Source organism: Netta rufina, assembly GCF_964035555.1.
Source record: "Netta rufina genome assembly, chromosome: 5".
Lineage (NCBI taxonomy): Eukaryota > Metazoa > Chordata > Aves > Anseriformes > Anatidae > Netta > Netta rufina.
In genome coordinates, this window is record NC_140128.1 from 12,681,528 (window position 1) to 12,753,616 (window position 72,089).

Genomic DNA, 72,089 nt, shown 5'->3' on the forward strand with positions numbered 1-72,089 from the left:
TGCTATAATGTATGCAGAAAATAAATGTCATTATTAAATAAACCAGATATGAAAATTTTAGGCTAATATCAGCTGAATACTGAAAGCAGACTGTCCTCCATGGCATTCATATTTACAAAAGATGAACAATCTTGTAAGACGAGGTTTGTGTTCTTATGTGAGTTATGAAGGGTGCTTATAGTAATTCAAAATAATGCATTAAATAAACCCGTATCAATCTTTTTTCCAAGTGTTCTCTAAATTGACAACCACCATTCAGACTGCATGCATTTCTAGGTATTTCAGCTTCCATTGCTATTGAGCTATATGCCCAAGCCTTATTTAAGTTATTATATAAATTACTGTTATCACTTTTGATGTGAGTATTTTGCTGGAATTTGCACTTTTGCGTGAAGGCCTAAGGGAAAAAGGTGATCAAGTCAAGATGCAATTCTATTTATGTACACAAGAATATACAAGGTCTTGTATGCAGCAGAAAATAAAAATCAACAAATGAACACCAAAGTTCTCATTGACAAATTCTGAGTCCCTTTCAAACCACACTTAAAAATTCTCTCCTTAGATCTGTCTCAGAAGCACAGAAGTCATGTTCATTTTTTTCACAAATGTACAAGTCCTATTTCAGCATTACCTAACTAAAACCTTTCTGACTGTAGTTTTAAGCAGGCTTTCACTTGTGTTTCATTAAAGCAAAAAGATGTATATAACTATCATCTACAATTGCCTAAAGTGAAAGGTGATAATTAAAGCTTGGTTGAATCAAACCCTCAGCGACACAATGAGCACATTCTACCTTGAGTTAATTTTCTTTGCAACCTACCCTAACCACTATCAATCTTCTATAAAATTAAGTAAGAGACCTCCATAATATTTCCTAAAATTTTGTGGAAAGGTGTATTTACTGCCCTTAGAATACCCCAGGCTTGCAGAGGCCAGTTTTATATCTGATGGTCATAGGAGGATTAATCAATGATGATATCAACGATTAAAGGATAATTCAGGTTGGAAGAGTTTTTAGGAGGTCAGTGGTGTTTCACTGACACATCCTGCATGGGATATCTAAACAGGAAAATGGCAAACATTGCACAACTGCATTTTGAAATGAATTTAATCAGTTTCATTCAAAATCGGCACAAACAGTAGCCCAATTCCTGATGTGAAATTTAAATTGTAAAACTCCCATCATTTCTAATAAATGTCTCTTTTTTGACAGGATGAAAAGGTGGATCTCAAAGCAATTCAAAATATGATTTGTTTTGACAAAGTTGTAAATACTCAGCTATGTGGTCCTTAATGTTCAGCCCTAGGTATCCAGAAAATTGTGTTTACAACCCAAAGCACTGAGGGAAAATCTACTGATAAAGGAATCCAATAGCAATTGAAACTAGAAACCATATTAAAGAGGTTTGGGATTTTAAGAGTGAGAATGGCACTACTAGAAAGGTGTTATAAAGAAGCAAGAACTTGTTTCAAAGAAGTAGAGTGATAACATTTGAAAATGAATGAAAAACTAAAAGGGAAGGTTTTAGTGTAATCTGTCAGAGAGTTACAGAAAAGTGGGATTCATTATTTTTGTTGAACCATTTAAACACCAAAAAAGAAGAATTATTAGCTCACTCATTATGCATACATGGGAAAGTGGGATATATTGATATTTCTATTTCCCTTATTGTTAAAAATAACAATGGCCCTGTTTATTGCCACCAGACGTGCTCTGTTCCTTTTGCTCGTATACAGGAAGACTCTGATCTTGTCCGTGAGGATGCTGACCTGCCTGTCTTGCTGTTGCCCTCTGCTCCCAGTTTGCCTTCCCTTGCAGAGCAGCCCTCTCTTGCTGCTACCTGTCATTTCCCTCCAACAGCACAGACAGGTTTATGGCAAAAATGGCAAAATATATATATTTTTATCATATTTCCACTGCTGCTTTTCACATTCCTTTTACTCTTTCTTCTAATTTATTCATCTTTTATTGTTTCCTTCTGTGTATTCCTCTGTACCTCTCCTGCCTTGGCATCTCATGTTTTTTTGTTTTGTTTTGTTTTGTTTAGTTTTTGTTGTTGTTGTTTTTTTCTCTTGTGAAGTGATTCCCTGTCTTTCCTTCTCTTCTTTCTTTACTTTTGGGTTTTCTGAGTTTTTTTACACAGTATCCACCTTTCTTACAGTGTTCTTTCAGTCTTTCCACTTTCTCTTTGCTAGATGCACTTACTTTTCTTCATTTTATAGAAGGTTTTTAATCTTTCTTTACAAGTCTCCTTTTCTGCTTTTATGCCCATATGTGTCTGCCCTTTCATGTCAATCTGCCCTCTGAATATTGACAGCTGTACTGGGTGTGGCTTGGATGGAGTTAACTTTCTTTATAGCAGCCCATACGGTGCTGTGTTTTGGATTTGAGACTAAAACAGTGTTGATAACATACCAATGATTTAGTTGTTGCTGAACAGTTCTTGCACTGTGTCAAATCTTTCTCTTTTTCCCACAGCAGGAAAGGATGTGGGAAAAGGCTTTCTCTTTTTCCCTCTTTCCACAGCAAGTAGGCTGGGGATGGGCAAGAATTTTGGAGAGGACACAGCTGGAATGCAAACTGAGCCAAGAAATATTCCATGCCACGGTTGGGGGAGGGGGCTTCAAGGGAATTGCTCCAAGACTGGTTGGGAATCACTCTACTTGTAGAACGTGCTGAGTGACTGCCTTGTTTTGTTTGTTTGTTTGTTTGTTTGTTTTGTTTTTTCTTCCTCTTTGCTTCACTTATTAAACTACCTCTATTGATTCACTTTCTCTTGCTTTTCCTTTTTTTACTCTCTCCCCTGCTCCACTGCGCAGGAGGATGGAGCAAGCACCTGGGGATCAACTCACCATCACATCGCCTGATTTTTTATAGAGTCACAGCTTCTGAAGTGGTATCATTATTTTAGAATCTCAAACTTCATTTTAAAAGAAGAAAGGAAAGCAGAAGTAACAAGCTTCTTGCCCATAATGTTAAACAAAAAAATCTTGGAAGAGTCTCATTTTTTAAGAACTAACAAAAGAAAGTCTGTTTAGGATATTTTAGCGTTTGGAATTAGCAGTGCTGCCCACTTCATTTGAACCTCTCTGCCCATTTGCAGTCTCTCCTGCCCCATACCTGAAACACATCTATTAAGTTCCACACACTGACATATGTTTATGCTGCAATTAAAGGAAGAAGCTGTTTTTTCTGCAATGCGTGAACCTACTTCAGGAAACCCCTGATGACTTGACAAAAGCAGCACTGGAGGTAGCTAGAAGCAGTTTTAATCCTTTCCATTGGACTGCTGCTGTTGCTAATGGCTTCTGGCTGCTACTGTAAGGAATTATGCCTCCTTCAGGGGAGTTTTCAAGGTAGACGAGGAGTGTTCTGGTGTCTTGTGGAAGGGTGGGTGGACAAGAAACAGGAAATAGGCCTCTGGCCTTTCTAATTATACAGCATACAGATGTTCCTGAGGTGGCCCATTCTGTTCCTTGCCTGTCTGTAACTGTTCTGATAATGAACACAGGAAAGTTGATCTGCTGGAACTTTCTGTTTAATTCCTGTCACACATCAGAGAAAAGAAAGAAGTCTGAATCCCTGTTTAAGGATTGATCCATGAAGGAAGTACATTGGTTCCTGGACTCTGGCAACTGAGTTCAGATTACAGCTTCAGACATACTCAGGAAAACAGTAGTAGATGGGTCTAAATTCCATTTGTTTAATTGCATTCCTAAATTATATGTACTCCTGCCTGGTGAGGTTTGAGATTCTAGTGAACAAAAATGATTCAAGAAACAACATCTGTCTTTACTGAACTGTTGCCCCACTATGGTCTTCTACCAGAATGTGTTCTACTGCTAGCAGCAGGATTATACTTCTTTACTACTATCAGAGGATCTCTCTGCTAGAAGTACTGTGCATGACATGTAAACAGAGTCTCTGAGTAGTCACTTAATTAAAAAATCAGCAGATCCAGCAGGTCAACTTCAGCACCTTTATGTTCTCTGCAAACCAGAAGTACTTTTTCTGTTATTTTACATATTTACTCTCTACTTTTCGGAGAGAATTACAATTTAGAGATATCATTTTATCAATCTTTACCAGTTTAGCACAAATGTGAACTTTAATGGATATATGAATTTTTAATGGAACTGTAATTATGGGTACATGAATGTCTGCAGTTGCATACAGTTCCCAAAGCTCTTTAGATTCCCTTAGAATGAAAACTTCTTGCAGGGTACAAGTACTGATCATTATCAATATCAAATTGCACAAACCCCACAGAAAAAAAAAAAAAAGAAAAAAAAAAGAAAAAAAAGAGAGAAACCTTTTATTATTTTGTAAGCAAACACTCCTCTGTTTTTTTTTTTTTTTTTTTTTTGCCTAATTACATAATTATTCTCTCACTGACATAAGCTTATCTCACTTACATAAGCTTTGTACAAGGAGTACTGAATGGGGCTACAGAAAGGTGATACCAACTCATTGCTAACACTAATTGTCATTTCATTGCTGCTGTTTGTTGAAGTGCCAATTACACATCTCCACATCTCCTTTTTAATGTATTAAGACAAACAGTAATCATGCATTTACTGCTTTTATAACTCCAAAGGTAATTCAGCAGCAGCTTGAGGTATGTCTCCTGTATTCTGCAGCCACGCTGAGCTATGTGAAGAGTCCAGTGAATGGTAAATTAACATGCTAGAACTGCCTCACCAGAAATCAAATAAAATGCTCACTTGATACACTTTAATCTCAACCATCTAGAAATGTTCAGCAAAAGGAAATGTAAGTGACAGCACAGCTTCAAACTGAATACCAGTAAGCAACACAATGCAATGTTTTTGCCATGTATCTTCCCTATGTGGAAGAAGAGATGAGAGAGACAGCTGTTTATAGTTAGACTGTTAGAGTTCTTCCCATTAGATTACCGCGTGAAGGCTTTTTTGTCATTACTGTAAGAACCACATAGACAAGGATGACAACACTAACAGAGAGGCATTCAGACAACTGAATAAATTGGCATATTATGACCTCAGCCTGCAAAATTCCAGGTAAAATTGTATTTTTTTTTTCCCAAGTATTTAATTCAGGCAAAAGCAAAGTAATAAAAACAATGTTTAGGGTTAAACAAAGATAAGAGAGAAGAACTAGGATTAATGAAAAAGTTTAAGAAAAAATTTAGTTGACTATCAAGAAGAAATACTGACAGTGAAATTTCCTGGATTGTCTTGAAATTTACTTGATTGGTCTTCTTTGCTCACAGTACAGACAGAAATACCATCAGATTTTGCCTTGCTTTGGCATTTTTGTACATTTGGTTCTTCCACATTTTGGAAGCACAGAACTAACTACAGAAACAGAACTTACAATATGTTTACCAGAATTTCTCTGAGTTTATACCAGTTTCAGGGGTTTCAAGTAGGCAAAAATGTTCAGGTCAGTTTAATTTAGTCTAAGAAAATTCACTCGTTCTCAGTGAAAATTATTTTCCTTATACGGAAATATTACAGATTTACAGATTATTGCAATAATTTCCAATGCAGTTGTTTACCTCTGAGACTAAAGTTACTAGTGACTACTGATGTCAGTAGTGCTATTCAACAATGCACTGTGAACTGTACCTTTTACAGAAAATAAAGCAATGTTTAATTGAAACATATTGAAAAATTAAATTGAATTTTTATGAGCAATGTCCCAAAGGTTATATTTTTTAATTTTTTAAACAGGCCTACAATTAAAAAATCATGATGAAAATTACTGCTTTTTGTCTACATTTTTAAGCAAACTTCAGTTTCAAGACATCTATACCTTTCTAAGTCTAATCCATTCTCTGCTTTGGAAAAAGTAGGGAATCAAGTTTATTTACTTTAAGACTGACACTTATTTTCACTATTACCACTTATATCATCACTAGAATTGTTATTTCCTATTATTAGTACCATAAAGAAAACAATATTCAGATCATTAAGAGTTAAGACTTTATGAAGACCCACCATTTTATTCAGTATGTGTGACAACATTTTACCTGGTTCCTTAGACTTCTTGCAGAGATTGCTGGTTGATTCCAGGTGCTGCCTTGCTCATTTCTTTTGCTGCAAGTTTTCTGGGTCCCTGTGACCAAAAAAAAATAAATAAATAGCCAATTATTTCTGTTACAATCCTCCCCAAACATTTTGTCTGGGATTTCTACTGAGAATAATTGCACCAACAGCGTTATCTTCTGTAGCTATGAAATCCAGTAAGAATCAGAAAGAATCATCATCACCCTGGTGTTCAGAGGCTGCACATGGCCTCTGTGAGCACTGTGCCATTGATTTTTACTGGACATAGCTAATCATCTGTTGGCTACTGTACAGTTATAGCTGCTAAGATCAAATGCAACAAACATTTGAGAACAGCAGCGTTAAGAGCATATTCTCAAGTGAACTTGTAAGGGGGAATGTGCTTCTGAAGTTAAATGACTGACACAGGTTCTTTCCTGAAGTACAGATCTGTCCTAGATAAAAAGATCTTGGTGAGCTACGGTTCTACGTATGTGCTCTCCAAGATTTTCGAACTTCAAAGTGACATGTAAAAGCAGATCATTTATTCACCAACATCTATAAGGAGGAGACATCAAATATAAATACATAACAATTTCCTCAAGAAGAAACCATGCCAAATCCCTGCAAATCTCTGTTCTTGATGGAATGTTTCAAGACGTACGTGTGTATAAGTGCAGTGGAGCTATGGAAGGCAGTCTCTAGATATCAGACTCTGATCTTATGAAGAAGACATTGAATATACCTCTTGTTATCTGCTGGCAAGGCTTTTCCCATTGCAATAACAGGTGGACTTTTTAATGATATCTGTCCACTTCGGTAATACTCAGTGGATATAATATAAAGAGAGACAAAAGCAATTATAAAGCTGATTCTTTCTGTCATGTCCTTAACTTGGAAAAAATAATTTTCTAATTGTTTGTCATGTTTGATTATTTTATAATAATTCCTATTTTGTAAATAAATAATTTTAATTTGTTTAGGATGCATGATCTAGTCAGCTATGCTTTTTCAAAGTAACAGTAAATTCCTTGGGTGGTGTGAGTACAGACCACTCAATAATATTGAGTATTGGATATTAAAAGGACATGAATAAACAGAACAATAAGATCCTAGATAACACTTACTTGAAGTCACTTCTAGAGTAAATTGAAGATATTATCAATTTAATCTTAAATAAATTAGCTGGAGCACTGGGGACAGTCTAGTTCCGATATCATACATCTATGTAATGGCTATAAACACATCAAAGATGCTCAGCATGTATTTGAGCAGTTTGAACCACTCTGAACAATATATTGCCATGCACACTGGCATCAGAGTTGTCACACAGCCACTACAGTACATGTAGATTTCAAGAGTACATATGTACAAACATGATTAGTACTGCTAACAGAGTAACGGGTGGTCCCTTCAAGTAACTTAGATTATGTGGCCCACTAAAATAGAAATAGAAATAAAAATATATTGGGTAAAATCTTGCCCAAAGTTTTCAAACCAACCAGTTGCCTGAACAAGGCACAAGAGAGCTTGTCCAGTTAAATATTCAAAAGAAATAAGAAATTAGGTATGTACTGTATCTGATGGTCTGTGTCTTGAGGCTGACAGTATCCAACAATTTTAGGGGAAAAAAAAAAAGAATACATGGAATACACGTAACAATTCCCTAGTGAAATCAGGAAAATATGCAACAAAGCATTTGAGAAAATAGCTGCAAAGAAGCTGGAATCTAGTATTCAGCAGCAGGAGAAATATAACTCACAGAAATACTTAGCTTATATACCCGTAATAGCATCAAATATTGAAGTTAAAAAATTAATATATACCACTGTTTCTTTCGTATTAGTCAAAATCCAAAATGAAAAGCTTGCCAACTTTTTAACTAATGTCTGTTGTCTTTGTATCATGGTTCTGATTAGCAAATTTACATTCTAAGTCTCTTGCAGTCACCCTGAACTAGTTTAAAAAAAAAAAAATTTACAGTGGCCCTTCTGATTAGAATAAATTATACCTATGGTGGTATTATGACCACAAGATGTCATTTCACAAGTTGTAAAACACCTGCTAATGTCTGATATTTACTTTTCCATTTTTGATCACCTTTCTTTGTCTTTTCCTATCACAGTTGGAATTTTTCATCCTTCTCTGTTAATTAAATAGCATCTTTCTATAGGTAGATTCGTAATTATCCAATAATTCTTAGCTCAAAACAAACATAATGAAGGGTGAAGTTAAAAATGACCATTAAACTATTCATACTGTGTCTGTTTTCACTCAGAGAACAAACCAAGGGCAAAGAGGCAAATAGATAAGGAGGGGAATGTCCATGGAATAAGTAAGTTAAAGAAACATAGGAGAATGAATAGCAAAAGTAATACCAATAAATTCCCCCAAAAAGTGCTTATTCCCTTTTCTTCTTTCCTCCTCCTACCCCTTTTGTTGAAGAATGGTTGCTTGGCTTAATCTATTAGAAGATCTATGATTTATTATCATTTTAATCAGGAGACTACACTGTGTATTCCCCTTGCCACAGAGATAAAGAAGATGGGTTTTGATGCTTTACTACAAGTACTTCTATTGATGACATCAAAAGGAGTTACAATTCTGCAAACAAGGAATATCATATACTAAAACATGCAGAAGTAAAATTAGCGTATTTATAAACTCATGTAAAATGAAAATAATTGCAGGCAAAGGGATTTTCTTCTTACAGAGAAGGAGAGATTCATCCTTACAGATGGGATAATAGGCCTTCGTAGCTCTAGGGGTTAGTTACTAAAGCTGATCAGAGGTACACAGTTAACTAGTTCTTGATAATGACCTCTTCTGAATTTCTCTCTCAGAGTAGGGATGTTATCCAGAGGGTAACATTTACTCTGCCCAGTAGTAATTGGGGAAGTTGCAATTTGCAGCAGTGAATTGCTGTGTTCTCCAATCTCACTTAGAATTAAACTAAACAAGAATTAACCTAACTTTCATATGCTGATAAACCTTTAAAATAGCTTTGGACATATTGTTACTCAGCATTATAGAAAAAAGTTACCTTTACGCTCAGCTCCATTTTTCTATTTCTTTTCCATTTGCATGTTTCATTCTGTGTTCCCTCTTCTGATCATGCATTAGTCCTCTTATCTCTTTTTCTCTTTTTGCTTTTTATTTCCCTTACTTTCCATCGGCTAAATGAGGCAAGAGTTCTGTAGAAATAAACAAAAAAAAACAAAAAACACACGGTCATGTTAGTAAAATCTATGCTTGACAGCATACGTTATTTATATCTATATCATAATGTATATGCACTGATGATAAATCAAGCTTTCATATCCTGCTTGAACTGTCAAGTTTCTTCACATTTGAGGACTTGCCTTTGAAACTGTAAGGTTATTTCAAAATCATTTTTTAAAAATTAATACTGAAGAGTCAGAAAGATAGATGCATATAAAAATGTAGAGAGATATAACCCACTCATCAAAATAAGGAATAAGAGATTCATAGTTTTCAGTCACTATTGGAGTCAATTTGCAGGTCTGGAAAGAGAACACTGTGCCACTTCACAATGCATTTACAACCAAAATGTCACCCTTTCAATAACCAGGACTAAAAATCTCCCTTTTAGTGAACACACATTTTGAATATACTATGTGGGCTATTTAAGTACATCAAGTGCACAGTATCTGGCCTATCAGCCCAAGCGTTTGACATCTCCGATTCAGATCGGATATTTTGGGAATATGCATGAATATCTTAAATGGTGTTATTCTGCTCTTTACTGAGGTTTCTTTGAGCAATTAATCTATAAACATTTTAAACCAAACAGGAACTTAGTGTCTGTGCAAGTCTGTCCTACATCCTTCCTATAATTGTACATAATTCTTTAGGAAAATTGTTGCCAGGAATTCTCACCTGCCTCCTAAATCTGAAAAAGGACATTTCGGATTCTGTCTGCTGTATATAACTGCCTTCAAAGGCAGAGCCAAGGAACTGCAGCTCTGGATGATTCTTTCACTGCTGACACAAAGGCACTTCATGTTTCTCGTACAGTACTCTGAATGTTCATTTAGAAAGAAGCTTTTGCTTGCTACAATCAAGTTATCATATCCTCAGATGAAGGAAAGCTGTCAAAAGCCAATTCACTTTTTAACAGTCAATAGCCAAAATAAGGTCAGTGACTTAGAAACATAAGACATTTCTTCTTGCATCCAAGAAACTGAAGTGTGCCTTCCTTGCCAGTCAGTCTCTCTTGACAACTTTAATGCTCAGTCCACAAGTTTTTCGCAATCTTGTTATCTCCATTGCAAGCAAAATACTGGAGGAGATACTTTCAGACACTAGGATAGTTATGCTGCATATTTTTCTCCAAGGATACAGTTATAGTCCTGAGTCTTTATATGATTCCTTTATAAAAGGTTTCTGGTAATACAGTGATGTCATGGTAATCCTTACATGAAATCTTTTAAGATCCAAGTTACTGTTTCATGACTATCTCAAAGCTGTCTAGCTAGTGTTAGATCTCCAGTTAGAGTATCAGATATAATACCTGACAAACACACAGTAAAAGAAAACTTAGCTCAAAACATCCTGCTTTATAAAATAAACAAACCAGTTAAAAGCATAGTATTTCCATGATTTCTTAGAATATATTCTGGATAGTTTCAAATAATGTAAGAAAGGATGGTAATTGCCAAAGGGAGAATTGCTGAAATAGTGGGATACATCATTCTTTTTCAGATACTTGATAATACAGCAACCATAGTTCCAAGGAATAAAGTTGTATCAGGTAACAGAATCTATAAAACCTAATACCTTGTCGCTTCCTACATTTCTTATTTATCATAAAAATCATATGCAAAGACTACTTAAAGACTGGCAGAATAAGATAAGATATAAACTCAGTAGTGTAAACAGTGTAAGTAGAAGACAAAACTGGACAAATCCTAACTGCTTCCCTAAAGGGTAGCCAAAAGGAAATGAATAGAATTAAAAAGGAATCAAATTTTTCTAAACTAATTTCTATGTACGGCATATCCCATTTAACACTACTAAAGACCAGCTACCTCTGAAGCAGCTGGTGCTCACACCACTGTTCCAAACAGGGACCAAAGACACATTTGGCTATAAACCACAGCAAATTCCACTGAGATTATGAAGGGACACGCAGCATGTTTCAAGTGATTTTTCAAAAAGCTGCAACATTTTAGCAAAGAAGAGTCCTTGGTTATTAAAATCTTAACAAGAAAAACAACATAGGATATTGTATATTCTGATTTCTTTTCCAACAGTAAATTATCTTTGAATTACAAGTAAGTTAAGACTAAACAGATAAAATCATAGAATCACAGAATTGTAGAATGGCCTGAGTTGAAAAGAATCTTAAATATTATCTGCTCTGAAGAAGGTTGCCAACCACTAGAGCAGGCCGCCGAGGGCCACATCCAGCCTGGATGAGAAATACGTGTCTGTTTTTTTTTCCACTCCACACCAAATATTTCATCAACATATAGTTGTGGTAAAGTGGATGCTGTATATGCATCTACATGCTCTTTTCAGTATAAGCATAGCTTTTTAAAAATCTGGAGAATGTGATAAAATACATGCAACTACCAACCTGCCTCTTTCTCACATCTCAGAACTGGAGCACATGCCTCCGGAGATAAGTTTTTTTCTCCATTGATACTGCAAGCATTTTGCAGTTTACTAACAACGGGCAGTTCAAGTGTAGAAAGCATTGCAGCTTGTACTGAGATGAATACACAAATTTAAATTTCAGGAACGATTTGTTGTTTTTCTAATGTGTAACATTAAAAGTGGCACAACATCAGAAGATTACTCTTGTTTTTCCATTTTTGAGATACATGTCATCTGTTGTAATAAAAAGCACATTCGTTACAACAGAAAAAATCTGAATTTTCTGCCAAAACAAAATGAAGGAGGCTAGATGAAAAATTATTTTCCTGAGTAAGCTTCCTTTACTGGTGCAATTTGATAAATATACCCACTGTATTGCTGAAATAAGGTTTTTGTTTGTTTGTTTTAAAAAAGGATTATTTTTGACATAACATTCTCCACTGCTGCTAAAATACTTTCTATACTACCTTGCATGACTCTCCTGAGTAGTCTGTATTGGAGGCCAGACTGCAATGAAGGCAGGTCTTTTCTTGATTGAAAGTTAAAGCAAGCACTGTGTATACACCAACTCGATTAGCATATGTAGCTGTTTCAGAGATGGGTGCCAATAACTTGCCTATCTTACATGCAAGTTTCACAGAAAACCAAATCTGTATAGCTGAATTCAGAATTCTTCACACAAACATGGATTTTCTGTAGCTCTGAAGTTAAAATCTCTCAGGAGCTGATACAGCTTTTCAGACCAGAATACTCTTGCAAAAATCTTTTCAGACTTTGTCTAGCATGGACCACTGAACTTTATCAACTGATTCCTCTATAAAACCTATATCCTCCAGCAGAACTGTATATATTTTCTCTGAATAGGTCTTGTCTTGATTTAAAGACTTCAAGGAGATGATTTTACCACATTCATAAAGTTGTTGCAGCAGTTAAAGTACCTCTTTATTAAAAATTTGAGTCTAATTTCTGTCTTCAGTATAGCTTTGTGTAGTAGATTTAAGGGCCCTCTTATCCCAAGGTATCATGCATATACAATGCAGACAAGTCACCTCTAATGCATTCATTTAATTTTGTCACTTTCTATAATAGCAACAGCAAACTACGTATTTTGGATACTCCACTGCTGATAGATTACACAATAGATTGTTGCCTCCTTTGTATAATCGTGATTCATGTCAGTCACTGCTTTGCAAAATTGTACTTCCTCTACCAGTATGTTCTGTATTCTTGGCTCCAAGAGTTACTGTATCCCATTCGGTTGTATTAATTTGTGAGCTCAAGAAGACCTTATAAATAAGGTGATTTAGAGAACTGCAGAATTTCCCTGTCCCTGCAACTTGGTGAATCTTCTTCCATCACCTGTAACCTTTTATAGCAGTGTATGTACTTCTGTTTTTATCCTAGGAGCTCTCTAGCTAACAAGCAAAGCATCTATCAATTTTAAAAATAAGGCTAGATTGAAATTAGTCTTATTTAATAAGTCTTCCTCAGCCATTGTGCAACAAAAGTTACTGAGGCACTGTGGTTTCTTCATACAGCGATTTCTTCAGTTCTACATGACATCGAATTAGGACTCAGTTATAAATAAATACTGAACTGTTTTACATATATTCTTGTTTAGATTACCATCCTTTGAGACCTGTCTGTATTACTGCTTCTCTGACCTACTTCTATCAAAATGATCCAGGCTAGCATAAACATGCTCAACATTGGATCCCTCAAAATAAACTAGGTTAGGGTGCAAATTCACACATGAATTTTGGTGGCAAATCTGAAGGGATTGTAGTTTCTTGTAGCATGGGAAAAGGTAGTGGTAGGCAACAGCAGGCTGCAACAGCCCCAGCTGTAACCACGTCAGCTTACAACTCCTGCTCACTGCAGGTAGGCCACTCCATCTTATTCTCCTGGTTTAGATTTGTTCTTATATTTATAGGAATGACTTTATTCCAGTAAGTGTATGCCAGATCAGGTCATGTAGCACTCTAACAAGATAAAGCCATCATAAGATACAGAGCTGGCACAAGCACTGTTGTGTTCTGGCCAAATTGAGGTCAAATTTATGCTGCCAGATAGCTTGGCAGCTGTGTACTGATCAAGCATTAATAAGGAACTTCAGATTTTATGCTGCCACAGAAACATTACATTTCCAAGCTTTTGTAATTCAATGGCAAAAAAGATGCTAACATCCCTCCTGTCTAGAAGTTTAAGCAGCATGTAGACTACCTGTAGTTCAGCCCATCCTTCATCTGGCAGGCAGTAGGAACATCTCCTGCTCAACCGTGAACATTCAAGCTTCATATTTACAATTTTTACAGAACTAATACATATTGCTGACTGAAGACTTTGTAGCATAATGTAAAACAAGAAACACAAGTTAAGATGCATTGCACTGACAATCCGTATAAATCTGGAGAATACTGAATTTATTTATTAATCAAATTCTCTTTATTTGAGTATACAGTTCCATCCTTACATTTACTTGAACTGTGTCCAGAAACATGCAAGTCTATAGAAATTAGCAATGAATTCTGCAGTTATCAGGTCTTATGCTTTAAAATTTGTCTAATATTTCTGAGTATTGAAAAGTATTGAAATAAAATTAATAGCAGGAATAGGTTTTAATAGGCTTTAGAAAAAATGTCTTCAACTTTTAATTTGTGCAAATGGAACATTCCCTCGGAAATAAAGAGGAATTTAGGATTCATTCAAAACATACAATGAGACAAAAAATAGTGGAAAAGATGATGGGGAACAATCTTTCCAGAACTGGTTAATTAGGTAGGTCTCATTTTTCCCTGGTTTCTATGATAAAGGTTGCATTTGTAGTGACCAGAAAGTCTGGGGAGAGAATACCTCTAGAAACATCTGAGGACATCACCTAGAGAATGGTGAGAGAGTTTGCATTTTCCATCTTCTAGAGTTTATAGAGATTTTGTCTCTTTTAATCTAGCTATCTCTGTCTTCAGTGATTCGTCTCAGTAAGGTTTCCTATGGTACAGAAATAGCCTGTTTTACAGTGACTGTCCTTCTCTTTGATTGTAGTGTAGGGAAGATCAAGAACTTTCCCCAGCTTGTTCTTTCCCTTTCACAGTCTGTTCTATCCCTCTCAGTCCCCAGATTCCGAGATCTGAAACAATAGCGTAACAGGATCATGTGTCTTTCACTCATACACTCTGGACTAGCTGCTGGGCAAAGCACAACATAGTGGACCTCTCCCTTTGTTTCTCCAACAGCTATTACTACAGCACACACGCCCTGCAGGAAATCCAGCAGAAACATGACAAAAAATGATAATTAAATGGGGAATCCTCTTAAGGGCAAAGGTAACAATAAATGTCACAGAAAACCTGCATGGGGCTGAATTACTTCCATTCAAAAGTCTCTCCTGTGAAATCAGGTTGTCTAACTCTTGGTCTGTGTGTCGGACATTTAAAAATGGTAGAATATTCACACAGATTTCCAAAGAGATACCTCTTGACAGCTTTAAATGGGATGAAATGTGAGATAGCTGTGTTAGCAAGTAATTAGAGTCCTTATTGCTTGTGTCTTCTAGAAAAACTTGGGCATCATTAAAGAGCAATAACAAAGCAGGTATGTGTTATTCTTTAAAGAAACTTAAAATATAGGAATTAGTGAATCTCTGCTATGAGAAGAAAACACTGCATGGCAGAGTCACTACTCAGGTTTCCTGAGTACTCTCGCTGAATAATTCACATTTGGTGCAGTCACCACCTTTTCCTCTCAGAAGACTTGCACAGGCTGCAAACAATCCCACTACCTAAAAGATTCTCGACATCTTGAAATGGAAAGGAAATCAATGCACTCAGATAACACATGATATTACAAGGTACAAGTGTCATATACTTGATAAATTCATTATTGGCACAAGATCCAGTAAAACTTTTCCTAAAGTTATCGTGAGTACTGACTTTCCAGCTGACACTATTACAAGTACCGGGTTGTTTTAAATTTGTCCTACTGCTGCTAGTAGTGAAGGGTTAAAGGAATTAAGCTTCCTCAAGAAGTTACATGTGCACATGTAGTATAAAGTAGAACAGTCAGTTTCTCCTGTCCCCTAAGGCTTTTAATGGCACTCCAACTTTATCAGAATGCAACTGAGAAATGCTTCCCATGGACATATTCTTCCTGTGAATCCCCTAGCTTGTTTCATGGACCTCTCAAATCAAATCATCCTTTCTTCCTATTCCCACTTTTCAGGTATCCTCTTTCAGAACTTTCCCATCAGCAGCAAAATTTTCTCCTTTTGTTTCTATTCTCTTAAAACAAGTTTATTTTAAGAAAACTATTAACTAGAGTTGCAAGGTTTTGAAATTGTTTGTTAATCATAAATTTGATCAAGATATCTATCACTATATTGATCACTATATTTTTGATAAATATCCTTTCAAAGCAGTGTTCATCATCGAAGCATGGTATTATCTACGGCACTCGTGGGAAGTGTTGAGCAAGCAGAACTGCAATCCAGTGTTATAACCAGACCTATATTAGACATGAAAACACAAAGAGGAGCTCAGATGCAGTGCAAGTTTATCCGTGGATGGAGAAAGTTACGGGATTCTCAGTGCTCACTCCTTGAGAAGATGACAAAATCCCTAAATGCCATGTATCTGGTAACATGCTACAACGGCAAATGTGCATGCTGCACAGGCAGTCTGAGGACATCCATGACAGTTATTGTCCCTTGAGTTCACCTTGGCTGAACTGGAAGAGTTCAAGGAGATGGGAAGTTACAGTGACAAGATTTCAAGGACATTATAGAATTTCAGGCTATCAGCCACATGATCCTAAAAAGGTGGAAAATCTCTTGGCAGAAAGCTATCAAGCAAGAAAGGGTCAAAACTGACAGAAATGCCCAGCACAACAGTCCTCTTGCATTAATGATACCATCACAAAGGCTGAGATCTCTGCTAATGGCTGGATGAAGCCTATGGCACTTGCAGACACATTTGTCAAAGAAAACAGACGGCTATTTTGTGATGACAGTCACAAATGTGTGGCACTTCCCTCTCACAAACTCTACATGACAGTCTGTGGAAAGATTCAGTAATTAAGAAACATGGGAGTACATATAATGCAGGGAAGGGCATAGCAGATTCTAGACTCAGAATGCAAGCTGTTAGGAAGGACTCTAAGGACCAACAACATTTCAACATGCAGGATCAGGCAGGAGGATGGAAGTTAAGGTCTCAGGGTTTAACTGACAAATATTTATTTGGAGCAGTTTTTGGAATATATGAAGCTGACAGATAACGGAACCAATTTGATGTCAGTTAAGATTTAGAAGGTTCTGGGGATTTTTTTCTTTTCCTTTTTTTTTTTTTTCTTTTCTCAATTGAAGGTGTATAGGGGTACAGGGTACAGATATGTGCAGAAGAGAACAATTCAGAAGAGTATGGCTTCTAGACATGAAGACACTTCATTCAGCAGAGCTGTTTTGTTTTCCACAGAATAACTGATGTTGGAAGAAATCTCTGGAAATTGTCTAGTCCAATCCTCCTGCTCAAGAAGGGTCAGCTGAAGCAAGTTGCCCAAGGCTGCATCCAGTTGTGTTTTGATCACCAAAGAAGGCAACTCTGCAACCTCTCTAAGCAACCTCTTCCAGTGTTCAACCACAGGAGAAAAGTGTTTACTTTTCCTGTCTTTCAGTCTGTGCTCATCATCTCTTGTCCTGTCATGAAGCACCACTAAGAAGAGTCTGGGTCTATCCTTTTTATATCCTCCCATCAGATATTTATACAAGTTGATAATGTGCTCCCTAAGCATTCTCTTCTCCAGCCTAAACACTCCCAGGAGCATTACTGTAAGCTGTACTCCAGGCATTAACTAACATTTTTAAAAACAGTTGAAAGTAGGGGTATGTCAGCACTTTGTTTACTCTAGTGCTTTCACGCCTGATGTTTCTGGTTAAGCTATTACCACAGTTTGCCTATATTTAAAATTATTTAAATGGACATTAGTGAATAATTGTCCCACCAGGAGTTATTCCACAACATTTCTGAGGTAAGCTTAAGCATGTATGGGTAGGAAATTTTAACAAAATTTTCTACAGCATCTTGATGTAGACACAGTCTCTAGAGTTCTCATTTCTTGTAATCTTATAACTGAGGAACATTTTGTTAAAGAAAGTTGAACACTGCCAACTCACTTTTGAAGACAGCAAAAAACCTCAAACACATTCATTGAATGTACTAGCCATCTATTTTATGTGTATTGCTGTTACACAGAACTGCAATAGGATACAAAGGTGTGCCTGGTTTTTGGCAAGCAAGTCACTACTGCACTGCTGCAATGGAAGAGGAATAGAGTGAAATAATAGGATAGGGCTGAAGATTAAACCCCATTAGGATTTCTAAAGCTTAATTAATAAGATACCCCAGAAACTGTTAGAGGAGAAAAAAGGGTCTCAGCAGCAGCATGGCCCTGAATGTAGCATTTAGGGGCTGCATTGTAAGAAATTGTATGTTTAATGGTCAGCTTTGTGTTTGATTACATCTTCACCTTTTCCATCAAGGTAAAAATAAAAAGTAAGAAGAAAAGTTCAGTTATGGAAATGTCCCTTTTTAATCGCATATCCACTTGTCTTATCTTGACAATTTTAACATGCAATCAGATTCAACTCCTTGGCACCAAAAACCCATCATCTGATAGTTTCAGTAAAATACATCAAGTATTTAAGTACATGATATGCTGAGAGGAGAAGGATAGTAGTATAAACCTGGATAACAATTCCTCAAAGTCTGTCTACTGTTCTTTAGAAAAATGTAAAGGATTAGTGGAAAAAAAAAAAAAAAGAGTGCATAAAGAGTGAAAAGACAAGAAAACAGAAACAGGAGAACAATACAAAGGGCTCACTCATGGAGTGCACCTGGGTAGTGAAAATGCACAGGAAAGTCTTAGCCATCTGGCAAGAAGACACCAAAGGACTGTGGAAAAGATGAACAGCTTAGTTTTCACAAGTCACGTGCTCAGACAAGTAAGGAGCAAGTATCAAAGACACAAAGCTTCGATGCCAGAAACTGTTGAAGGAGAACAAAAGATTTACTCATCTTTGCAAGTTTAAAGAAGTCAGATGTAAAGAAAAATAATGAGTAAAAGAGCAGGGAGGAAACAAGACTAGGATTTCTGAACATTTCACATTGTTCTTTGAATGGTCAGTTTCATTGTATGCATACAATTTTGGGGGGGTCGGGGGGGTGGAAAGCAGCTATTGTAATTAGTAGTGCATATTGTGAGCAGTAAAACTCATCTTAGGCCTAGACTTTGTCATTAACCTTTGGTAGAATTTGGGCACTCCATATGAGCAAAAACAGACCTAGTTGCCTCTTCTGAACCACATGGTTTCTAAAACAATTACTATTTTGCCCCCAAATATGAACTGAACTGTAAATGGTACGTTTTCATATTTTGCTTTGGCACTGTTTCCATTTCATTAGGTGTGTTTGAGGTACCAGAAATGGAGAGAAATCTTTGCAGTTTAGCGCTTTTTAATATGATATAAACAAGCTAGGGCAACCTAGAAAGGTTATTAGAAAAAAAATCTTTTACAGCAGCTACATTGGATGACAGTTTGTCTGAGGGCCATATCACACTCTTGACAAAGATTAATTGCTAAGGTTCAGTATTAAGCTAGATCTGCTAAATCTTTAAAATCCAGCCATACTGAAAGCTTTCCTAGACTGACTAAAATTCTGAGCATTTTGTCCGTACTTACACCATGTACGTTGTAAAACCTGGAATTAATTCTTCATGAGCCTGCCTACTGCAATTGTTCTAAAGCCTTACTTAACAAAGGATAAAGAAATGTACATGTTCCCCACAATAGCTAAGTCCCTGAAAATGAGAGAGAATGATGAGATGTATTAGAAAAGGAGGGAAGTATGTAATTAGCTGTTCTCTGAATTATCCTAAGTGTAATGATCAGAACCAGGAGACCATTGTACATCAAGGATCCACTTTACAGTTAATCTAAGTAGGTGCAGGTCGGTGCTGTGCTATGTTGAACTTACAGCTTGGCCTTCAGGATGGTGTTGCGAATATTCCTGGGCCACAAAAATAATTAAAAAAACAGCTGGCTAAATGTAACAGAGGAGCCCATAGGCAGCTTCCACATAGTGCCAGTGACTACACCACAGGCACGTCCTTGCCTTTATCTAAAGTGCAGCAACAAATTCTCTTGTGATTTTTTTTTATTTTTTTTTACAGAGAAATTTATAAAATTATTAAAGTTGTTTTATTTCAAGAAAATCTTATAAGAGCTCAAAAGACCAAAATGCTCAATAACCTTTCCATGGATGGGATCCGTACAGCATGCTGTGCCTTGATCAGAGAGAGTTCCTCAGTGCTGAGCAACTCAGGGTTCCCAGCACATCTGAAGGAATATAAAATTATATATATATACACATATATATTTATATATATATACATACATACACGCATACATACATATTATGTATGTAAAATTATATATGCTATCCTCTCTTTCTTTATAGTGTTAGCTCAAATAAATGGCATTTTAAGAAATACTTTAGAGAGTCAAAGCACCTTTTTCACTGGGGTCGTAATAAACCAGCACCTCCTGATGTAAAACTGTAAGTATACTTCAGTGAGAACATGTTAGGCCAGCAAGGAAACACACAAGTTTGTCCAATATATTATCTATAATAATATAACAATATAACATTTCAATTAATATAATTACATGACTTCAGAATAGTCAAACACACTTCAGAGAGGTAGCAAGACACCAGCATTTCTAAGTTCCACACCCATGTTTTCAAAAAGCCAAATTCTCAAGTTTTGTTCTGGGCAAGAAAAAGTTTCTGTGAAGCTCTGCACTAAATTCTCATTCATTAAACTATCCATATTAACTCCACTGACTTACATAAACTGTATGTCTCTAGAAGTGTTTTAGGTTAGATTTGCCCTTTTCCCCTGCTTCTTTTGACTGATCAGTAGAGAACGAAGGAGACAGGGATAACCCATGCCATTCTACTTATGAATGATCAGACATGGCCCAGTGTACTATTTCAGCTGGGGAATGCATTTTAGGAAGAAACAAACCCCGTGTGATAAGAAGCAAACCTCTTGCTTCTTATCATTTCCCCTTTGCACTTCTTCTTGGATTCCTAGATATAAATCAGTGCCAAGCTGAATTTTCATCTAACGTCCTACACAGAATGAGGGCATACCATATACGTATACATATGCACAGCTTAACATGCTGTATATTCATTTGTTGTCCAAAGTGGATTTAAAGCTAATATCAGTAGTTCAGTTACACAATGACAGATTTCTTTCAACAGCTACTCCCTTCCCCTTTACCCTGTCTTCTTCTGCTGCTCATGCAGTAAAAAAATAAAGTAGGAACACCCAAGAGAGTCATGGCAGTAAGCTACCACTATGGGAGGTGAACCAAATTGATTTGCTGTAGGGTAAGCAGCCTTACAGTAGGAATGAATCTATGCGCTCCAGTGATGATGGCTAAAGTTATTTTTGGCAGTTTCTCACATATTACTTCTTTGCTATTTAGCCAGCAGGGGGTAGCCAGCCATTCAGCAGCAGAGCATCCTCTTTGGGTTGTTATGAAAACAGCAAATGCCATCACTGGTTTTCCACTGGGAGTGAATGAAGTGTTCAGTAAACAGAATAGTCCCACCTAAGGCAAATTTTATATTATCCTGAGAAGTAACTGCCTTGCTGTCTTTCATCAGTTCACAGTATATGAAACAGTAAAACTTGTAACAATTTTCATAACATCATTCATCTTGAAGCATCCCAAAGGCTTTACAGGGATCTTTTTCCCTACAGTTAAAATGCAATAATCTTTAGCAACAAATAATATTATATAATATTATGGGTCAAGAAATGGAACACACACAAAAAATGTGTGCCCAGACTAAGTTAGAGGATAGTTAGCTATATACAGAGATTTTAGCAGAGGGCAAAAGTTTTCAGTCCTGAAGAAACAAATCTTCTAAACAATCCAGCAGAGCTGTCCTATCCATTTGCTTCAAAACTGCCCTTAAGACATCCATATCTTGAATCAAAAACATATTCAAGCTTCATAGTCTCTGCTTATCATATATTTTGAAAGTAAACTATTTCATACTGTGTCTTTTTGATGAAGCCAGCTAGGAAACTGTGTCAAAATAGTCATCTGCTTACAACCAGTCATTCAGTCAAGATACTCAGAGACTTTGTACATAAAGTAAAAAGGTACTGTCATTGCCCTGAATAAATTACAATATAAGCACACAGATAAAGTAATGCTAGTGAAAACAGTAGCTTCTTACTTGAAGATAGAAGAGGAACAGCCAAAATATTTAATGTGTTGCATAAACCTGATTTCTACTAAACTTTACTTTAGGCATAGAAAGACTATCACAAAATAAAGAAATCATTAAGAGTGGTTTACCTGCATAACGTTCTGTTTGATCATTAGTCTTCTGGATTTTTTTATGTCTTAACAAAATTGAACATTAACAACTGCAAAGAGATGATGAAGATGTAAAGGTGGACTGTACAAATTTTGAGACAAATTAGCATTATTGAGAACAGAATGAGAAAAAGGAGATAAAAGCATTAGATTATGGATGAATGAGCCTAAGCAGCATGATAGACTCAAGAAATCAGCTTAGGTCAACAGAGCTAGCAAAAAGAAGGGAAATAATATTTCATATCCAAGTAGATAAGCAAGGATATTTTGTCAGGTATTTCGATCCATCACTTATTCTGTTTGATGCAGTGTCCTTAGAACTAGGTATTTGCCACACAAAGGATTTTTTTTCAATAGTCACTTAAATTTTGCTACGAACGAACTGTCTGTTACAGAAGTATTAGTATGCTGTACTACTCCAAGTCAGCTAGGTCAAATTCCTGCTGCAAACCTGAAGGATGCAAAACATTTTGGAAAAAAGCAAAACACACAAAAAATCCCCACCTCAGAAACAGAGGTAGATGTCTGCATCATGAACTCAGAGAGATTCCGCAAGGTGCAAAACCAGCCTTCTACAACTTGATAAGTATTACAACTTTCCTCTTTAAACTAAACTTAATAAATAAATAAAGCATCGGTAATATGCTGACTACTTAGCAAAACATGCCACTGTAATAGTCTCTGGAAATCAGTGTCTTCAGTATGGGATTCTGCCTCAGACTATACCAAGTGCTGTGCTGCAATGTTTAACTATAAAGCACTGCTGCCATCTGCAGGGTTTTATCCGTGATATAATTTCAAATCCAATAAACTTGTGGGAAACTGCTCTCTGGAAACTTCTCAATATAGCATCATCACAGCGTGGACAGTACATCATGATTGCTCATTTGTTTGCACCACCTTCACTTGGATACAAAAAGTCTAAACAAGGCAAAACTTCAAACTATTCAAAGGCAAACTGTGTCTGTACATGGCAATTTCACTACAATTGCACTTCCTGTGAACTTATTTCTAGTACTACGAAATAGACTATTAGCCTATTATTACATTTTGAAACCTGGTCAAAAAATAAATTTATTTGAACTTTCACTCCATAAAGAGAGGTGTGGTTGCCTCTTAACATGGAACAATCTTGCCCTCAGTCTGATGCTAGTCTTGTATGTTCTAACAGACTTGTATCCTACCTGTTTATTTTAAAGAAAGCACACTAGATTCTAAGGAATAAAGGAGGAATCTGTGTTAGGGAAGACAAAAAAAAGCCTGGAATAAACAATTTAGGATTTGGTACAGATAGAGGTTAAATGAGCCAATCTTAGTCCAACTGTTAGTGGTGGTATATGGAGCTATATACAACATGTCTGCACCAAAAGACATAAGGAGTGTTAGCTGGGAAGACTTAGGGATGTGATCATGTGAAGACAGAGGAAAAAGACAGAAATGGATAAAGCTAGTATGACATGTGGGACTGAGCAGTAGGGCAGTAAACGTGAGAAAATGGGAGTATTTACTGCTTGTGTTATGTGTAAATTAATCATGGAGTTAGACATAAACCCTTAGGATACTAGAACAAGCTAAAGAACCATTCTGCTGTCACAGAGGCACAAGCTACTTGTCCTGAAAAGTCAGTAAACTCAGGAATACAGAATGTTACACTGTGAGCTAAAGACACTAGATGATTACAGGGATTTGTACAATTTGTTTCAAAATGTACAAAATGTTATATAAAGATATAATTTAGAGATTTATTGCTGAAAATAAAAATAATGAGTTCAATTATCAGGTTGAGTATGCATTTCAGATTGATCCCTTTGCATCTCAGTTCTAAGACCAAAGTAGAATAGCTACAGCAAGCACACAACTGCTTTTGCAAAGACCATAAAAATTTCAAGCCTTCCAGCCTTCCTTTTATGCAAAAATACTAATTACACAAGTTCTGTTTTTCCTGAACAACAGCACTGAAGACATAGATTAACCACTGACTCCACCAAAGTTCTGACTTTTCTTTGACCTCTAACAGATTGCCTTTTTTTGTTTCTCTCTTCCACAGTTCAGCTTCAGGTCAATTTCTCTCTTCTTGATTTATTTATTTATTTATTTATTTTTGACAGGGTTCTCTTTCTACCCTATATTCAGCACAGGATGACTTCCACAAGAGAGAAAATTACTTATTCAGGACAGGTCGAAAAGATTTTTCTTTGTCTAAGCTGAAGGTAAGGTCATTCCCACATTCAACTTTGTTTTATTTGGTAACTGTTTTTCTTCTCAGAAAGACTGATTTATAAACAGCAGCAAAAGCAGCTTGTGACAGGCCAACCTTCTTCAGAGCAATACAGTGTATTACTAAGAATGTGCCAAAAGCCTTATTTCCATGAATATAACTGTAAGGAACAACAGCAAATCCAAGCAAGTTTTTCTAGATTGCACTTTAGGAAAAATAAGGTCTTGCAGAATTTTCATTATCTGCTAAGCTGGCCATGGCCATTCCACAGCCGTGTTTGCACCACAATGCATCTAAGCTAACAAACTCTAAAGACTCTTGTTGGCTCCTCACAGAGTCTGCAGTATTGCCTCTGAATCCACAGCGCAGTTAATCTGCAATTCACCATAAATAATTAACAACTGCACTGCTAGCCCAAGGATGCTCAGCTTGTTCTCTAATCCATGTTCCTTTTCCCAGAACCCTCATTTTTCTCTATTTTTTTCTGCTGCACTCTGCACTCCCCACCCCCCCACACAATTCTGTATATTCCATGCTTTCTACTTCCATATACTTCTATTGGTAACAAAGACCTATTTGTTCAATCTCTTGTGCACTTTCTCTCAGGCAAGTTTGTGAATTTAAAGTTCAGGGGTAAGTCTTGCTCTGCAGAACTTGCTTAAGGCTTTCATTATGCTCTTTAAAAATTGTAATTCAATTAAAGCATAACCCATTTTAATAGTCAGCATTACAGAAAGTCTCAAAACGTTAAGTGGCTAATTTGAATAAAACCATTTGTGCTACGCTTGGCATTTATACCAGAATCAATACAAACACAATGTAAGTCAGGTCAGAGAACTTAAACATCTGGACAATCTTAGTTGTTTTTTCAAGACCTCAGACTATCTAGTAAACATTTTCTTCTTGAAAAGCAAGCCATATTTTTATTATCCATATAGTTTGTACTAGCCATCCAAACAAAAATAAATCTCTCTCCACACTCTGGAACTGGAAAAACAAACAAACAAAACAAAACAACAACAACAAAAAACAATATATATTTAAGCAGAAGTAGCTTGCTTGAGGATAATAGGCAGATTTCCCAACTTCTCAATTACTTAAAAAATATTACATATCAGCTCATAAAATACAGCATTATTTACAACATTATTTTCAAATACAAATGACAATGTCTGCCACTAAAAAGTGGTTCCTGCACTGAAATCACTTTATCACTTTCCAGTCAACAAGAACAAGCATCTTTTTAGTAAATCCAAATGTTAAGGCAAGTCCTAGGCATGGATCAATGAGCTTAAGATGGTTTCCATTACACAGATGCTAACATTCAGATATTGTACCTGATAAAAACCTTACTTTTCCAGCAAAATTCAATCCAACAGCCACATTCACAACAAAACGAAAATGACCATGTAATAGCTCTTTATTAACCTGCCGCTGCTGCCGAGTTTTTCCAGCAGGATGAGCCTCAGAAGTCCCACCTACGGCCCTGCTCCTCTCTACCGTATGACTGAACTTGTTCTTCACGTCCATTGTTTTTTCTGCTTGCCACTGTTACTACACGCATGCTGCAGCAAGTTATTAATAAGGAAACTCACTTTGTATTACTTTTTTTGTTGCAACCTTGGTATCTTAGCAACTGTTATGCCTGATGTTCTCTTTGCAGAAGCTTTGCTGACTCACCTAGCCCCTGATACTGCAGCTTTACTTGGTTGATTAGCATTACTGTACTTGTGTGCAGCATCTGCGTGTGCCTAAGGTCACATCTATACATAGCTTTTACTTCACTTTCCATGGAGCACTGAACTATATAATGTGGACATCTGCCAGATAACGAAGTGGGGGCGCTTTTGCCCTTTGCTTGACATGTCATGCTGTGGGCCCAGTGGAAAGAATTAATAGGTAGCAAATGATTGGGTGCAATCTGCAAAGTTAATAACCAAAAAAGAACTTTCTGTTTCCTTGCCAGTGGTTGGTGGTTCCTTCTTCTGTTCCATGAACACGCACGATTCTCATGAATCCTCTACAGATCATGCCATGCATCCATAACTGCATGAGTTGTCATTTAAAAAAGAGTAACTGGCAGTAAACACTGTAAAACACCCTACATGTATTTTGGTTAAAACAATAGGAATCTAAGCTGTAAGCAGTGGAAACAAGATCAGTTTTAAACTTTGTAAAATACTGATTTCTTGGAGTGTCATTCCTTTAATATTACATCAGTTACTAAAACAGAAGATGTATTTCTACCAGACAGACTGGTATTCTATATACAAAACCACAAGGAAAGTTATACAATTCAGATGAAAAGAAGTAAGTAGCATGTGTCATTCTCATTCTCACTTTTAAGATTCTCCTTTCACTGTTTGTACTGCTTCTGCTACTTGCAGCCCTTTGCATTTTTTTATTTTAATCACAATAAGTTTTTCTTGATTTATAATCCGTTCAGCCAATGGAAACCTTATCAGGAAAAAGCAAACAAACAAACAAACAAAAAACTAACAAAAATGCAGAGCTTTTTCTAGAGTACATGATACTGAAAAAAGAAGTGGTAGAGTTAAGAGGTTAAGCATAACTAATTAAGTAATTGATCCCTGTGGGTCACTTCCAACTCAGGGTATTCTATGATTCTACACAATACCTCCTTATGTTTTAGTTGCTTTCTTTTGTAGATTTACCTTACTATATAGTTGGTCTTCATTCATCAGATGGCATATACCATTTCCAACAGCATAACCATAAATATGATGCGCTAATTCAGCTATCAGTTTCTCCTTCTGACATCTGTTTGCTTCTCATACAGCGACTGATGGTAATGTAAGGAGTATCTTCTCATCCCCTGGAGAAATGTGAGAATTGCTCTCCCAGATAGCAAACCCAAATTGCCCAATGACATCAAGTGTTCAGACGAGATTGTATCTAGACAAAATGACCCAGGAAACTCATTTCTCTTTGTGTTTCTTGCACATGGAGAAACAAAAAGCCAGGGAATGTCTGATATGCATAAAAATCAAATTATAAAAATGTCATCATAGGTGTGCATCAAAAAAAAAATCAAATTCTGGAAACTAGCATGTTGTGGCATAAATCCTTAAAAGCAGCAAAGTATCTAAAACTGTGAAATGCAAAAAAAAAATAATTTGAATCAGCCCTAGAAAACAATGAACTGGACCAATGTTGCATAAATCTACAATAAAAAGAGGCGTCCACTGCTGTATAAATGGGTTACAGATGCAGCATGCATTATGGATTAATCTCTAGTATCAGAAGAATCAGTTCTTGGATGTCAGTTCTTTATAGACTATTGCTTGAAATTCCTCATAATGCTCCTATAAAGAGCATAAGACTTGGTCAGGGAATTTGACAAACATCTGAGGAGAAGCTGTTTGGAAATGATTGTGTGGGGGGTGTCCTAGAGTGACTCATACTGAAAATTCTAACCATCAAAAATGTCAGTAAAAACTTCTGCCATATCATTCCATATCTACCAAATAAAACTAGCCAGTCAAATATCTTCATAAAAGGGCTATGAATATCCTCACAAAGAAAAAGCTCTGTCTATGAGAGCATAACTTGCTTTGGTGGCTTCCATAACTCATTTTCTGGAGGTCCATGGCAGATTTGTGATCAACTCTGTGATTCAGTCAATATACCAGTGTTCTGGCAGAGGAGACAATATCTGAGATACAAACGATAGTGACTGTGCTTCCTTGTGTACCTCTTCCCCATGTCTCTTACTGCCCTTTAAAGCTGTCTGTTGCATGAGATAATACTCAGTGCCTGGGCTTTTGGAGTAATTGGGAAGAAAAATGTTTCCTGAAGAAAACAAGTATTTTGGACAGTACCACTTCAGTTTTGCCCAAGTTGAGCTTGAGACATCTGCTCTTCCTCCCAGAAGACATTATGGCACCCCTTCAGTAGGAATGGTTCCACCTCCAATAAAGGAAGAGGTAGATCTCATCAGGAAACAACTAGTATATTTCTAAACATCCAGGAGACAAATACACAACTACCTTACATACAGAACACATTACAGAGAAAAATTACTCCTGCAGTCATTAAATAAATAATAAGCCAACTGAAAGAAGTGAAATAATGCATCTGTATGGAGACAAAAACAGCTTGGCAATATGCTCTGCTGTCCTGTAGGTATGTGAGATTCATAAATGGCTCTTTCATCAAAATGACATAATCTCCCTGAATGACAAGATGAGACAGTGAATATGTCAATTGGCTATGTCAGAGGAAGAAGTGATCTTGATCAGGGATTAAAAAAAAAGCATTCGACTACTCTACAATGACACTGATAATACTCTCTGATGCTTTTGCTGACAAAATTTCAGATGTGAGGTAATCAATAACTCCAAACCATATTTTAAAGGACGAAAATTATTTTTCAGTTCCTGAACACTACTCTGTATCCTGAAATACTTTAGGCCTTTCCTTAGCTCCTAAACTTTCTTTCTCTCTCCCCTAGTTATGCTTTCACTATAATCTCCTGTTTAAAGTACAACTACAGATTCTTTCCCTACTTCAAGCATGCCGTTCCTTCCCCTGCAGCCACAGAACCACAGAATGGCTGAGGTTGGCAGGGACCTCCAAAGGCCATCTGGTCCAACACCCTGCTCAAGAAGGATCAATTAGAGCCAGTTGCCCAGGACCGTGTCCAGATTATTTTTGATTATTTTTTTTTATTTAAATTTAAATTATTTTTTTTTTATCTCCAAGCAGGGAGACTCCACAACCTCTTTGAGCAACTTGTGCTAGTGCTCTGCCATCCCCACAGCAACTGAGTTACCCCAAATTCTTTCTTCTGCTTTCTCTAGTGATTCTCCCCCACCATGACAACTCCAAGTCCTTGCTAATATCTGATTCCTACACTGAAGACATAGGGTTCTTAATTGCACCAAGACAGATTAAACTATCAGTGCTGCCCAGCAATGAGGAATTTAATTACCTAGGAAGCAAGATGTTTATCCCTACACAGCATTGCTCTGCTGTAACTTCTGTGAAAAACCTTCCCTGATATTCTGCATTTGTCACCTATAACCACCAAAAGCAAATGTTTTTTTCAGACACTAGCAATCTGTGGATTTAACTGAAGCTTATTACAAAACTATGAAAATTGTTGTAAATAATACAGCTTCTGCACGTGGTCAATATTACCAGATTTGCTTTGCACTCCTTGTAATGAAGGATATCTAGAAATTATAGCTACGGAATAAAAAGGCACAGTCATGCTAGAGCTAAATGCTTAAATATCACCATGTGAATAGCCATTTATTTCAGTAAGCATTAAGTATGTCTGTTACTGACTTTAAATGAAACTGAAGATCTACAAATTTGAAAAATTATTTCTATTCAACATATAAATAAATACGTACATAAATGCCTCATTTTAATCAATATATTCCTAGGTTTAAGAGAGATGAAGGCCATTTTAGAATAAATATGAAAAAAAAAATGACATCTTGAGATACCTTTCATCAAAGTATCCCACAGGGCTTCACTGGATAAACAGACTTCACTGGAGATCCCTCTGCAGTGTACTGTGACAAACGTTTCTCAGAACGTAGGAACTTCTCAAGATGAAGTGAAAGAAGGCTTTACTCCTCTGAAACTGCTGAAACTGCAGGGAAAATCTAGGGCAGCAAAAAGTAATTAGTAAGCAACGGAAAGTAGTAAGCAATGGAAAAATTTTAAGTAATCAGTAAGCAATGCAAAAAAAAATCCTCTAATATTTTAGATTTTTTTTTTTAATGTAGCTTTACATAAACTTGCAAAAATAAACTTAAACGTGAAAGCATAAATAGTCCAAAATACATGCTTGAATGTGATTATTCACACTTTAAATGGAAAATGTGTGGGTAAGCTGCACAAGTCACTCAATTGTGATGCAGAAACCATACTACTTAGGCGCCTAACCAACCCTGAATTAATGTTAAAATTTGAATGATGAATATCCACAACAAGTTGCTCATAAAATATTCATTCAGGGAAAATATTTTCCAAATAAATTCACAAACTCAGACAAAAAAAAAAAAAAAAAAGTAGTGAAAAATTTCTGAGCATTTTCTGAAACGAAGAAAACAGAGGACTGAATAAATTATCCATCAGAAATGGCCTCTTATTTTGTGATTATTGACTAAATTAGCAAGAATAACAAAAAGTTGCATGGGAGTATCAACATTTCACTTGTATGTTTGATATAAATGGAAACATTGTCAGGACGTTTCCTGCAAGACAAGCGCGGTGTTGTTTCTATGGGACTAACCAGTACTTTTCAGCTTCCATTTCCAAGGCAGTTTGAAAACTTCTCACTTGCTACTGCCCTTTCTACCTCTTGGATTATAGAAGCTCTAATAGGTGCAAAACTGATGTACTTGGAGAAGAAATTGTCCACACTGAAGCATGCATTAGGAAAGCGAGCTGGGGGAGGCGTTAATGACCAGAACAAGAACCTGACTCTTACACTGAAGCCCTCACTGAAGCAATAAATGAATTTAAGCAAAAAACAAACAAAAACCCTCTTCATTTTACCTCACAACTTCGCTCCCTCAACCTGCAAGCCCCGCTGACGCCCTCTCTACTGCCCCTAGCGGTAGCCGCTTCTCCAAAATGGCGCTGGGCGAGGAGGGGGATTTAACGGACAGCCGCCCCCGAGCGCGTGCCGCTGTGCTGGCCGTTAACGGTCGGCGCGGGGCAGCCGCGGGCTCGTTATTTCCAACCAAACGGGTTCATTTCCAACCAAACGGGTTCATGTCCAACCAAATGGGTTCATTTCCAACCAAACGGGTTCATTTCCAACCAAATGGGTTCATTTCTAACCAAACGGGTTCATTTCCAACCCGGTTGTCCCAGGTGTGTGACAGGCGCTGCCTGAAGCGGGCAGCAGCCCACAGCGATGCTGCGTGTGAGGGGAGGGCGGGCGCGCAGCTTCTCGCTGTGAGAGGAAACGATGGTGGGACAGCGGCACCTAAAATCACAGAATCACAGAATCACAGAATTTCTAGGTTGGAAGAGACCTCAAGATCATCGAGTCCAACCTCTGACCTAACGCTAGCAGTCCCCACTAAACCATATCCCTAAGCTCTACATCTAAAATCCGTCTGTTTTGGGTTGGTTTGCAGGGTTTTGTGTTGTTTTGTTTTTCGTCTCCTTTTGATCTTGCTGACGGACATCTGTGGGAAAGGGGGCTGGGGTGAAGAAGTCCGGAGTGATTGGTGTGCGAGATGCCTGGAGAGAATTAAAACAAGAGCATGAAATGGGATGCAAGATTTGGCTTAAGACTGGAAGATTTTGGTTCAGGACTGATGAGGGAAGAATGATGTAAGGGCAGTGTGTGAAGGTAGTTTCAGAAACACCAGAAGTGACCTCAGAGTCAGGGGGAGCCCTGAGAAACTGTGAAGAGCTTCTGTCAGCAGCACTGTAAGGCTGAGATAAATATTAGGAAAAATAATTAAATCTGCTTAAAAACCATCAGTTAATGTTTTCATACAATTATGTAGTTTTCAATATGACTCATTTAGGCACAGGGTTAAAATTGGTTACCATGTGGTTAATGTTACAGCAAATATGAATCAGAAACTTGAGTCAGAAGTGAAATTACATTGATCTCAAGATGGATTTTACCTTGTAAACACAGTGTGCGATGGAAAGTGAAGCTGTCAACTACACCAGCGCAGGAGCAACAGTTAGAAAAACCAGCTTGCTACTGAGAAAAGTGCATCAGTTGCAGAGGACAGAAACCTGCAGGAAAACGAGTGATGTCCAGTATACTGTCAGTCTGGTGTGAATGAAAAGGGTGAAGAAGACAGTGACTGTTTTTACATCCATGCTAACACCCAACTGAATGGATTTTTTTTTCTTCAGTTTTACTTGTAAAAGTGGTCTACAGTTTGGAAGTTTTGTTTGCATATTGATTTGCATGTCTATAGTTGGTTAATTTTTACTTGTATCTTTTTATGAAAACAGCTATTTATGTAGTATTAGTGTCTCTATATAAGTAACACTGTACAATTTTACAGTTCAAGGTGACATCTTAAGTACATGCATTACTCCATATTCCTTTTATTATGTCTGCAAACCCCCATAAAAGACAGAAAACGGATTTTACATTTTATCTGTTGGTCTGCTAATACCCAGAAAGCCAAATTTTGAAGTTATTAAAAAAGAAAAAAAAGTTCTCTAAAACAATTTTATTTTTTTAAACCCTTTTGAAGGAAAAGAATTCTTACTGTCATTGTCCGTTTCACTGGAATTGCCTATTGAATATTGGGCCACAGTTTAGTCAAGGTACTGTAATTATACAGTAGTAAATAGAATATATGATAACATATAATAATAATTAAAATAGACTAGTAACTTTAAAATGTATGTGTTGTTTTTTTTTTCCCCATGCTTGCTCCAAGAAGTTATTTATAAATATGAAGTGTACCATAGTATAATGCTTTTCATCTGTAATTCATGGATTGGAGCACTTCTTGGCCACGCAGTACTGGTTGTCATTGTTTCTATATGCTAAACATACAGATGAACTTCCTTACTGTCTGAGAGTTCAGAAACAATAGTCACTGAAAAATTATGGCTAAAATATAATGTGCAATACAATATGCCAAATTAAATGCGTTTGTCTCATGTTATCAAAGCTGGAATTAAATAGGAATAAATGGAATAAAATGTTTGGGATTTCTTTAAGTAAAAGCAAAGAAAACATGATAATTAAAATTAAACAAACAAAAACAAAACAAACAAACAAAAACAAAAACAAACAAAAAAACACAAAACAAAAAACAACAACAACAACAACCAAAAAAAAAAAAAAAAAACAAAAAACAGGAAATGAGTATTCTTTCAGATACTGGCTTTGCTGTTTTCCAGAAACAGATATAAAACAGGCCAATTCAGGCAATATCTGTTTTCCCTCTCTGCATCTCCTCATTCTATGAAGATTCTTCTCTGAGCTCAGTGGGAGGGTGTTTGGGGAATGAAGACAGGCAGCGGGATGGGGAAGAAGCTCCAGGACAGAAAGGAGCAGAAGTTGTAGGTACGGGATCCAACGTGCTGCATTGTCACTGCCAGCATGGGCGGTGTGGCAGGGTGCTTCACAGTACGGGCATCCTGCGTGTGCCTGAGGACTGCACACAAAGACCCCAGTGTGGAAGGCCTGGAACTGAACGTGACAGTCTATTTGTCCCATATCTGTGTGGTGCCTTGTGAAGAGGAATTTGAATCACGAAGGAAAACACCACTGAAACAGACAAGGGATTTGCAGCCCTGTGCCTTCCCACAGAAGTCCCTGGTGTTTGGGCAGCCCGTTTGTTGCTGCTGGCAGGATATGTCTGTTTTCCTGCTGGGGTAACAGGAAAAGGAATGGCACATTAGGTTGCTGTAAGCTTGCTGGCAGGAAGGCGTGAGATCTTCCACTGACAAATCGTCTGTGCTGTTACCTGAACGGAGCGTAGGCCCTGTGGTCATGCCAGAAAAAACGCATTCCTCTACGATCCTCCTGGGTGCAGTGTCGTGGGAGCAGTGTCATGGGAATGGTGTCCCTTGTTATCAATACAGGATGTTCTTGTAACCCTTGTTCTGCTGCTTCTTTCAGTGCTTTCTCACACGTGCACACGTCCATCCCTACAACATTCCTGCCAATCTTTGTATTTCTGTTAAGAATCTCTCCGCAAGGACTGGCCTGGCTGGATTGCTATGGATGTAGTTTGGAAGAAGAGCTGGTGTCCTAAAAGAGATATTCTGTTCCATCCCTGGGGGGCTTTGCATATGTGAAGGTTTGCATATGCCCAAATTAGCTTGGATCAAATGATCAGCATTGAAACAAACCTCAGCTTCTCCCTCTGTGGCACAACCCCAAAACTAGAAACCTTCAGGGGAGCCACACAGTGTCTCTAGTGCTATATGGTCAGAGGTGGAGATATGATCCTTCTGAACAAGACGGCTTCTGCCAACAGGTTGGGGTAGGACAAGTATTCTGAACCTGACCCTGCAAATGTCAACTTGCAAAAGTTATAATTTGTCAAAAAAATAAATAAATAAAAATGCAGGCAGCATATCATGGCGCAGGCCGTATGAACACAGCTGTGCTTCCTTGTGAGTATCTCCACCTACATGCCAAAGCTCTTTGAAAACCATTGAAATTCCACTGCCATAAAATCTTGAGGGGTAAATAGCACACTACCTGCTTGCAAGTTGCAAATGTCCATGCTCATCGAAGTCTGTCATTCCTGACAAAAGAAAGAGATTTTGCTCCATGAAGCTTTCATAAAAGCTAATAAGCCAGTAAATGGGCACTTTTCCTTGGAAACTCTCCAAACTCCTTCATGTACTAGGGTTTCTTTAAGCAGACGTTGTCTTTTCTGGCATTCATTTTTCAGAAGTTTGGTGCCAGATCCTGTTTAAGCCTCGGAAAAAAAAAAAAAAAAAAAAAAAAAAAGAATCTGTAAAGCTGTGTATAAAGGTATCTATGGGGATGTCACTATAAAAAAAATAATAATAATAAAATATCATTATGATGGAGGCCCATGCAGAAATCTCAGAAGAGAAACACAAGACTGAAAAGGCATTTAAGTATAGTCTGAAAAATATGTTGACAGAGAACTGAGAGACCTCTGCTTTTAGAAGGTGCACTCCTGACTGAAGCACATGAAAATTGTGTATCTTAAGTGTTCCATACAGATCAATGGTTTTTGTTTGTTTTTCATTTTGTATTTCCATACAAAAACCAGCCCTTATTACTTATATCAGAAATAACAAAATTGGTCCTCACCAAACCACCAGTAAATTCTTGCTTTGTGGTATTGTTTCCTCCACTTTGTTTTGTAGGGGCTTGGGAATCACAGCAGTCAAATATTTTTCTCTAGAACTGCATTTTTAACAATATTCCAGAAAGACTACTTCTTATATGATGTACTGATAGCAACACGTAAGTGCTAAGAAGTACAAGTAGAATAACTAGAAGCTGAACCTATGTTCCAATGTCTTAAGAACTAAAGAAATGTCTGTTTTAAAGCAGACTCAAAATTCCTGTCTTCAGAGGCATTTGCACAGCCATTTGTCACTGTGGATGAGGAATCAATCTTCAATGGGGTTAAGGTTTCTCTAACTTTAAAGAAGTGGCCAATCCTTCATCAAATATAAACACAGAGCAAGCTTTGAGCAAACTCTTGTAAATGCATTCTCTTTGGTTCCTCCTTTAACAAAAGAAAATAAATCAATAACTTGCTGTATAAACCTTACTTGTAGTTCAAGTTAATTTCCCACTGTTCTTTTCTAGAATTCTATTTCTGTACAAAAGTTCCAAGGTTCCTAGCATTACAGAATAAGAACAGGAAAAGCATTTGCCTTTTTTCAGACCTGCACATGCAAGTGTTATATGCTAAGGTTACTCATATGTTTAACTATCTCTACAGGAGTAAAATATTGGCCTATTTTGCCCTCAGATCTGTTAGAAAAAACAAAGTGTCATTACATACAATGACTAAGAAATGAGCTTCCCAGGGGCTCTGCCAATCTTACAGCTCTCTCCTTGAGAGATCAGAACAGGAAAGTTTAGTTTCTTGCCTCACAAAAGATTTGTTCCCTGAACTGAAGAAGTGCATGAACTCTGGCAGCATTATCTAGTTCAGCTCTTATCCTGCCACAGGCTTAACTGTGTCTGTGGAGTAAAAATGGCTTCGGGATTAAAAAGCACCCTTAGGTGGTCCCTGCCTACCAGAACTGTACAAGGAACACTGCAATAGGGTGTATTGATATTTTATGGCAACAATTTTGTCATATCTGTCTTTCTTGTGATTTAAGGATGTAATGGGATCACTTAAGAGAGATGTCATTTTTGGAAGCTAGAATGTTAGGCTAGGAAAAAGAGGCTGTTTCTAGGACATTCTTTCATGCTGAAGACCGTGGAGAATAGAAAGCAAATTTGTAAAGTTACAGCTGGTCTCTTCAGCTGTCTAAACCTATGATAACATCTTTATGATACTCTTAAGAGATACCTCTGGCTGAATGAAGGGTGCTAAGAAGTAAGACAACATTGATATTGTGTGAGGCTGGAAGGGACTACTGGAAAATAGAAATGGAAACTTTTTTTTATGAAGCTTTTTATTAAATTTTTAAATAGAAGGAGGTAATAACTTAACTGTGCAGATGAAAGGGGGAGTATACCAGATGTATAGAATTCATACATTTGTATGGCTTGGGGAATAAACTTTCTCAGGAAGGTGAAGACTTCGATTCTTAATAGAATTAAATTTCATACTGATCCAAGCCAAGATAGGAGCAAAGTTGGAAATGCATAATTTCAATATTCACAGAATAGATTCTTCTCCATTAAGTCAGTTGTGGCTGCTAGGTTTTCTTTGGATCCTTACTGTAAGTGAAATGAGACAATGTTTAGCTTTCAGAGCTCTCTGAACAAACAGTAGTATCTCTAAAGAATGTAAAAGTTAAATCACGTTTTATCCAAAAACTGGGATCATTTTGTAGTCAATGACACAAGTGGCATGATGATTTTTCCTCTTTTTCTTTCCTTCCATAGCTACAATTGACAGAAATAGATACTATACAGAGTCACCATTACTGTGGTAACTTAATTGTATGTTTGTGACACTAGTCATTAATTAAATAGGACTGAAAAGAATGTGTTTTAGGTGAGTATGTTCATGGATCCTGACCATGGAAATACTGCCTCTTTTCTTGCCATTGGGCTGGGTGACCTGGCTTACCACAAATCTTTCTTGCCCTCTGAACTGTTTGACTAAAAACTGTATATTTTCTTTCAGAAGAGCAATATATTTAAATACTGCATTATGATTTATTCTCATCCTATTGTGCTAGTAACCCTAGCTGTAGGTTTAAACTGATCATATCCTTAATGGTGCATGCTTTGGAATGGTGTGTATCTGAAAGGCAAGGCAAACTGTGGAATCTGAGAATCACCTGGCTGACAGTTTGTCCTGCGCATGGCCTCATCTTTCTGAATGAATAAATGGCACTAGTGTAGGACTCATCCATTAGATCAAAAGCAAGGCAGGAAGTGATGGGTCTCATAGATACCATTTCCTCAACAGTGTTTTTCCAAAAGACATGTGAAGAGGAAGGTAGAACACTTGTTGACTTGACATAGATTATTTTTCTTTCTCCACCATTCTCCCTGTTCTCAGACCTACCAGAAGTAAAGGTGGCTTGGAAACCAGAAGCTGTACCAGCACCATCTGTGACAAACTCTACGAGCATAAGATTGCTAGAAGCAACTACATCCGTGGGTATCTTTGATCCACAGGTTTTGTCCATTAAAACTGCAGAAGACTTGCTGGATCCATCATAAACTTTAACATAATCACCCTGACAGCCTCTGGTTTTCTGCAGCTCAAAGGCACGGAAATGCAGGGAAATCTGGAAGGGAAGAAAAACCAGGCCAAACACATATGAGAGTTCTTTCATGGAGTGTCCTTTAAACCAGACAGAATCCAAGCTGTAGCCAAGTCCAAACTGGTACTGCTTGCCCTGCCTTGCCTCTCATCCCCTGAAGATGCAGGATTCAGATCTAATGGGCCTCTAATTGAATGCTCCCATGTTCAGGCTGCTTAGAGTTTTTCAAAACTATTGGAGTTTTTCAAAACCACATTTCTGCAGTTGTTTTGGCCTGTACCTGGCTTAAGGACACAAAGAAGTACAGACTAGTTTGAAATCTTTCCCATGAAAAAGATGTTATATGGCAACTGTTATGCAGATAAAGAGCAAAATGCTTAACAAAGAAAGATATAAGTCCAACCATGTTCCAATACCATTATTAACTCATGATTACCTTTCTCGATCGGGTACGGATAAGCCAGACACAGTTGGTGTTATCTGAGTAATTTCTTGGATGGTTGGCAGATTTCAGTGACCCAAATGCTGCATCGATAATAGTGCTACAGCGACCTGAGGGAGAAACAATGTTTAGTTCAGCACCAGGCATACAGAAACTTCCACTCACTTAAAATTGTAATCTCTTCAGAATGTAAAAGTCTCGATTTTCTGATAAGGCAGCATCATTTCAGGGGACTGGTACACTAAAGAATATCAGAGGTTTCATTTTGATGCATTTGGTCACATGGTTTTCCACTGATACAAGGAAGTCAAGTGGTGTGAGAAGAATCAAAAAATTATGGTGTCTCTGCAATACCTAAATTCTAAGTTTAGGAGGAGGACTTGGGCTTTTCTCTGTGCAAGGGATAATACTTTATTCATCATGTTTTTTACCTTTGAAGAAATTCCTCTGATTGTATCAGAGAATTTCTTCAAGCAGAGGTTAAATTTAAGGAGTAGAAAATACATACACATTTAGAATGACAATTTAAACATTTGAAAACTATTAGGCTAGAGCTGCACATCATGAAACAGTTTCAGTTCAAAAGAGCGTAACAACTCTTTTTTTTTCGTCTCAGGTCTTAAATACAAACTGCAATGAGGGACAGAGATGTCTGACTTTTTGTGGGGTTTATCATTGTCTCTTGAGCCCTAACAAACCTGATGATTCCAGTGAAGCATATGACATGGTATGCAGATAAGCCATTGCCACAGTAGCCACATATGCCAAAAAATAACATTTCACTAATCACAATATGCCTCCAGCTTCACCTTTGTGTTCTCTCCTGGAGTGACCATAATGGGTACTGTAGATTTAGGAGAGTAGTCTCATAGTCTTTGATGAGAAGCTGCTGCCAATGCAGACTGCCCAAACACCTCTGTCAAGGAGCTGAGTATCCTCAGAGGAAAGGGTGGCTTTGAGGCACTTACTGCAATTGTAAAGCTTGTTGATTTTGGCCACGTCCATGTTGCTCAGTCCCTGCCTCTGTCCAATATGTACTGCTCCATCAGGGATTGGTACAATAGTTGCTTTGCCAGTGGTATTAGTGAATGTGTATCTGAAAAAAAAAAAAAAAAAAAAAAAGTTATTGAAGTAAAATTGCTTCTTTCAGGATTTAATGGCACAATCTACGTGCTTTAGAGGGAGAACAATTGTATGCAAGTTTCCTAAATCCCATCTGAAAAGTGGATTGTTCTTTTGGCCAATTCTTGACACTTGTTCCAGCAGCTAGGAATGGGGAAATCTCCTGTGCAAGAAGAATGGAACTTGCAAACCATGTTTGCTTGCTGCCACATAATACAAGAAGGCCACCAACCTATGCTGTTTGGAGAGCTAAATTTAAAACAAGCTCATCAGTTACCTTTGCTATTGTTTTGAAATTTTATTAAATATGAAATAACCCAGGGATAACAAACTATCTTAATCCCAAACTCATCCTTGAAAAAAATTCAAGCAAACCTCCAAGCCCTAGACATGGTGGCTGGGGAGTAAAAGCACTGTTGTCACATACATTATGAAGGTGTTTAAGGTTCTAAAGTCCCACAAGAGGGTGCTAATAAAGAAATTATTGGAGGGGCAAGTCAGCCCTTTCTTCTAATAGAAAAACAAAATAAAATAGAAAACAACCTTTGGCTGCCTCTGCATTAATTTATTTACATTTGTGCACAGATTTACTTCACCATGATCTTAGACTGATAATATTAAACAAATAACACTAATTAGATTGCTGTTTAAATGATCTGCAGTGTTAATACCACTTCAGAAAACTATTTTTAGCCTAGAACCCCAGTATATTAGGTGCTAGAGTAACAGAGGAAAAAAAGACAGCTCTCCCTAACACACTTATTGGTGGTTGATGGCTTGCAGACCTCTTCTTGGCTATATAATCCTTTTCTTCAGATGGCAAAGGAGGAACTCTACTCTGAGGCTGCTTTCTTTGTTGCTATGATTAACAGTGCTATTCAAATAAGTTTGATTAGGAAGTCCAGCAGTAAGCAGATGCCCTCCTTTGCCACGTTCCCAGCTGTGAGTGACTCCTTAAAGAAAGCTAAAGGATAGTGAATTAATCATGGGGAATGGCTTATCTGAACTGACTTACACTGGTTTTCTCAGAGGGGGAAACGGGGAAGCTATTCCCCATTAGTAGTAGGACAGAGTTTTTACAGAAGTTAGTTCTAATGTGAGATTTGAGTTCCAACAAAAGCAATGTCACGCTGCTACTTACGGGCCGTAGTGCATTACTGAAGAATAGTCATATGGAAGACCCAGGTTGTTCGAGTTTTCAAATTTCTTGAAGTCTGGTCTGTCAGCTGTAATATAAGATACTGTTCTTAGAGTATGCTTCTTATCCAATCCCTTCAGGAAGCAAGGAGGAGTTGGAAACAGCAGGACATATCTACTCTACTGTCTACACTGAGGAAATCAAAAGTACTTACCTGGGCTGATGTACTCCCACATGATCTTTACATATTTATCCCTGTCACTTCGAGAATGTTCATGCAAAAATCCCAGGGCATGGTCCAGTTCATGCTGAATGATTCCTTTCCACATGCATCCTCCTTTCATCACAGAAACAGTCTGTCCACCTCCTACTTTTCCATAGTTGGACCAGCAGCTGAGAGAGGCATTGAACACCAACAGAAGACTTATGGGATTTTTATTGTCAGGCAAAGGGACATTACAGAGGATCTTGTTTCACATAAGTGTTGTGGGAATGAAATGATTACTTCCTGTCCATTGGGATAGTCAGTGTCTACAGAAAGGCAAAACTGACTATGTTGTACAAAACAACAGTCAGTATGGTCATCACTAAAGATTCCTGGAAGACCTTCATTAGCACAAAGGCTCCTACATGGTGACCTTCTATACACAGGGATTTTAACTCCCTAGAAATAACCATTTTTAATCTGAATGACTGAATCCTATATCAGAGCTGGAACTAAGATGAATAGCACTTAAAAGCTGGCAGATGTTAAACAATTCTCTCACAGACTCTAATTCTGACCTTGACAATCAACTGTACGTCTGATTCAGAGAACTGTTTATTTCAGAAATTGGAATTGATTTTGCCTTTGCAAGAACTACAGTAGCTTGTTATATGTTATATACAAGTATGCATTATGTATACGTGTATATAATATATATATACATATATGTATATATATAAAACACCACACAGAAAACATGAGCTAAGGCATGTTCTCCACCATGAGGGTGTTTTTCTATGGTCTGAGTCACTTCAGTTTCTCTGCTGACTCACTGAAGTAAATGCTGGGTCCTTGCACTTGCAGGATACCTTACACTGTGATAAAACATAAAGTTTCTTCTCCAAATCAACACCTCTCTAAGTCACACAAGGTAGTGAAGAATTGAAAACCAATACAGAAACAACTTGTTCATTTGTCTTTGAACTTACCCATCAGCAGATTTAATGCTGAGGTAGTCACGTTCTGTCTTGCGCTTCACAAAATTAATACAAGTCAGCGTTTCGAATTCTGCCATAGCTTCCTGAATCCCTCTTATGTGGCTCTCCTCTGGAGAAGAAAAGGTTAATTTTGGGGGTCACAAAGAATAACAACAGGTGCCATTAAAATCTCATGTGTGCACAAAAGCAGGGTAAATGAGGGACACAAATATTAGCCTAGTCTCTTTGTTGCTTCTTGCTCGTTAATTAATTTCATTTAAGATATTACAGCCTGGCATGAGATTCTCTTTATCCAGATCCACGTCCAAATGGATTCAGGTGGGAGCCCTTTTTTCTTAACAACTTGTTTTAAATTATAGGGGTGATTGTTGTTCTAGCTGCTGATTGTGCACTTGCAGGCAGCTATGGGAAGCTATTTTGCTAATGAAAAGTAGGCCATTCAAACCACACCACAATAGGCATAAAGGCAGGTATTCTGGCAGATACTATCAGAGAACGTGATCACTGTTGTCTTCAAGAGACCAGACACAAAATATTATGGATGCAAACTACTCAAGGAAATTTGATCTCTTTTTTTTTTCTGCTTGTGTCTTTGTATTTAAAATTAATCTGTGCTTGCATAGCACAAATAAACCCTTAGAATAAATTTCATCACTGTAGCCACTGGAAGCAGGTTTCTATCTGAAGCTTATTGGATAAATTCCATTCATATATATATATATATATATATGGAAATTTACACCCACCATAAGTAGGATCCAAGACATAGGGAATACGAACAATCCCATCGCTGGACTGGGGCCAGTAGCAATTGCGACAGTTGATGGCACTGCGGCTCCTCTGTGGGACTATGTCACCTTCTTGCAAGTACCGAGAGCAGTCTGTGGCAAAAAAAAAAGGGTGGAAGTACCTGAGCCATAGACTGCTGGGAGCTGTCTAGGGCACACTTGGTAAAGTGTCACTCTTATTTTCCTAAGCTTCTGCTCCTGGTCAACATTAGAAGTGGGGTATTGGACATTATTTGCTTCCCTACTTTTCCCTGAAGTGTCCTTAGCTAAGTGACAGGTGAGAAGCACCAGCTCAGTTGGGTAGGGTTTCAGGCAAGACAAGGTAGGTCTGAAAGCAGTTCAAGCAGTAAGAGGAATGCTGTACTTTGGTACTATTTCTTCACCACATTGTCACACTGAGTGAGTGCCCTGGAAAGGTGCTGGGCAAAGGCAGGAGGAAAGTAAGGAAACCCAGGAAGGCAAGAGTACAGAGGGACAAATCAAAAACAGTGTTTCTGTCTTAGAAAACTGTAGAAGTGTTTGCTGTCCGTTTCTACAGACAGGAGTAGAGCTTCATGAATGACCACATTTTCCCCTCGCCGAAGGAGAAAATACAAGAAAGAGAAGCCGATAAAAAGCGGCAAATATTTTTGGAAGTATCAAGAAACAGTAAGTCTAGAGCAGGAAGCCTGGAACTGGCCATCTAGGAGTCTGTTCTACAAAACCATATGGTGACTGAATGCATGTATTACTTTCATTCAGCAGAAAGGTAGTTAAATAATAAAACAACCATATAACCAAGTTCTCTTTTTATGTCCAAAGAAGGACCAAGATGTTGAGAGCTAAAGCTGAAGAAGCTGCCTGCATAGTTCAGTTGTGTCTACATCTGGTATCAACTTCAGTATTGACAAGATAGATTTAGGATACCATAGGGCTTCATCAGACTGCACAAAGAATTTGTGGCCAGTTTCTGAGGGTTTCTTACATTTATATCAGTAAGATAGGAAAAAATGTTTGCACAGATTGTGGTAAGATACTGTATCTCCCCCATTGCCCCCTCACCAGCCCCCCAGCCCCCCTTCAAAATAATAACAATCAGAGAGACCCAGTAGAAGCAGGCCTTTGATGGTATTACCTTTGTTAACTTTCAGAATTCTGTTAAAAATAACTTCATCTTCAGAGTCTGTCTCTATAGGTGATGGAGATTCTGTGCAGAAAATACAGAGAATCACTTTGTCATTCCCGAGGGAAAAATGAATCCTGATTTTTAATCTGACAAGTTTCCAGGCACTCTTTTTGCTCTGGTCCAAATTACAGTCATGCAGTCAAACTCATGGAGTCTATTTATGTGTTGGCATGGTGTTCAGTCATGTAGATATTTGCTCAGGGACACAATCTTGTGAACCTCCCAACAGCAGTGGTTGTTTTGGCATCAATCCAGTCCCGAGAGCCATTCCTTTTTGATCTTTCTCTCTCTCTACCTTTGTTTTTTAGTCACTGCATTCTCAGGAATGGTCCTTCAGCTCTTCTGAGTCTGTTTTGTCCTGCTTGGACAGCAGGCAATTCCAGCTGGCAATTCCCCTTGTCTTCATGGCTCCCTCTGTGTGCTCAGACAGCACAGCTTTCCTTCTGCGTGCACACATCACACTCATCCCTCAACATATCAGGAGCAAAATTTGATGGAAAGCATTCCTGCTGCTTACTGCTGGGTACACTCTTCTTGAAAAACCCTTGAAACCAATGAAATCAGGACTTAATTCCTATTCCATGATTGAGACTGAGGTCCCCAGACAAGCCCAGCATCAGAGACTTTTGAGCCTCACAGAAGTAAAATCAGCTGAATCTGAGCAACATGCTATGAGTCTTGACATCCATGAACAGCACAGGCAGATGGCTTCTGCGCTTCCTTTAACCTTCAGAAGTGACTTAAGTCAATATATTATCTAAGTAGAACCATTTTTAGCAAAATTAACACCTGAGATTGTTATCAAGGCTGGGCAATTGGCCACAACCAAGAGACTCTACTTTACATAAATTATTATGGTTAATACATTCACTTAAAATTTCTTCCCAGAGATTATTTTGTGTTAATCATGTGCTATTTTCTGGAGTAACTGGGTAGCTAACAATCAGTATATCCTAGCAAACACTTAAATTTAGAATAATACATACCATATATTTCTTCTTCTGTAGTAACCTAGGAGGATGAAACATAAGTATTATCTCACAATTAACAGTATAACATAAATATGAAACAAATTAACATGCAAAGGATCAAAAGTGTTTGGGCTACTGTTTTGTGTATCTTTCAGTAGTGCAGTCCTGAGGTCTTATTTACTGTACCATGTGTAAAAAAAATACTACCACATGTGGTAGATATTTTTCTTTGATGTACTTTCATATGTATGGATATCATAAAGCAAATTGGCATAGGAGATTCAGGAAATGCAATTTGAAGCATGTAGCGAGTTTCATAGCTTCATTCATGTCCCTGATGGTAGAGTACAAAGCTGATGAAATCTCTGATGAAATCCTCCCAGTATCATCTCACAACAGTGGTGAAAGGCCATGGCATTTACTGCTTGTAGGGAACTGTGGGGCTGGTACCTAGCTGTGGAGGTCATGTTAGTAGCAAAACAAATTGCCATACTCCCTTTGCCTAGTAGAAATAAAAAACAGTTTTGAATTTTCTCTATAACCACAAAGAAGACAAAAGCTTCCTGGGATTTTGGCCATATTTGGGCATTTTGGAACGACAAATGAGATACAGATGGAAACTGCACACTCTGGTACATTGTTGATCTGGAAAGACTTCCTGCACAGATGGGGATATGGATGAGTAGATGAGTCTTGAAGTCAATGGTGGACCCCAAAGTTAACAAAGGAGCTGATTTAGTTGTCCTCACCTGAGTAGGTTCTGTTGCTGCAAAAAGCAAGGAAGAAAAAGACAAGCAAAAGGAGCAAATTAGGTTCTGAATGCAACTTCACAGCACCGGTCTCAATAGCACAGGTCTCCTCACCCATGGCAATGCCTTTGGCAGGTGCCTTTGCTTGGAGAGGTAAGAGGGTGCACTAACTGATGCATATGCACAGAAATTCAATTGAGGTTTAGACAAACACCTACGAAACTGTTCCATGTTCAGGAACAGAATCCTGGTCATTAACTGTATAAGAATCAGCAAAGCATTTTTCAGCGTCAGTGTGAAAAATGTCAAAGGAAACTAGGGACAAAAATCTGTTTTGTTCCCAGATTCCACTGGAACAGGTGCAGGCTAACCAGCTCAACAATCCTCTCTGGTTTCACAGTGTCAAAGAGGAAAGTTATAAAATGGGATGAAGGCTATAATTTAGCACCACGCAAATAATCTTGGCTTCAGTATGCACCTGACAGCAGCTTGTAACTATCCTAACATGACTTTCTAGTGTGGCATCTTCTTATTTCTGCCAAAAGTCAGTTTCTAGATACCAGCATAGAAGGGAAAATCTGATATATATATTTCTGAAGAGAAACTTCATTGTTATAGCATCATAAGAGTACAGAAATTGAAAGGTCCTCCAAAGGTCGTCCAGTTTGTGTGCTTTCCCTAAGGCAGAAGCAGTTTTATCTATGTTATTCCTGAACACAGTTTGCTTGACCTGTTCTTAAGTATGATGGATATGCCGCACACCTTTCTGGCAATCTCTTCCATGTTGCTAATAATCACACCTGTATTTGTCAAAATTTAAAACCACTATTAATTTTCTACCCACCACCAACACAGACAACACTTATGCAAATAGTTCTCATATCTCTAAGCCCATCCTTAACTTTCTGAGCATGTGTTTTCAACAGAAGATATGGAGGATGCCAAGCTGTCACACCTTGCAGCACCTTTCCTTTTCACAGCTTCCATTGACCTAAGTGGTTACTGTCCAAAAGTAGGTGGACTTCTCCCTATTCAGAGTAGGTCTAGAACCTGCAGAAGAATTGCTTTGATTGAGCCAAAAATTCTTAAATCTGCCTTTTCAGATTGTTACTTCAATTGCATGCAAATGAAACTCCACTATGATAACTTCTATTTATTATGCAGGAGTTTAGTCATTTCCCAGGAGCTGCAACAGAGAGGTCTATGGCATCTAAAAATTTATTCAGGAAAGTGCATTTTTGAGGTAGGTTGACCAAATTCAAAATTCATGCACACAAGAGGCATTAGAATAATTGACTAGTCAAAGTCTGTGGAAATTAGGCTCCAGATTCCTAGGCACATACAGCCCAGGACCCCTTTTTAAAGCTCAAGTGAGACATTGTAGAAGGCATCTGCTATGTGCCTCATCAAATGAGTATCTGGTGTGATACAGATTTCAAAATGTTGCAGTTCAAGTTTTCCCTGCACTGTAGATACTGAAAGGTGGCACAAAAAGCAGTAACAATGGTAAATTAAAACTCACTGTATGTGTTTGGCCCATTAACCCTGCCATTTTGAGTTCCAACAAGCATGTCCCTCCACTGGCTTCAAATTTACTGAACATTAATTTTGCATGCCTTTGCTTCCATGCCATAAATGACATCTCAAAAGAATTGCTCAGTTTTCATCAGTCACTGCCTTGTTCTGACTATGTCAAGCAACTCTTTCTAAGGCCTCTTCCTTTTGTAGCATGTCACCCCTGACTTGGCAGTTTCTTGTTGTAGTTAAGGTTTTATTTCCATTGACATTTGCTGGAAATCTGCAATGACCCCATTCTATTTTTCAAAATGATAAAAGCTGTTCTGTTAAGCCCATACTATTCATTTTCTATCTCAGCACAATGCAAAGCTTTCTCCAACACCTGATGTACCTTTTTCTCATTGCTGCATCAAGGCAGGTAAGGACACAAATAAGTGGCTGAGCTTTTTCCTAATGCTCAGTTTAAAGGAAAAGTATCAAAATACAATGTTAGAATGTACTTTTCAAGCCTGTCAAAGCACAGCTGAATTAACCTAACAAACCACACCCAGAAAGTACATGCATGTAGCGCACATCTGTGTGAAAGCACATCTGCATTCAGCCCGATAGCAAATTGGGAAACATAAAAGTACTTTCAGGTGCACTAAAGTTGTCACTCAGCAGCAAATTAGTCTTATGTATTATCACCTATATTTACCCACAGTGGTGAAATTCGAGTCTATATGTCTTTTATACCCTTCTGACCTTTTCCATTTTTTCTGTGTTGTGACACAGTGAAGTCAAAGCTTCTTCTCAATATTGTGCAGCCCAGGATTACAGGAGGAGCCACTCAGACACACAGCTCTTGAGTCTGCTCTGACTCAGACCTTTCATCTGTCTATACTATAAGTAAAATTGATTGCTCAACAATTTTGTGTACCACAACACATACACTGCTGATGACATGCAGGTGCTTTCACTGCTGCAGCTCTGCTTTTGTTCCTCTTTCCCGAGGCCTCTTTGGCAGCCCCATTCTTCAGCTGTACAACTGTATGTAGCTACATCACTGGCAGCATCACAAATCAGCTTGTCATTTGTTTCAGGATCTACTATGCTACACAGAAGCGCACCTACAAAACATGGGGTTCTCTCCATAGTACAGATCTTACCTCTATTTCCCTGTTCCTCACTAAGTATGAGCAGCATAGAGCTTCTTCCTTAAAATCTTTTGTTCTGCTGCTGCTGCTCCCAGACAGACCCTTGTATCTTGTCACCACTGCTAGAATCCTTGAAATCTTGACAGACTGCCTTAGCTTTTTCTACCCTGAAGAAGCTCTGCTTTGCACTCTGCTTTTGAATCTTAATTTCCCCTTACTTCAGATTTTTTTATTCATTCCATAAAGACATTGGGAAGCCATGCAATTTGTAATAATAACTCTCTTCAAAATACATAACCTAGTAAGTAGGCAAACAAAAAAACATACTCTCGCTAAGTCCCTCATACATACAATGTAGTGGCATGTTTGTTTCTGGCAGTATAACGTCTGTAGTTACATTTCTAGCTAGTAAAAACTGCATATCTCAAAGTATTACTGAAACTACATTATTTGCATCAGCTAATGCCCAGGCTTCAAGATTGCTGCTACGTAATTTATTTGATACATGGTCAAGAATTAAAATACGATATAAAACCTACTTACTTGCTGTACTGTTTCCAGAGTTGTCCTGCAAAATCAATAGGTAAAAGGTGTTAATTTTCCATAGCTCATAAATGCAGCAACAATAGCATCAAAACGAGGTCAAAAAGAGGAGCTAAAGTAATAGATTGTCTTCATATAGCACTATATTACTACCATTTTTCTTGTGGGAAAATCATCAAAATGGGTTTCCACAGCTTCACTCCAGGAAGAAAATGCCAACTAGAAGAAAGAGCGGGGCAGCATGGAGCTGTTCTCACCTGAATAGGGAAGCCCAGGGTAGTGTGAAGCAGAAATGCGGTGAAGACTAGGAACATTTTCAGATCCATTCTCCAGTTCTGACAGACCATCAGTGCTTGTCCTTATCTCTTCCCCTTCCAGGAGCACTGCTGCTAGATATACCAGTAGAGCCTGCTCTGCCAGGGCTCAAAAAATCTTCACCAGCCAATGGGGATCCAGGCAGGAAGCAAGCTTCTTTTGTAGCCTCAAGAGCCAATTTAGCCTCAAGGCATCTCCCAGTGCTGCACTACTGCTGTCAGGGTGATCTATAGCATCCCTTGTCTTCATATGGCCATTCACACTGCTCTCTGGACCTGGATCAGCCTTGTGCTTGTGCTGCCATGCACTTTCTCTGCTTCTTGGAGGAGTTTTCCTTAAGTGTTCAGTTTAACTGGTGCCACCTGGGAAGCCCTGGATTGCTTTCTGGAGTAATTCTGGAGATTTCTGATGGTGGGTGATTTTTTCTTTATGTCACAGGAAGCACAGAAGGCCATGACAGTATTATGCTGCTTTGGAGAGTGTAAGAAATCCCTGTTCAGTGTGGTCATGTCCATATCTTCCCTGAGTAGTTTTCCTTCATGTTCTCAGCTTATAGATCTACAAGTAAAATTTCTGTTTTTTCCACTGTTTCCTGATATTATAGGAACTCCATAATTTCTGTCAGTCTGACACTTACAGGTGCCCGGTAGGCTTCTGACCAGCAGTCAGAGAGGGGATGAAGGACAACAGCAGCAGAAGCAGCACTTGTCATTCTCACATTTTGAGGGTGATTCACTGATCCACTGCTTACTGGAGTTCACTTCCAGAAAAGGGTGTAGGAAGCAATGAGCAGACCTGTCAAGAAATGCTTGTAGGAGGTAAACTCCTGAGTCTTTTGTCACAGTGACATCTTGTCATGACCTCTTTATTGCAGCAAAGCGCTGCTTGTTGAAATATTTGCTGAAAGTGCTGTACCTGGGGAATTGTCTGGTCTCTAATGCATGCTTGTTTTGTGACAGAGTACATTTTCCATGTGAGGAGAAAGAAACTGAAATTAAAAAGGCAGAGATTCTATCTGTAGACCATGCCAGTGCTCGGATACCTTCATAGTGAGTTTAAATCCACTCACACTTTCACTGTTTCTTTCTGTATTAAATAAGATGTTCCACAATAATCTGTTGTTAGAAGTTATCCATGTTGGAGAATGAACCGAGAAAGAATCAAGAAGGGGTGGAGTGGGAGAAAGCTTTCACCAAATGAAAACCAGCCAGGGCTAGGAGTTACAGGGAAATTTAATCTGAATTGCATTGTCAGACATTACTCTTAATTTTAGTGGATGGAAGGTCACAGTTATGCGCCGCTGGCTATTTTAGGAGAGTCCGTATTGACAAAGTCCAGGGATAAACCTTCGTTATCTCCACAGGGAGGCAGCACAGGAGAATACTATTTTTTCCTTCTCTGGCTGAAGTACAGCGTGCCCTAGACACCTGATAGTAAAAAGCAGGGTAGCACATGGCCCTTGTCACTGTGGAAGAACAAAGATCAAGCAGGCACTGTCAGCATGCTGATCTTGCTGACACAGGCAGTCTTTATGTCCCTCTGTGTGCATAAATGTTTGCACTAAGCAATGCTAAGTGCCTTGCTTTGTATTTGGGCTTTCAGTGATGAAAATCTTCCTTGTGCTGAAGCGAAGTGGTGCAACTCTGGTCTGCAGTCCTGGAGTGGTTTCCCCAGGCTTCTCACTCAATACAAGGGCAAGATGGATGGCCTTGCTTACAAATGCCTTGGTATGCTAAAACGTATCAAAAAAGACACCACAGAATGGGACTTGTGTATAATCTGCTTGCATTAGAGTTTAGAGGAAGAAAGGAAAGGTCAGATTCCCCTCAGGGAAAACCAGTCCAGAAGCAAAAGGACAGATCAGAGATACTGAAGGAATAAAGCAAGGGGTTAAACTGCAGGGCAGGAAGATCAGTAAACAGCATCTTTTTTGCTTCTTGCTGGGAAAACACTACAACCTCCTAAGTAACTGGTTAACTGCCTGTGCTCAGGAAAGGGTGAGGCAACTGGGCTGGCAAAAAGGATGCTGCAGGTTTTGTGCTGGACGTGCCAATTGCTAATATGCTGACATATTAAGTAGTTTGTCAGACAGATTGCTGCATGCCACCTTTTCCATATGCTAACACTAGTGATGATGGGGGAGATTGCTGTTACAATCAAGAATGTGGCTGTGAATGCTACAGCTGGCAAAGCACGCACAACAGAGCAAGGGGGAATGCTGACGCATCATGCCTGCTGCACATCTCAATGATCCTATCAGCTTCTGTTTGTCCCTGTGATTTGGATTCAATATTTGGTTGTTTTCCTACGTGCTTTATTCATGGGGGAGGAATCGTCAGCAGTCCTGTTTACGCTAATCAAAAAACTATCTAATTTTTCAAGATACTGCAAAAACTATTGCTTTTACCAGATCCAGTAAAGCTGGTACCTCTAGCAGAAAAGGTGCCAAAGAAATTTTATTGGAACCTTTAGGAACCAAGCTCGGGCTTAGCAAAGAGGAGCCTGTTTTTGCATGTATGGAAGGAATGCATGGAAGGAAAGGAAATTTTGTCAGGACTTGAGTTCTCCTGTCCATATATCCTAGATTCTGGTGGACAGTAGGAATGACATATACTTTGCAACTGTGAAAAATGATTGTCATGTGTCCAAAACCAACAATAAAATACCAAGTACTATACCAAAATACAAGTGACATTACCTGCAAGACATCCATCAGCAAGAAGAGCACTACTCCTGAGAGACCACTACAAAACTTGGAGTTATTCCTGAGGACATATTCTGAAATGCAGAAAGTTGTATGCATAAGCAAGAAAAGACTTTACAGACATAGAAATTAAAGAATTTTCTGTTGCATGTGGGAGTTCACTGTAAAGTATAGGTAGCCAAAATCAAAACAGCAGATGTACAGAAGTTGCAACACTTCTGTAGACACCTTTCAGATTTTGCTCATTTGTGTACCTTTTAGGCATATATATTATACAGTTATATTTCTCTTTGGAGTGTTTCATTGTAAACAGCTCCCAAAATATAGTGTAAAACATCAAGACAGAGTTACATAAAAGAAATCAGATGTCTGTAATTGCTAATTACTAACTAGTATAACTACTAGCTACTAATTGTGATGTAGAAAAATGCAGGAAAAATAATTCCATGAAATAAGAAAGTAGTCAAATTTATGTTGATTTAAAAATATGTTTGTTCTGCTAAAGGAGGTTATGTGGTAGTTTCCTTACCCAAATAATGTTAAAATATTAAAAGATCTTAAAGGTTTTAAACCATCTGACATTACCAAAACCAGCCATTGAAGCAATGGTATGGTCCACAACACATAACTGAAATTACTGTGGACTACTGGCATCACCTAAATAAACACCACACCACTACATATACAGTTCAGTGTTAGTTACAGATCTTAACCAATAATGTATTATTTTAGAAAGAACTGTTCAATATCATTTCTCTGGAATGTCTGCTGTGTTGGGCATTTCATTATTTTGGTTCACCCTTTTTTTGGAATAGGAATTCCAGTTGCAGCTCAGCTCTGGGCTCATTCACTCTAAACGTAAGTCCACTGGCCAGGAAGTCTGTTCCTATGCACTTCTTCCACTTCAATGCTTTTTAGTTTCCCTCTCTCTACTTGCAGCTGTCTTAACACTCTGTCACACAGAATTAGCTTCCTTTTCTTTAGTGTCTTTATTACCTTTCAGCTGTGATACTTTTCAGCTATAAATCAGTCCTCACACAATTTTTTTCTAGGCTGTCTTAAAGGATTTTCAGCCCTTTAGTCTTATAATTAAAATCTTCTTGGTTCTGCAGTCAGATTTGATAGTCTTTGAATTCCTTCCAAATTGCTCATACCTTTCTGGTAATGCAGTGATTAGGAGTGGATAATTTTGGTTGAATTTATGCCAGCCAGTACTGCACTTTGCTGGTTCAGGCTATTATGGCAGACTAAACCATGGCAGGTTCTGAGGGTTTCATAGGTAGCCAGCATAGACTTCAAGTCCTTGTACAGAAAAAGACTGATGTGTCATAATAGACAACTCTAGATAAGTCAAAGTGTGTGTTTTTTCATACCAGGGAGCGTACTTGTTGAATCAAAAAAATTTAGCTGTCCTTCATGTCCCTCTCCACATTCCTTTGTATCCTCCTACCAGAGAAGACTTGCAGTTCCTGACCCCGTTTCCTATTCCACTTTCTATCATGCTTTCAGTTTCTGAGAGGCTCCTGATTTCCTTGTCCTTGCTAACACCATCTACTATTAGCAGCTCCTAATTTTACATTGTTTGCAGGTTCCTTAGCAGAGCACTTGCACATACTCCATAATATTAATGACTAGCTCCAATCGTAGTTCTAGCCCTAGCAGTGTTCCTGCGAATCTAAGTGATGAATGTTTGCTTGCTATTGATTAGTCACTTCTCTATTCAATGAGCCGAACCTGGAAACTTTGATATTTAGTCTGTCATCAGAAAAAGAGGGATGATGAAGAAAAAGATTTTTTAGTGAGGGATTGTTCTTTATGAAAGAAAAATATGCAGTTAAAAAAAAAAAAAAAAAAAAAAGAAGGAGGAAAAATCAAAAAAGTCAAAGCATTGCAATTTTTAAAATAAATGCATAAATAAAGCTGATTTTCATTTCAAAATCACATTTCAAGGTCATATAATTCAGTAATTAAATTAGCATTTGAAATGATGTATGATCTGATGATTATTTAGGGCTGGGGAGGAGAAGGGAGGTGATGAAACTGGAACTTTAATTTGGACAACTCTAGTAATGAACTTCTGATTGTCTTGAAAAAAAAAAACCACACACACACACAACAAATTCCTTTCTTTTATCAGGAGAAGCCATCTGATTTGTCTGCTGCCCTTAGGTGAGGAGCAGAGGGATCAAAGGTTTTACATGATGTTTCCAGCCTGCAGAACAATGCTAGGCTGATTGCAAAGGAATCCATGTGATGGGGTAAGGTGAGAGCTGTTGGAGCAGTGCCTGGGGTTATCTCTGGTCTCTGCCCTCTGCAGGGATACATGCCATCACACAGTGCTGCCCAAGCTGTACACTGGGGAGTTCTCCTGTCTATATCTCCTTGAGACAGATTGTGCAATGCCTGCCAGCTCCCCTGCTTGGTTTCATCTTCTGTGAGAAAGGGTCTTTTCTTACCAACTGAGAGCTTTTGGTTACATTAATTGTGACATGAAAGTAACATTCGTAAGCATTTCTTTGATGTTTTAAATATGGGTATCAAAACACTGTCTCACGTCTGCTTCTCAGATGAGTGCACGGTAGCTGTCAATGAGTGCTGTGAATGAAAAGCACCGATCTCTGGCTTACCGTGCCTAGATCTGCCTGATTGAATCTACTGATAATCCTAATCATTATCTCTCATCCTGGAAGAAGTATGTTCCTAGCACGATCATCAGCATCAGCTAGCTGCATTTCACAGATTGCTTTTACTGTACCTCAGCAGAAAGGCTGCCCATACCATCTATCTCAAGACATCTGCTTGCTTCTCACTTAGTGGCTTCCTGACTGTCCTCTCTCCAGAATTTCTGAGTATTTCAATGGGAATCTTGAGAAGGTGCTTTCAGTGTTTTTTCTGAAGGCAGATTCCCTTCACAAGGCGAGCCTCACTGTGAATTACACCCATTTACCAGGTTAGTGTGTATAGCTTTGCTTCCTCTCTGGGGAGGGTAATTTTCTCTCATGCCTCCTGGGCAGGTGAGTTTGGACACTTCCCCTGCTGCCTCTGACTTTATCTAGATCCCCAGGAAAGTACTCTGGGGAAAGTTAAAGTCTAACCTTCCCTGCCTTGTTTTAAGAGAGCAGGTAATAGCGACTAAATATTGACATTGGAATGACTGGTTGATAATAAACCTTACACTGTTAAATGGCACAGTTTGCTCATGGCTCCCTTTCACTAAGACAGAGCTGGGGACAACAGGACACACTGTAAGCGATGGAGGAGCATTCACAGGGCTGCAGTGTGGAAGGCAGGAAAGGTGGGAGGCTGACGTCTTCGCTGCCTGATGCTCAGCCTCTGCACAGCCCAGCTGCTGCCATCACTGCTCGTTGCTGATGTCTAGCTTTGGCAAGGAAATCATTCACATTTTAACCATGTTGTCTGTCCCAGAGTAATCCCTTTGTCCTTTTCCAGTTTCTGAGGGCTGCTCATTGCTCCAGGAGTAAAGGATTCCTTTCATTGCTCAGCGTCGAGGCACCTGCTATCAGCATGCACAAAAGCTCCATAAATCTTTACAGATTTATCTCTCCAGCACTCCCATCTGAACAAGAAAGAAGATTTGTCCCCCTTTTCACAGCAGGAGGAGCTGAGCACATGCACCCCTCTCTGCCCCATGTCTGAGTTTCTCCAGGGCGTGCAGATTTTCTCTCCACGAGGCCTGGCAGGGCCCCAGAGGAGGTGGGTGCTGGGCCCGAGCCTCCGCCGTTCCCTCCAGGGAACAGGGACTGGCTGCCACCCGAGCCGTGACCGAGCTGTTCGTGATGCTGCCCAGGGAAATTGTGGCTACATTAACCTTGGCTTACAGCTGCGATTGCATTAAATAAAAAGCTTCCCATGGGGCCTCTCTTTTCCATTCATCTGTGGAGACTCTGCTACTGGCTTCTGAATGCGTTAAAGCGACATTGCTAAATGACCTACGACTGCCATTTTTCAAGCACTCACCAGTGTACTCTATGTTGCTCAATAAACACATGGAAAAGGCCCTCTCCTTCAAGAACCTGCACATAAAAAAATTAGAGTGGCTGTCCTGAAGCCTCCTGAGGGAGGGAAAAGTTAAGCTATATTTTCATATTTCGTTTATTTTAGATTTAGGGAATCAGCTGATAGAGGCTTGTATGGCCAAACTTTAATCTGAGGGCTTTCAAATCTAGCCTTTTGGTTTCAAATTCGTCTTTGCTGTAGTTACCATTCTCCTTAGTGGACTCAGCATTGGCTTTCCAGGATTTTATGCAGGAAAAACATTTTTTTTTGTACTGGAAGATTTGAACTGAAGATCCACTTCCTTACAGAGCTGGATCTATTGCAGATCTGCAAATGATACAGTGTGAGTTCATCAAGGAATCAAGGTCAAGGCACTCTGAAAAAGCTTCTGTGGAGGTCTGCTCACATCCTTTACATATGTATCTCCCTTCTATCTCTGATAAGGAACATTAAAAATGGAATCTGGGTGTATATATGTATTCCTCCTTTGAAAAAGTAAATTCTTCTTGTACGAAATTGAAGAAATTGGTGATGTGGAATATTCAAAGTAGTTGCTTTCTGGCTAAGGAAAGAAGGGTGGAGTTTATCCCTTTCTTAATTCTGATAATCTTTTCTGACCTAGAAGAGAGAGGGGCCCACATGTTACTCACTTTGAGCCATCATAAAAAAGGAGAAGACAATTCCAGAGTTCGTCTATCCAAGAATTTATGAGGGCCATAGAGGCAGTCTCTGTGGCCTGTCATTAAATGAATTATGATGCTTCCCTCAGACCACTTCAATTCTGGTATCCTGAGGTTTGAGGAAGAAATATCACACTACTAAGGTACTGGATTTTATAACGAAATAACTAAACAAAAACAAAACAAAACACAAATAAGAAAAAAAAAAAAAAAAAGGAAAAAAAAAAAAAAGGATGCATATCAAATGATCAAGTCAACCTTTTTACACAATTAACTGAACTATCCAGTAAAACCTTGGTGGTTTTTTTTTGCCTTATTATGCCACTAAATGGGCAGAAGTCTTGATGACCTACCAGTCCCCACAGGAACAGAGCACATGCATCTCTGCTGATGTCTGTGCTTGATAAAAGCACTCACATACTGAAACTAATGGGGATGCCCTTTGCTGTCAGACAAGGCAGTCAGTCCAAATTATGAGCGGTTATGAGACAATATCTTTTCCACACTCCAGTGTATGGCTACTCTAGCAGATGGTTTGACTGCTAGCCTAGGGTGATTTAGAGAAGCCTTTCAGTAAGAACTATTTGTACTGAAATTCCTCACACTGTGCCGCTTACACATACACATTTGCTTCCAGATGCTTTCTAGCAGTAACAAACCAACTCTAGGAATACAGAAGCAGTGATGTTTCTCCAGAGTGATAGTCAGGCACTGACACGTTGAGTACATTTCTCTTCCAATCCCACCAGAACAGGGTCTTTCTTCTGCAGGCAACTCTCCTGTCTCAGCCTGGGTTCCCACTGGTGGTCAAGGGTTTCCATCACCTCCCTCCAGGGCTTCTCCTGCCCTGTGCCATTGAAGCTGCAATGGACTTGCAACTTTTCTTCATAGTGGAACAAAATGCTGCTGGGAATGAAGGTCTGAGTACATTTGGAGACCATATAATGGTTCTGTGTCCCTCTGTTAATTACAACTGGGGAGGCACCAGGCTGTTCCATACACTGAATAAATGTCTGGGTTAGCAGCCCTCAACATGTCAAAGAACGGTGAAGTGTGCCAAAAGGAACAGCAACACCTGACAAAGGAAGGTGAGATGTGCCAAAAATGACCAAGCTTCCAGTCTTGGTCATTTTTTCTGGCAGTCACAGGTGGGTGACTTTTGGACCTGGTCACTGATACAGATAGGTCACGGGGTTACAGTTAGAGTTTGGAAAAAGAGAAATCACAGAGCTTCAGTGTGACTGGGCTTGCAAAGGGGCTGCCAAAGGAAGGTGAGGTGTGTGAAAAACTTCCAGTCTTGAGCACTCTTGATGAAATATAAAGCTGGAAAAGAAGGACATAGGAGTCCTTGTAGACACCAAGTTCAGTGTGAGTCAGTAACATGCCCTTGCTGCTAACAGCTTTTTGGGCTGTATTAGGCAAAGTATCACCAGCAGGCTGGGAGAGTACCCTTCCCCTCTGCTCAACACTGGTGAGACCCCAGCTGGAGTACTGTGTCCAGTTCTAGGCTCCTCAGTACAAGCCAGACCTAGACATACTGGGAAGAGCCCAGCATAAGGCCACCAAGATGTTTAAGGGACTGGAGCACCTCTCCTATAAGGAAGGCTGAAAGAGTAGGACTGTTCAGCCTAGAAGAAGAGGAAGTTCAGGCGGGATCTTATCAGTGTCTAAAAATATCCAAAGGGAAGGTGCAAAGAAGTTGGAGCCAGGCTCTTTCCAGTGGTGCCCAGTGACAGGAAGAGAGGCAACAGGCCCAGACTGGGACACAAGAGGTTGCAGCTAAACAGCAGGAAGTGCTTTTGTACTGTGCAGGTGATAGAGCACTGACACAGGTTCCCCACAGAGGTTGTGGAGCCTCCCCACTTGGAGGTGTTGAAAAATTATCTGGACATGGTGCTGGGTAACCTGTTCTAGGTGGCCTTGTTTTAGCAAGAGGGTTGGACAAGATGGTCTCCAGAGGTCCCTGACAACCTCAACCATTTTGTGATTCTGTAGTGCACTCACCTGGCCAGGTCTGGAGGGAAGTGACAGAAAAGCTGAAGAAAAAGCAGGACACTTCCCTCCCTTTACCAACAGCTTGGAAGTAGCTGTTTTTCATCTGCCTTCCTGCTCCTTATCTTCTGTTATGCTCACGACATAGGGAAGAAGACATACTTACTACACTGAGGTCTGAGCTCTGCAGTCTGTCCTACATATCAGTAGTGCCACTGGATGTCGCATGGCACTACATTTTGTGGAGATTAAGGTCTTTTTGCCTTGCCTTTTCTCTGTCTCTGACATGAGAAGAAGAGGGTTTGGGATCTTCCTCTCAGGGTCCATTAGAATGACATGGAAGGCACTATCTGATCCACCATGGCTGGAATGACCCTAACAAGATTTTGGGGGTGTTTAGTCCATCTATATTTCTTTTCTAAATAAAGAAGTAGCCTCTGAATCTAATCATAATGTGGTTTATGTGCCCCAACATTACTGTGTCCAGACCTGTGCAGAGTTAGCCAAACTGGGAAAAGAAGTGGTAGGGAGAAGTCTTTCCTATCTACCTTGCCATGTTATTACAAGATTACACAACTGTTCCTGTTCTACAGACAGGAGCTGACCTTTCCCTCCTCCTGTCTGGTACCAAGTGTGTCTCAACTTTGAGCAGAAATTTTGACACAGAATTCACGTATTTTGCCACAATTTAGGTGAAAGGCAAAATTTTAACTTTGTTGTAACAGTTTTCTCTCCTAAATCACAGCTTTGGGGTGATTTCATCTGAGCCACAAATTTTGATATCTCACAAAATGTTGTCAGTGGAATTGGTACTTCAGAGGATCCAGGTTGATCCAGGCAGCAAGAAGAGCCTGGCATTGTCCAAGAAGATGCAAATTGCTGCTGGTATGACAAGCACATGTCATGCTGGAGAGATCAGTGATGTATGGGCTTGAGTGATGAAGACTTTTGATATATAACTGATGCTGTGACAGGTATTGGATGGTGAAGGCAACTGGGCTGAGAAAATCCGGAGTTTTAGCATGGCTATGTTAAACTTAAGCTCGTATGAAGTCTCTTGGGAGAAGACATCAGTGCTAACCTGAGATTTCACATTGTGAGAAGACACGACAGTCAGATGTTGCGATGGGATCCGTAAGTGATGAAATAGGGCAGTGGGAATGGATCAGGAAAAGGTCAGATGGAGATAAAATACAAATGGAACAGACTTTTGTCTTAATAATAAATTCCCATATAGTGAGAGAAAGAGAAGACATACAAAATGAACAGATAGAAGATGTAAAAAGGAAAAAGCAGAAGAAGGGTAAAGGGAGGGTATAAATAAGTTTTAAAGGTCACAAATGTGTTCAGAAAAAAGGACAGAGTAAACTGTCCTGCGTAAGCAAAGCGATGGAGTCAAGACTGTGGAATCAAGAGTGGAAATGACTGAGAAAGATAATTTGCAATAAGGGTTTTACTCTTTGTCATAACTCTGTTGGATTTCCTCTTACTTAATCCAGCAAAGAGCCTCTGACCAATTTTGCAGTTTTGGAGCTTGAAAGCTCCAAAGGAGTTTTGAGAGGGGTTATGGTGCAGCTGAGGACACAGGGCTGCAAGTCAGGGAACCCACCGGGGAAAGGCTAGTCCTCTTTGAAGTGTATTTTGGACAACTGGGAAAATGAAGGTAACAACTGCCCAGATCTACTGAAAGAAACACACGTGGGAGGCATCCTTTCAAATTTAGATGTATTATTTTTTTGAGTCCCATGTTAGAGGAAGGTTCTGTCATGTCTCCTTTGGAGATTAAAAACTGTGTAAAAAGCAAGTACAGTCCTCTGGGACAATCACAGGCATGACCCTGTGCTTTCCACCACAGAAGTGCCTAAATCTTGAAGCTGGTGGTTATCTCAAGATCATGTAGATTAGGTGGGACTGCAAGGCTGCCCATAATGGTGCTGATGGAGTGTGAAGTGTGAAAGACCTATTGCCCTGTTTCACACCAGACAACATTGATTCTGAGTAGCAATTACCTGTCAGACTTGACCGGGACAAGGCCAGATCTGCATTATGATCTCAATTTGAAAAGCTAAAAATAGCAGATATATTTCTGCAGACAACAAAACAATTCCCAGTCTCAACTATTTCAAAGGAAGGCACGGAGGTCAGGTGTCACAGCAGTGAAGCAGGAAGGATATCATAAAAATGGACTCCTGCCACTCTTCGCACTTAACTCACTGTCAATAAACTCAATAGAAAATATCTATCCTGACAGCTGAAGGCTGTTTTCTGAAAAGCCTGTTTTTGTAGAAAGTGTTGTTAAGGTCTGTTTGTTTCTTGACTGGAATGTCTGGGTCTGTGATCATGTGCACCAACTATTTATATCAGTGTTGACTGAAATTTGTATAACAGCAGTGTTATAGAAAATATTTCAAAAACAGAAAAAAAATGTGGGTCAAAAGCAATCCCCAGAGGTGAACATGAACAGAAACATATTTTTTTACATAAAACATAAAAAGATAGTAAAAAAAAAAATAAAAAGAATTAGAATCTGAGAGTCTCTCATATCTATAATGTTTTCTCCTGCTCTTTTCTCCATCTCTGTATCAACAAACAGGATCAAGCAATCTTAGGGAAAACATCTCCTATGGTATTCTTGATATTAATAATAGTACAAAAATCACTGCAAACTGATTCATAATCTTGCATTAAGAACGACTGCTGAGGTACTGGCAGCTTCTGCTGATGGGAGTGCCTAGCAAAAGACCCCAATAAACACAGTGAGTGACTAGACAGCAGACCGGCTCACAGTCTGTCCAGTGTGCTTTCCTATCCATGCCTCTATGACAAAGGGAGGGACTACATGAAAATTCTGACCGAGGCACAAAGGAGATGTGAAAAGAAATAATAAAAGTCCAAGAGCTGCTGCCAAACTGCCACTTTACATGAGTCAGTGACTCAAAATAACATTTCCAGAAAAGAATCTGATTTTTTTTTTTCAGGGTTTTACCTAAAAAATATAGGAAACAAAATGTGTACAGTGGCATCTGCTCAATAGCCATTCAGGGTTGGACCATGGCCTCCTCTGACCCAGTTTTCTCTCTCTGACAAGGGACAAAAGTGGCTGCTTAGAAAAGCATGTAAGAACAGGGCAAGTATACACAATATTTTCCGTTTGTTTATTTTGAAGCTGGATCCTGCCTGAATCTTCCCTGTAGCTCTTATACTGAAGTTGGGAAGTTGATCCGTAACCACTTTCCCCAGTACACTCAGGATTTAAGAGACCTCTTTGTTTTCCCTGTTCAGTATCTCTTTTCCAATCTGGAGAGCTGGCTTGTTTATTCCTTACCCAGAAGCTGTTCCACACATCTGATAATCTTTTTTGATCTATGAACTTTTTTCATTTTGGTGACATCCTTATTTAGGTTGAAGAGACCAGAATGACACTTAACAGTTAAGGGAAAGGCAATCTGCTCCAAAAACAGAATCAACTCACAGAAAAGTAGATGTGGCTTTGGCCATTACATTACTTGTTTGTATCTTGCACTGCAGTGAAAAACATGGCAGCCTTTTTCATGAATCTTTCCCTTCTTTCCCTGAACATTTCTTCTGCAGTGACAGTGGTATCTGTGATACATGTATGAGAGGCTGTGGGATGGAGACACAGCCTTCAAGTCCTACTTGGAGGACAGCTTGCCTCCTTGGCCTTTCTCCAGTCCCCCTGTTTTGAATCTATGCAGATGCCACTTGTCTGGGATCAAGCAATATATTTTCTCCTCTTTTATGGGGAACTGAATTATGAAGCAATTAGGCAGCAGAATCCACCTACTTGATTTAGGGGCACAATGACACCTACCAAAGACCTGTTGCTGCTTATTGTGTTCAGAATGCTTAATTCCATGCTGCACTTTCCTTGGGCATGGCTCCCACAGACTTTTGCTGCAGATAAGAACACTCAGGTCGAGTACATCAGACCTCGAGGTATCAGGTTGGATGTAGAGAAAATGAGAAAGAAGCACATCATGTATATTTCTAGCTGCATAAACTGTAAGATCAGCCTGCAATTGGAATTGTATTTTTCTTTATCAACTTCTTCACAGAGATGGAGGGGAACTTAGAAAACAGCTGCTTTCAGTACAAAACACAGATTTATTTGTGGAGAGGGTGCATCTTATCAGCAAATTATCAAGAGATTATTTGGATATATTATTTGGAAATAAAATAGTGTGCCATCCTGTACGCTTTATCCTATTTAAAGACAAGGCTGACAAAGAAGTGGATAGAACTAAGACTTTATAGCCAACATTTATTCTTGAATTTCATGGCTTTGTGACCTTAATATAGCTAAAGACATCATTTTAGCTAAAAGTATGATATCTCGATGCTTTTCTCTGCAAAATGTCCTTTACAGCAACGGCATTGTAAAAAATGAGTATCTGGCATAATAACCAACTCTTAGAAGTCTAAGAAAAGATATTGTTGCCTCTAGGAGGCAGCATTTTATTGCAAATACACTTATCATATAATTTAGTGCCTGACACTTCAGAAGGTTTTCAGGCTTTTCAAATCTCCTCTGATTATTAAAAATATATATATAGCAGAAAAGAAATAAACATTTACACTTACAATGGAGCTGTATGTGTGAAAATGAGTTCTGCTTCTCCAACCAACCAGAGAATGAAATAGAAATAATCAGGCATAAAATGTGCTCCTTGGGTTCCTGTTTTCCTGGGTTTTCAATAGCAAATTAGCAGAGTCTGATGGAAAAGCAGAATATTCGGGTTGTTCTTCTGCTCTCCACAAGATACCCTCCCTAGGAAAACATCTGCTCATTTGCTTAATCTCACCTGCTAAATGTGTACATATTTAAGCTTGCACATGCCACTTTCTTAAACCAGGTCCTTCAGCTGCATTTGCAGTGGTTTGGTTTTCTTTCACCCAGCTCTGTCCTGAGCTGGAGATGGCAATTTCTTTCTTTTCACTATTACTGAGATGCTAAGACTTCATGCTAAAGTAGTTCACCTGGTGAAGCATAGACCTTGTTTTCCTGCTGGGCTTTGTGGTGTGATGTGACTTGCTGAGGCACAGCTGCCTTTCTCTCTGGAGATGGCCTCTTGGTGCTCTCAGAGGATTTGTGATTTTTATGTATTTTTTTTTAATCTGCCTCACATGTTAATACTCTTACAACATCCCAAGTGGGCCCAATGTAAACATGGATCAACGGTGGAGTCCAGGCTGGTTTGTGGCTTGAATCTTTTGTAGACCTCAGAAACTAAGTAGTTTTCATGATGGTGAGTTGTCCTCAGTCTCAACTTCGGTGTTGTCTATGCTTGATGTACAAAGCTTTTAATTCCTTATTTATCTTCTGATCAGCTCAGAAACATGAGTTGCTCTAACTTCATGGGTTAGCAGCACAGGGAAAGAAAAAGAATTCCTTATAGTTACTTCGGTTATTCTGTTTTCCAGGGAGTTGTTACAACAACCAGTTTGTGTCTTTTTAATACGTGAATAAGATGACTGACAAGTAAACAGGAAAGTCCTTATGGGAGGTTATATGAAGCAGATGGATAGATTTGTGAGTGAACAGTCCACGAGGACTCATTGTGGTCCTGTAGTCTGACCCTCTGTACCACACAGGCCATTGATCTTCTTCAGTTTAACTTGTGATTGAATGAAAATAGATCCCTTAAAAACAAGCTGCATACAACCAGTCTTGACTTCAAAACTGCCCATGATGGAGAACCTTCCACAATCCTTTGGAAATTGGTCCTGCACAAATTATGCCCCTTGTTAGAAATCTGCAGCATGCTTTTAGCATGAGTTTGTCTGTCATCAGCTTCTGGCCATTAGCTCCTGTTAACGCTTTGCTTGCTTGACAGAAGAGGACCTCTATTATCAAAGATTTATTACCCAGCTGGGTACTTATAGATTCTGTCTGAGTAAACCCTTAGCCTTTCCACTTACAGAATGACCTGGAGCCACACTCCAATCCACTTGCCTCCTAGCCCTCTATCCATTCACGTAGCTCTTTCATGGACGCCCTCTAAATTGTCCAGCGAGCTGGTGCTCTGCCTGGCAGAGTGGGGTGCAGCTTTGCTCCACAGCAGTCCCACCAATGCCAGATACAGATGTTACAGGCCCTTCCTATTTCTGCCCAGTGTTTTTCCTCTCACTCTCCTGTGGATCACACACTACTCGTCCTGACCACTTCTGTTCTTTGACTCCTTCTCCCTCCTTTCTATTGCTGGGCCTCCCATGCTGCAAGCACTGCTCATGCTCTTTGTCCCGCCATCAGACTTTCCATTTAGCCACCAGACTGCCGCTGCTCTTTTCTTCTGTCTGGCTGTTTGTTTCCTTAATGTCACCCCTCTGTTTTCATGTAACTCATATGACTTGGCACTGGCAATTTAGACTTCCTCCCAGGCGCCAATAAAGATGTATACAAGAGGGGCAGATTGCTTGATGGTGTTTGCTCTTACAGTTGTGTTTTTAACCGTGCTCACTTCATTAGCTTTGAAAGTATAGAGCATGTCCCAGGTTATCTTGTATCGTTTAATTCCATAATCACAGCAGAGCGGTGGGGTTTGAAACTTTGCTTCCCAACTTGCCACAAGGGATGCAAGAGCTGTACTGCAGCCAGGTTCACAGCACGTGCTGGTGGCAGAATGCACATGACAGTTTCTAAAATAGGGACCAGACAGATTTCTTCCATAGATCTCCTGAATCCCACAGATCTTGGTCTCAGGTCAGTGCAGTGTCAAACTATGGAATCATTTACCATGAGCCCTATAGCAACTAGCTGTACCCTTCTGCATGCTAAATCCTTTTCGTCATCCTAAGGATATGAAAGTGGCAAAAGGCTACATGCCTAGCCGGCACGTACTCCTGTAAGTCTGGAGGCTTCAGGAGCACTGTCTCCATTTGCACCAGCTGAAGCACCACAGCTTGAAACTCACTTTTCTTGAGGATGGTCATCATGTATCTCCCTTTTAGAAAATAATTCTTCATTCTTCTCTTAATTATTTCATTTACTTGATTTTTATGTAGAGGTCTGTTTCAGTGACAGTGATGGATGGGCCAAGCCCACATTCCTCTCAAAAATCTTCCTTTCTTGCATATAAAAATGTAGACAACTGCTTTATTTTAATAGCACTGCGAAAGATTCTTTCAGTGGTCTGTAAGACTTCACCATCTGTTGAAGTATTTTCACTTGGAGGAAGACAAAACCCCTGTCTTAAAGCATTTACAACCTGAGGCCACAGAATACAAAAGCTTGAGGAGGTAGATGTTGTCACTGTAAGCACAAGCCTTTTTCCTTCACTTTTGTTTTTGCTGTGCTTCTTTTTGTTGCTGAAGAAACACATGACAGCCATATGTGGCCCTCTGTCCTGAATTGACAGTTTCAGTGCCTAAGGTTGGGTGGTGTAAACACCTTGCCATTGTCTAGCAAGCTCTTTTAGACCACCATCCTGTTCAAACTGTCCCGTATCTGTAGCACAGAATCTCAGAATCTCATAACGAGTTGATACAAGAGAAAACATGAGCTTACACCTTCAGGCTAAATCTGACTTGTAAAAGGATTTCTCTTTCCAATTTCCTTCTGTTAACTCACACCTCTGCCTCGTGAAATGCCTCAGTAAAAGTATCTGCCAAGTACCAGCCCCTGACAGTGGGTTGAGTCAGGGAAAATAGTCGGCAACCATCCTTCATTCAGAAGTATGTGGGCTTTTCCTTGTGATAGTGAGGAATTCTGGAAGTTTAATTTGTGTCTTCTATTTCTAGAATAGAAGTTGCAAATCCTACACCTGATCATTTTAATTGTTGGAAATTGCACTAAAGATCTTTTTTTGTGGTAAGGCATGAACTGCACCCAGGCAATACAAAAGCCCTTCTAATTCTCCATGTGATCTGTAGTAACAATTCTTCATTCATAGAAAGCCTCTGTCACATAACCAATGGACAGAAAGACCAAAAAATATCAGTGAAAATCTCAAAACAGGAATAGAGAATCTATAAGCACCAAAGGTTGGCCAGTGCCTAATTTTTTGTCATCAAAAATATTCGTGTCTGAAGTATCAGGAGCTGAAAACCATGCTTAGGAAATGTTTAACAACTGGAGTGGACTAGTTACAGTTAGCTTCATCTTTTCTCTGTTAGCATTATCAATCTGAGGAAATCAATTGTACTTTCTTCTAATCATAATTTTAGCATGGGAACATCCTTGGATTTATACGTACTCACCATTACATGAGGACTCTTGAGCAGGTGGGCAGCACTGATGTTGTCCTGAGGCAATTCACCTCTCACGCAGCTCTGGAGGTTATAAAAATGTTGAGGTTATAAAAAGCAACAACAAAGCTATCAATCCCATAGCATGGTCCTGAAGTTGACAGGACTCCCATGGAAGAGAATAGTGTCAGTGCTATAGTGTGCAGGGGTGGAAGGTGGGACCCACCAGCCCTGCTTCATTCCTTCAATGCTTCTTGGAGGTGGAATGGGACAATTTCTCTTTTAATGAACGCCGCATTTCTCTTTGCTTTGTCTATAAAGATGCAGGCCATTGTCCAAAGATTGTGCTCTCTTTTCCTTGTCTTACATCTCTTTGGTGGTACTAATAAATCTAGCCCAGGCAAATGTTAGTAATACAAATGTGTCATAAGCTGGGGTCCATCTTATAATCATGGATATGCTTTTGTTCTTCTTATATGTATTTTTGTACCAGAATCTGGATAAAATACGTGGTGAGAGTGACTGTAAAATATGTTTTCAGTCCTGAATCTGCCCATAAAGTTAAGCTTGCAAGTACAGGCTTTCATCTTTCCACCTTGCAAGTCTCTTTCCAAAGGCAGAGATGACAAATACAAAAGCAAGGTGATTCTGGGCATCAGCAACATGAATGGCCAGCAAGGAAGGTTGTTAGTCTGGCCTTATTTTAGCTTACTTTTGCCTTAAAGAAAAAGGAGCAACTGTATTATTTGGTATTGAAACAAGCAGCAAGTGTAAACCTGATTTTGAAATACATTTACAGTGCAAATTTTTTAGAACAGCATGTGCTGAAAATAAGCAATGATTATAGATAGATGCAGTGACTGTATGTGCCAAGGCTACAGTTAAATTATGTATCTGTACCAGTTACATCCATCAGCACACCCAAAAAATTCTTCAGTTTTTGGCTTGTAAGAGCTCGCATACTGTTAATATTCGATGTTTAGCAAGAGTTGTTTTGTTTTCCCTAGCAATAGTAGCAAAAGGCTGCTGCATGGTGATTATTTATTAAAATATGGTATCTTCATTCCTTGTTTTCATTTCACAGCACATATAATCTCTGGCAAGGGAAACTTCATATATGAATTGCTAGAAAACATCTTGGGGAGCTATGTTATTAAATTATTATCTTGCTGAAAGATTTTTATCTGGCCTTTCTTCCATAGCCTGTTGCAAGCAGTTTTTATATAATTCTCAGAACAGCTTGAAGCAAACACATGAAAAATGCATCTCATGGATGGGCTGAATGCCTTCTCCACTCTGTCAACATCTTCTACCCTTAACAGCATCTTATTTTTCGTATTGTTTCCAAATCTCAGGGATTTCTGATTTAGCTCTGTTAGATTTCCTAGCACCTTGAGAAAGTACCCAAAGGCATCTAAGCAGCATGTCCAGTCCTTTTTGTCCTCTTTCAGACTCCTCACTTCTACCTCACTTCATCAGTGGCAGAAGTCCCTGATGATATGGCATATTCTTTAAGATAAGACCTCCTAGTACTATGATTACAGCATTACCTGTTCAACTATGGGCTGAATGAAGTAGCTGCATGTGTTAGTTAAGTCAGCAAATGGTTGCAAAAGTCTGCCTATGTCAGAGAAAGTTCAGATCTGCAGAGGTGACCATGAGGATGATCTTCATGGCTTTGGAAGCTCCTGAGCCATGAAGACAAGGAAGCAAAGAAAGCATTAGTCAGACTTTCTCCATCCCCTTTATGTGATTTTCTTCCCACTACTGGCCTAGTGTGGCCACTTTTATGTTCTTGTATAGACAGAAGACAAAGCTCAAGGTTTTCCTGCCGTGGGCTGAGCTGGAAAAGCCAATTTCCACAGGCTCAGCAGTGTAGCAGGGGATTGTCTCTGCTTAAGGAGTCTGTCGTGATTCTCTTCTTGAAAGGAGGTGGGAAGTGGGGGTCAAGATGTGTATCTGGCAAACCTTGTAGGGCAATCAGGAGGCAAGATGATGAAATGTGCAGTATATCCATAAGGGAGTTGCAGTGTTAAAGAGGAATCTTTAACAATTAAAGGGAGAGTTGGATGTGTGAGGGAAGCTCTGTGAGAAGGAGGTGAACATGTCATCTACAATTGAACAAATGCCGAACGAGGGGTCATGATTAAGGTGTAAAAGAACCAAAAATCATACAAAATTCATGTCAAAACCTGAGCTGCAGAAAGATCCAAAAAACTAATTTTCTAAACATATTTATGTATGTAGTTCACTTTTTTTTTTTTTTTTTTTTTTTTTTCCCCTGATCCACAGGCAGCAGCTGCATTCCAAAATAGAAAGACAAAGAAACTCCCAGCAGAACTGGTTACTTTTTCCAGAGCCATATAAGGAATATTTTGCTTCTTGCTTACTAGTTCCACTCTGGCCCAGATATATAGTGACCCAGAATTATGATCATCTTCTGGCCACTAGGTACCCCTTGTGAATTGACCCAGAAAATGGTTGCATATGTCACAAAAAACACATTGAGAAACGGCATTGATTTGCCTCTTCCCAGATTTAGGCAGGCTGTGAAAGAAGGAAAAAATAAATGAGTCAAAGAAAATCAGTCACCCTCTCACCTCAAGAGAAAGCTGCCTGAGAGGGCTACGTGGCCCTTCAGGTCTATTCAAGTGGGTTCCTTTCCTCTGCTCATCAGCCCACTGCCTCACACCGGTGTAGTAAGCGGTATGACTAATATGCAGCATATGTTGTTTGCTCTCTCATCCTCTCCAGAGGAAGCAGCATATGTGCCAGTGTGTCTTGTTTGATAGGATTTTCTGCTGCCTTTTTGAATAGAAGTGTTGCTCTGCACTGATGCTGGAGAAAGCAGCTCCAAACGGCGCAGACCCTGTGCTCTGAGGGGAAGATGGTGGGGTGTGGGACGGTGCTTAATTCTTGCAGCTGTTCATTCCCCAACCTCTGAAGAGTGGTAAAGTTTTACCTGACATACACACAGGCTTTGCTCTGACTATGTAGTGCTATCATGCAGTGAAATCCTAACTGGGGTTCTCAGACCAGCACCTTTTGGCAATCACTATCTTTGCCTTAACACAGCAAAAAAAAAAATAAAAAATAACCTTTTGAGCAAATTAGCAGGCTAGACATCAGGACAGCTAGAGAGCAGATTAAACATTTGGATGCACTTTCTGTGAGTTAGCTAGCAAGGCCCAGCCCCTTCTGCTGACGTCTTTCCTCTCTATCACACATCAGACTTTTCCCAGTGGAGCTGGAGAACAGGCTTCAATGAAAACTGCCTGTTTGCAGCTATATGGAGATTGCAGGCACCACAATCACTATTTCCTCCACCTGACCTGGAGCAGAAACTCCATCATCAGGATAGAAAGGTAGCCTTGTTGCCTAGCAAAGGTGGGATGATTTATCTCTGTCTCTAGATTGGTCCCTTTTCTTTGCTGCACAAGAGAATTGTTTTCAGACTTCCAAGGAGAATGAAGCCAGGCTAGAAATCACAGTGGATGTGTGAGAGCTGCTCTCCCAGGGAAGAGAAGGAGTCACAGGTTTTCTGTGCTTTTTGTTTCTGTGCAGCTCAGGACAATGGTTTTATCTGCCCCAATTATAGCCCTTGGGGCTACCTTAGGGACTGCAACTAGCATCCTTGCACTCTGCGGTCTCACCTGCTTCTGCAAATGCAAGCAACCTGGGAAAGGACTCTCAGAAAAGGACCAAGATGAGGACATGGAAAATACTAAGCCCAGTGTGCTTCAGCCAGCCCAACAAGTAAGACACGATCTCTTCTTTACTCTGTGATTTTTCTTTAAATGCAGAGGGTGGGAATGCAACTTCTCTCTTAGGCTACTCAGTGTGTGATTTATTCTGCTTATTTATCTGCTTACTGGGTTCAGGATGTAACAGCAGGTTAATGGGAGGACTGAGGGGAGCACAGAGACAGGGGCTGGGTGACCCGCAGAATTACCAGAGCAGGAGACAGCTGCCACACTGCCAAAGAGAAAGCTGCTCATGGCAAAAATAGGGGAGGAGGACTGGAAATGCTGCTCAGCTGTCAAGCTAGATCACAAGGGAAATCATTTCCTGAGGAGAGAAGGCTGGACTTTACCAGGTGGCACACAGCATTGTAAAGAGATGACTCCTGCTGGGATCTCCTGTAACAGCTATTTCTCTGACTCTATTCACATTACCCTATGGTTCCTGCAGGATAGCTCCCTGTCAACAGCTGGTTTCTTCCGAAAATCGTCTCTTCTCCTCCCTCTGCCCCTCTAACTGGGGGAATTAATTGTGTGTGAAGTTAAAATCAGGCATTGAAATGATAATAAAAACACTAGTGAGAATCCAGAGTGTGAGGACCGGACAATCTCATCACGCTGAATTGCTTTTTTACTTACAGTAAGAGCAATGTGATGGACCAGTAATGTCAGGCATCCCCATGTGTATTTCTGTCTTGTTATAATCCAAAAAATCCCCTGATTTATTTCTGAGCCTAATGAAAGAGAAAGCAATGGAAATCACAGGACACTTTTGGTATGCTTATTATTGGAAGCTGTCCTTCAAATGGAAATTTTGGACTGATTTTTTTGGTTGACTGAGGTCTTCAGCAGGAGCTATAGCACTGGGCAGTCTCTGAAAGTATTACCTGTTGGCTGTTGCTTTTGGTGTTTTTATGTGCCTAAATCCTTTTCAGTTTTATCTAGCCATTCAACCAAATGTTATGCCAGAGCAGCCAAGTCCAAAGGCCAATGATCCATTGTATAAAAGTCTTTGTTTGCCTTTTAATTATCTGAGGTGCCTATTATTTTTGTATTATTAAGGAGTGTAGCGGGAGTCCTAATTGAACTTCTCTGTAATGCTTATAATTACATTTTCAGTCTCTCTCTTGATACTGCTCTTAGGCTCTCAGCAAAGAGCCCTGGCATCCTCATGCTCCTGTTGCAGTTTGTTCTGAGGAAAGAAGACCAAGTCTACTAATTGTATTTGTAAAAGCTGGCGCAGAATAGCAGTACATTAGCTCCTATTTACTGGGGATGGGAGTTGGCTCCACTGGCCATGGCTGAACATCTGCACTGAGTTTAGGACTTCTCCAGAAATTGCTGCTAATTCTGAGCATTCATCCACAAGCATGGCCAATACTGGTTTGTATTTTCCTAGGAAAATTTAACCTGCTATCTTCTTTGTCTTCTTCAATAGTTTTCCATCTATCTTCTTTAATAGTTTTGTCATGTCCTTTCTAGTCTCCTTTCTTGTTTAACCCATACAAGTGATTTGCCAACTCCTGTATAAAGTAGGATGTACAATAATGTTGAGATTTTCCATGTTTACTGTTAAAATGAATGAGAAATGTGTAACTTTGACAGTCACATCACTTTGCATAGGTTTTTTTTTTCTAGCTGTTAGTGGCTGGGACAAAACTACTTACAGATAACTTCTCCACCAATATTTTCCTACAAGATATTTTTGAAAGAGCTTGAAAAACTCTTAAATCTTTACCTTAATTCAATCATTGGAATGGATGTTTTCTTTTACACAGCTTTTTGGGAAATATTTTAGTAAAGTATTAATCCAGTCTGGAGCTTGTCCTTCAGGCTGTCATCTCTCTTGCATGACTGAAATAACTACTAAGTCACCATGAAGTCCAGTTAAGCCCTCGTGTCCAATTAAACCTGCAGTACCCAGCACATCATAGGTTATGGTCCTCACAATATTTTTA

The 72,089-nt window shown here is 39.0% G+C and overlaps 2 protein-coding genes across 3 annotated transcripts in view; one reads left to right on the top strand and one right to left on the bottom strand.

Moving 5' to 3' along the window:
- Window positions 1-36,790: 36,790 nt before the first annotated feature.
- On the bottom strand, window positions 36,791-48,804 carry LOC311209751 (astacin-like metalloendopeptidase; the record flags this gene model as incomplete). Its single annotated transcript, XM_084287263.1, has 13 exons — window positions 36,791-36,870; window positions 37,502-37,727; window positions 38,140-38,255; window positions 39,114-39,241; window positions 40,409-40,493; window positions 40,620-40,798; window positions 41,600-41,717; window positions 42,355-42,489; window positions 43,511-43,582; window positions 44,548-44,572; window positions 45,282-45,298; window positions 48,479-48,503; window positions 48,736-48,804. 13 exons carry the CDS (start codon window positions 48,802-48,804, stop codon window positions 36,791-36,793), a joined length of 1,275 nt encoding a protein of 424 aa, XP_084143389.1.
- A 21,160-nt stretch (window positions 48,805-69,964) lies between these two features.
- SYT13 (synaptotagmin 13) overlaps window positions 69,965-72,089 on the top strand; it is a gene marked incomplete at both ends in the record, with an annotated part of 13,956 nt that continues 11,831 nt past the window's right edge. For both annotated transcript variants that reach the window (XM_084287450.1, XM_084287451.1), the window contains one exon: window positions 69,965-70,147. In XM_084287450.1, coding sequence (XP_084143576.1) covers window positions 69,965-70,147 — 183 coding nt within the window. The remainder of the gene's footprint in view (window positions 70,148-72,089) is intronic.